At 47.6% G+C, this 72,089-nt stretch overlaps 1 long non-coding RNA gene across 1 annotated transcript; it reads right to left on the reverse strand.

Annotated features, from left to right (window-relative positions):
* Nucleotides 1–53,475: 53,475 nt before the first annotated feature.
* LOC102551773 (uncharacterized) lies at nucleotides 53,476–59,775 on the reverse strand. Its single transcript, XR_358707.4, has 3 exons — nucleotides 59,660–59,775; nucleotides 55,032–55,141; nucleotides 53,476–54,093 (listed from the first exon to the last, which is right to left on the reverse strand). It is a non-coding gene; the product is annotated as an uncharacterized LOC102551773 (long non-coding RNA).
* Between the last annotated feature and the right edge of the window lie 12,314 nt (nucleotides 59,776–72,089).

The raw sequence follows: 72,089 nt of genomic DNA on the forward strand, positions 1-72,089 counted from the left end.
CTCTCTCCTTCTTGTCTCAAAAGGGCTGCTGAGTCATTGGCCAGCCAAGTGTATGGCTCGCGAGTTTCGCTTCAGACTCTGTTCCCACCCCCATCCTTCAAACCAAACTACAGTGTGGAATTGGATGGAAACAAAAAAGAGGCTTTCGGGGGTGGGGCGTGCGGCTCTGGGACTTGATGTTTCAACTCTGTTAGTCATTAATTATCATCACCACTATCACCATCATCATCGTTGTCCGACTCTCAATACAGTCCGACTGACCTCCACCTGACTAGTCTCCTGCCTCAGCGTCCTGAATGCTGATGGACCAGCATACACCACCACCTTCCGGGCTCTTGTTCAGTAAGGTTAGTGTGACATAGGGCTACTGTAGCAAAAGCTCTCAGATGGGATGTCTGAAAATGGCGGCTTTGGCTTAGCAGAGAAAGGCACCTGCGGCCAAGCCTGTTGAGTCCCATCCCTGAGACCCACGTGATGGAATGAGATCCACGTGAAGGCAGGAGCAGGCTCTGAAGCTGTAGGGGAAGTGGGGAAGCCTTGTTCGCATCTAGTGTCGGGGGTGCCTTTTTTCCCCCTTAGTGTTTATTTTTATTTTACGTGTGTGTTTATCTCTTGTGTGTGTACGTGCTCCATGTGTATGCAGTGCCCAAGAAGGCCAGAAGAGGGCGTCAGAGTTCCAGACAGATGTGAACTGCTGTGTGGTTGCTGGAAACCTGAACCCAGGTCCTGAGCCATCTTTCCAGTCCCAGCTTCTGAGGATCTAGGATGTCTCTAGAATCGCAAGGGTGTCATCTACCCTCCATTTTTGGATAACATTTTCACTAAGCATCTTTTTAACATCTTCCCTGTGAGTGTTTGTCTAAATTTACTCCTTTCTGTTTTGTGGCACAGGGCATGAAGCCCAGGCCATGCAAGTCCTAGGCAAGTGCTCTATCTTACCCTATCAGATACAGGACCAGTTTCTTCCTGTTCGATACCTTTTTTTTTTTTTTTTTTTTTGAGCCAGGGTCTTCCATAGTCCATGCTATCCTCAAGTTCACTATATAGCCAAGGCTGGCTTTGGACTCCCAGTTTTCTTGCCTCCACACTCCTGGGAGCTGAAATGACAGACAGGGACCACAATGCCCTGCTTACTTTGTAGCATTTTGTTAGAGTGATCTGAGGAGTTGGAGGCACCACCACTGTGATATTAGGGGGCCCTGGCCAGGGTACTGGCATGAGGAATTTTGATGTCACAAGCCCAGAAAATCACAGATGCAGTTTCTTCGTTACTAGAGGAAAGCCACGTGTGTAGTCCTAGGGGGACATCGTTCCATGTTCATGTGTGCTTCTGCCGTGTGCTTACATTGTTCCAGACTCTGGGGGCGGGGCCAGCAGTGTGTGGGATGGGGCAGCATGTATGGACTGGGGGCGTGGCCATCAGTGTGTGGGATGGGGCAGGGTCAGAAGTGCATGGGATGGGCTTCCTGTCTTGTAGATGCTCTTTTTGTGGAGAAACTGACCAAAGGTTGCCCAGTGAGGGAAAGAAGCAGGCAGATATGCAGACAGATGGCAGACAGACTGCAAGAGAAGAGCCTCGCGGTAATTAAGAAAGATGGCTGCTTCCTAATCCCCAGAGCCAGCAAGTGTATCATTGCTGGGACCCTGGCAATGCACACTGCAGATGTCAAGTTACAGGTCTTGAGATGGGATCGCTTTGAATGATCCCCATTTGTCTCAGCAGCTAACAAGAAACGCATACAAGGGCTGGAGAGATGGTTCAGCGGTTAAGAGCACTGACTGCTCTTCCAGCAGCCCTGAATTCAATTCCCAGCAACTACATGGTGGCTCACAACCATCTGTAATGGGATCTGATGCCCTCTTCTGGGGTGTCTGAAGACAGCTACAGTGTACATACATAAAGTAAATAAATCTTAAAAAAAGAAAGAAAGGAAGGAAGAAAGAAGGAAAGAAAGGAAGAAAGAAAATCGTACAGACTTCCCACAGTGGGAAGCTTACAGAGAAATATCACAGGATTATGCAAATGGCCTGAGGTGCCCTGTGAAGTAGGGTTGCATAGTGACTGTAGACATCACATTCCAGTACTCTGGGGACTGACACAGGAGAGTCTGGGTATTTAAGACTGAATGAGAGCTCACCACCAAAAACGCCTGTCCTAAGCTTGCAGGGCAGAAGTGAAGGCCCCCTTTGAATGTAAAACTCCATGGCTTGCATATGTTATTGCTTTGGCCACCATTTTCTCTCCAAGCTTCTGTATCCCAATCTGTTAAAAATGACAACACTGGGCACTGTGGTACACACCTTTCATCCCAGAGGCAGGAGGCTCTCTGTGAATTAGAGGCCAGCCTAGTCTACCTAGGGAGTTCCAGGATAGCCAGGGTTCTGTCAAGAGACTCTGTCTCAGAAAACAAAACAAACAGCAAAACCAACCAAACAACAAGGCGGACAGCGAAGGCCACCGACAAGATCTAACTGTGGCCTGACTCACCTGGAGAGGCAGCGTGGGTCCTGGCAAAAGCTAGGCAACTGTATGCAAATGCATTTGCCTGGATTTATTCTGTGGCCCTTTCGCTGCGCTTCGGCTTCCCTAGGCAAATGCTCGGATGCTCCTCCCTTACATATATGGAAATGAGGCTTTTTGAACTGTGCCCATGTGGTGAGCAGATGAGTCAGGCCCACTTGATGTTAGTCTTGGACCTTTTTGACAGAAGACGGGGACACTGTACAGATGAGCATCCCAAAGGCTCGCTGCTTCTGACGGGAGATGCTTGGAGGAGTTTATAACGGGCTACCCAAAGTGTGGTCCAGGGACCGGAAGCATTGATCAAGAAGCTTGAGTCCCACCTCTTCAGGTCCCTTCCCTTCTCTGCCCCGCTTTCCCCTCCCTTGCCTCCTTTCCATCCTTCTTTTCTTTTATCCTTTCTACATTTTGTTTTATGTGTATGGGTTCTTCCTGCATTGACCACATGCATGTGTGTAAAGCTTGCGATGGCCAGAAGAGGGCGCCGGATCCCTCAGAACTGGAGTCACAGATGGTTGCGAGCCGCTACGTGGGTGCTCGGAATTGAACTCAGGTCCTCTGCAAGAGCAGCCAATGCTCTTAAAACCTGTGTTATCTCTCCAGCCCCAGCAAGTGCTCTCCTGAGACTAAACCCTAATCAGTGTGTGATGCTCTTAGTCATGAGATGACTGTGTGAGTAGGATTCTGAGGCTTAGTGAGAAAATATTGTCACTTGATTAGCCATGTCTGCCACGGGGTAGAATCGGGATGCGGTGATTCTGTCCCCGTACTTCCTGAAACAACTTTACAATTCTTCTATGAAAATGGAGATGAAGAATTATGTGGGGCGAGACACGCCTGCAATCCCCTCACCTGAGAGACGGAGGCTCGTGAAGTGAAGGTCGTCTGTTGCTGTAGAGTGAGTTTGGGCTGTGCGGGACGCAGTTTAAAAGAAAAGGGAAAAGGAAGAGAGAAAGAGAGTGAGCAAGGGAGGAAGGAGGGAGAGGGAAGGGAGGGAGGGAAGGAAAAAGGGAGGGAGGGAGCACAGGGAGAAACTGGATTCATTAACAGAATCTCTGGTGTTCCAAGCATGTTCCAAGCATGTTCCAAGCATGTTAGTGCCAAGGTTCTGTGGAACATTTCTGGGGACACATGTGTCTGAAAACCAGAACCAACAGAAACAATCAGAACCAACAGTGCTGTGGTCTTCCAGAATATCTGAGACAAAGAAAGGGCACTGGCATAGCTGGGGAAACCAAAGCTGGAGAACCCAATTTCAGTCCAGCATCTTCCCTTTTCCTTGAACACAAGCATGGGTCCCTTTCCTTGTGCTTTGCAACAGGGTCTTGCTATGCAGCCTGGGGCAGGACTCGAACTCGGATCCTCTTGTCTCATTCTCGCGAGTTTGAAAAACACGACACCACCGCATGAATGGGTTAAGAAAATGTTTAATCGCCCCTCAGCCTGGTTCTCTCAGATGTCCTCAAAGGTGCTCCAGACTATGAATTCCAGTTGAAGAAGGAAGAAGATAAAAGCTGAAATTGGAAAAAAAAAAGAGTTGCTGATAGCCCATGGATGGACCAATCCTTTAACTCCTGAGGCATTCTGGGGGTAGAGAGCTGGGAAAAATAAAACATATTAAAAATACGGAGGGACCCTGGTGGTGGGGATGATGGGAGATAAGCACCCTTCCCCCACAACACACTTCAGTCCACGGATTTCCTCTTCCCCCTCAGTCCCAGGCTGTGTATAAATTCTATGCAAATGTGTTTACTTTGTGCTTTATTTCAGTTGGAGTCACTCGGCTGTCAGGACCTATATCAACATGTCAGCCGCTTGAACAAACAAGCGTTTCGAGTGGAAATATTTCAGATAAACAGACATGATGTTATGACATATCACCCCCGCCCCCAACCCTGGAAAAGGCGGCAGGAGACCAAGGAGAAGAAGAGGGAGGCAAAGCCACAGGGAGATCTGGTTTCTCTGGCTGAGGCCCCGAGGGTCAGCTGTAAATAAAATAGGTTTTTGATTACTTGTGGTGTGTGTGTGTGTGTGTGTGTGTGTGTGTGTGTGTGTGTGTGTGTGTATGGGGGTGGTGTGTGTGGGGTTTTGTCGGCTGAAGAGGAGGCCTGCTTGGCAGGTACCCTGAGATTCTTAGTGAAGAGAACACAACCCCAACAGATTAATTGATAGTGTGCTGAGTGTGACAGCTGACGGCAGACCCCTCCTCCTCCTCTTCCTCATTCTTCCCCCTTTCCTCCTCTATACAGACTTTGGGCTCCTTGTAAACAGCCTTCAGAGGAGGTATAAAGAGATGTTTCTATTCTGTGTGGGGACACACATGGCAAAGGAATGACCAACATGTGGAGTTTATTCTCCTGTTCTCCTACATGATGTATTTTAACTTTGCTTGACTAATTAATATGTGTGTGTGTATGTGTGTGTGTGTGTGTGTGTGTGTGTGTGTGTGTGTGTGTGTGTGTGTACGCACCCACTATGGCATGTATGTGGAGGTCAGAGGGCACCCTTAAGGGGTCTGATTCTCTTTTTCTATCATGTGGGGAACCCAACTCAGGTTGTCTGACTTAGCATTAGGTGTCTTTACCCGCTGAGCCATCTCTCTCCAACCTGATTTCTCTGAAAATTTGAGACAGAGTGGCAATATGTAGCCTCCTCAAGACTAGCCTGGGCCAGGAGACACTTATAAACAACAAACAAATAAACAAGCAAACAATTTTAAACATAAGTACTACACATGCTAGTTTAATAAGCTAGAAGTATGCTTGGAGAATCTGGAGTGATGCCTCAACCGTTAAGAGCAGGAACTGCTCTTGCAGAGGACCAGAGTTTGGTTCCCACCACCCACGTTAGGCTACTCGCAGTGCACTATAATAGCAGTTACAAGGGATCCAACACCTTGGGTACCTGCCCTTGCGTATGCAGACTGCCACATAAACACACTAAAAATAATAAACAGTAAATCCAAGAAAGCTGTATCTGGGTAAATCTATTTTCTCATTCAATTCATTATCTCCTCCTTTTTCTCATCCCCACTCACATAGTCACTGTGTTAGGCTCTGAACAAAAGATAACGCGCTTCATTAAAACGCCCGCCACTGGCTGGAGGGTTCAAACTTGCCTGCAATCCCCGTTCTCAGGAGGTAGAGGCAGGAGGATTGGTGCGTCCATGGTCACTGCGCTCAACTGGAACACGGGCATACGTGCAGGCAAGACACATAAAACAAGAATACATAATTTTGGGGTTGGGGATTTAGCTCAGTGGTAGAGCGCTTGCCTAGCAAGCGCAAGGCCCTGGGTTCGGTTCCCAGCTCCGAAAAAAAAAAAAAAAAAGAAAAAAGAAAAAAAAAAGAATACATAATTTTTTTTTAAAAAAAAGATTGAAATAAAAATAGCTACATTTCCAACCTATTACACACTGTCCACTCTGTTACTCTGGGTCCTTTCCATTCCCAATGAGAACCCTGTAGGTTGGAGTTATTCATTTATTGAGGGAAAGGGGATTTAGTGATAACCAGAGAGGTTGGGTGGCATGGCTTTAGCCACACAGCTGGGAGGCAAGACAGCTGGATTTTACTCTCTTGTCTCATTCCAGACTCAGTCTTCCTGCTGATGCAGGGGGCGTTTGAACCTGAGGGAGACTGTGTAACAGTGTTGCATTTGGAGATCATCAGGGCAAGTTAGCCAGCACTGAGGGCGACCTCATCTGCCGCCGAAATCAATTTAAGGAAACAAAACAAAACAAAACAAAACAAAACAAAAAACATGCTTGTCCAAATGAGAGACTGGGCAGCTGCCTCCAGGGTGCGCTTAAGATGTTGCCATGTCCTTGGCTCCCAGAAATCTCTCCCCTGAACACCTGTCACACGGCCTCAAATTCCACCAACCTAAGAGTATACTGCTATGCTTCCATTAAGGAGTGTTTTGGGGACATGGTTTAAATGTGGACAGGATGAGGTCACAGCTACACCCTTCTTCGAGTCCTTTCCCAGTCAGGCACCTAGCTTTTGGGGGGATGGACTCAGTGCAGAGCATGGGGAAAAGGGAGAGAGGATGCTGGGAAGTCAGCAGTCCTGAGACAAAGCCTTGGACTCACAGTTCTGTTGGAGACGGTGACTTCCATGTTCCCCAGAGACCCGACCTCAGAAGGCTCCACCTGTCCCTCTGCCAAGTTCGGCTGGTGTGCTTTAGGCTAGACCCCTAAATAGCCATGATTGGAGAGGGGGAGCCGCCTGCTTGTCACAAGACTGTTGAGTGTCCCAGCTGCCATTCGGCAAAGTCCTGAACCTCACGGAGTCACGTTCCTTAGCTCCCCTTTCCATGATTACCCCACCTGTGGGATGATCCGCTCAACATCTTTCCCGAAACCGACCCACTTCAGAGGATACCAACATCTATTTTGAGGCTGGCCAGCTTGGATTTTCCTCACCAAGAAGGTTGGTAAAACTCATGAGACAAAACAAATGTCAGTGACAAGCTTAGTATTTTTACTGTCACTTTAAGTTTTAACATCAGTTTATTTGCTCATGGTGTGTGTGTGTGTGTGTGTGTGTGTGTGTGTGTGTGTGTCTGTGTTCACAAATGCTCATACATGTGTGTCTGAGTGTGTCATGGTGGACATGTGTACTCAGAATATCTCATGGGAATCAGTTGTCCCTCTCCACCATGTGGGTCTGGGATGAAGCTCAGGCTTGGTGGCAAGTGACTTTTAAATGACTTTTACCTGATCAACCAAGTTGTCTGCCCTCTGCTACACACACACACACACCCACACCCACACACACACTCATACACTCACACACTCATACATTCATATACTCACACCCACACACACTCATACACTTATATACTCTGACAGTCACGCATACCCACACACATTCACACACACATACATTCTCATATACTCACACACACTCATACACTCACACACACACACTCATACACATTCATATACTCACACACACTCTCACCTATGCTCACACACATACACACTCATATACATTCATACACTCACACACACTCACATACACCCTCACACACACTTGAGACACGTTGTCTTTGCATAGCCCTGACTGTCTTAGAATTCACTCTCTAGACCAGGCTGTCCTTGAAGTCCTGAGTGCTGGGATTAAAGGTATACAGCAGTACTGCTGGCCCATACAGCACCATATGAATATATTTTTGACACTCCTCTGCCCTGTGTTGCTTCCCATCCTTCTAGCCAGGTGAGTTTGCAGCACAAATGCCCTCTATCCAAACCCTTGTCATCTTACGTTACTTCAGAGGTCAGTGTGAGTCATGATCTTTATAGCTGGAGTTATGGAGAGCGCTATTTTTATCCTCGTAGCTGTTTGATCCAAAGATGAGCTGGGAACCCATGCGGTTACGCTACCAAGCTTTCAAGAAGACGAAATGCTATGTGGGCAATTGCTTTCTGTTTTTAAAATGTCATGCTCAGTGCCGTGACACATGCCTATAGTCTCAGAACTTTGGAGGCTGAGACAGGAGGTTTAAGTTCAAGGCCAGCCTGGGCTACATAGGAATAGTGTATCTGAAACTAACACAGGGTAAAGAATCTGTAGACTTTGACTCGGGCTCCAGAGCTTTGACTGGAGGCCACTCCTGAGTCCTGAGTCATCTCCTCACCTATGAAAGAAGAGCATATTGTTGCTTTAAATCTAGAGGTTCCCATAGACTCCGGAACTTGGAATTGAAGTCAGAGCCCCACACGTGCCAGGCAAAGTGTTCTGCTGCAGAACTTCATCCTTAACTTTCTACTTACTCTTTATTTAAGACAGTGTCCAACCTGCTCCTGAACTCACTCTGCAGTCCAAGCAGGGACAGAACTTGTAATTCTCCTGCCTCTGCCTCTCAAGTAGCTGGGACAACAGGTCTAGAACACCAGGCCCATTGGTGGGATAGCAGGCCTTCTGGGATGGAGAGATAGATGGTTCTGGGTCTGGAAGTTCCTCTCCCATGGAGGTAAGAACCTGACACAGAGTTGCCTGATAGGGAGCAAATGTTTCATTGTTTTTTCCTACAGCCACAGAACAATGTAACCAGGTCACCAATTCCAACAAACAGGTTCTCCTGCCTCATCAGATTCTCCCTCCAGTCCTTGGAGAAGGGCTGCTTTTTTTTGCAAGGATCTTTCTGTTCTGGATATTTTGGGTAGATGGGTTTGTACTCTGTGGGCCCACTGTGTGTATGGCATCTTTGAATTAGCACATTTTTTGACACTTTTTTTTGGGAGAGTGTGGCCAAGTCATATTTCACTGTGTGGCTCCAGCGTGTTTTGTTTATCCATTTATTTGCCCCCCCCCCCCGATTTTGGCTGTTGTCAACAAATAGGAAAGTTCATGGATAAATTCTTACATGGTTATACCCCGCCCTCCCATACTCCTTCCTCTTCCTTCCCTTTCCTCCAGACCCCTTCCTGTCCCCTTTTTCTTTACTTGACTTCCCTTTCTCCCTCATTTCTCCAGGTTCTTTCCTTTTTTCTTTTCCTTTTTTTTCCCCCCAAGATCTCTTAATGTAGCTCAGGCTGTCTTTGAACTCTGTGTGTGTGTGTGTGTGTGTGTGTGTGTGTTTGTTTACGTGTCATGTGTGGAGGTTGGAGGTTGACTTTGAGATGTCTTTCTCAACTGCTCTTTTTTTTGTTTTTGAAGTGGGGGGAGAGGGACAAGAAGGAGGAGGAGGAGCAGGAGGAGGAGCAGGAGGAGGAGGAGCAGGAGGAGGAGGAAGGGAGAGAGAGACAGAGACAGAGACAGAGACAGAGAGACAGAGATTCTCTGGGTAGCCCTGGCTGTCCTGGAACTCACTCTGTAGACCAGACTGACCTCAAACTCAGAGATCTCTGCTTCCTAAGTGCTGGGATTAAAGGCTTGCACCACTCCTGGCTGGTTGTGGTTCTCTACAGTAAACTCTATCCGGTGTATCACTTCATTTTTTTGAGACAGGGTCTCTCACAGAACCTAAGGCTCACCATTTAAGCTGGACTTGCTGGCCAGTGAGCCCCAGGAGCCACTGTCTCCACCTGCCCCCCATTATTTGGGTCACGGGCATAACTGTTATACCTGACTTTTCAACTGAGTCCCAGGGATTCAAACTCAGATCCTCAGGATTGTTTCCCTCCCCAGCCCCAATCTTTGAATTCTTGGTTCTTTGTCTCAGACACTCAATAGATGAGACCTTAGGCTGGCACTACCACGCTGGGTCACGCAATAACTCTCTGTTTAACTCGGTAAAGATCGTCCCAGAAGGCCTTCCCACAAGTGTGGGTTCGCATGCTTAGAGGGACGTGGTTCCAAGCTTTCAATCAGAATTCCAGGAGGATTATCAAAGGGCTGGGGGTGTAGCTCAGTTGATGGAGTGCTTGTCTAGCACGAACGAGGTCGTGGTTCCATCTCCAGCATCTCTAATCCCAGCACTTAAGAGGTGGGGGCTGGAGGAAGATCAGGGAGGTTTAACTCATCCTCAACAACATAGAGGGTTTGAGGCCAGCCTGGGCTCCATGAGACCCAATTCTGAGAGAAGAACAGAGAGCAGAAGGGTTAGAACAGCTGTCTCTCTAGGTCCTTTGAGATCTCTCCTGGTGGGAGGGTCTTCGGATGTTTTGGCACCCACACAGAAGCAGCCATACAGGATGGGAGCAGAATCTCTTCCCTCCCCAGTGGTGGAGGCACAGGAGGGATGGTTGGGGCCAAGCAACCATAACTGAGCAGAGGGAGCCAGGCTGAATCTTGGAGGTGGTCTTATATTTTTCCAGGCTCTCTTGGCAGGGTCGGGCTGGCTGAGGCAGCCTCTTCCTCTGGAAGTGCTCGTGCTTGGCAAGGCTTGTCTGGGGCCCCATTCCCATGAGCCGCAGATGCGCTTCATTGCTCTGATTACTGCAAAAATCGGTGGCCGGGGCCCAGGGCACGTCCCAGGATCACTTAGGGCCCTAGGGAAAGCGGGGGAGTCCTTGCAGAGGGTCAGCCTGCACACACCCCAGGAGCAGGTGCTCTACGAACTCCTCTCACAGGCCTGCCAAAACCGTCCACCCGCGAGGTGAGGCAGCACGCACGCAGCCCAGCTATTTCATCCTGGAGCCTCTGGGGAAGCAGCTGGCAGGGGCAGCCCAGGGCATGTGCGGTGGCCTGTGGGATGTGGGCTGAGGACTCTGGCTGACCCTAAGCCCTTCATCTTCATGCAATCTGCTTGTGTGCCCGGTTGTAGATTTTCCGGGCACCTTCTTAGGAGAGAGGGCAGGCAGGATCCAGTTTCACGGCCTATTCAGAGAGCAAAGTGTAGCCTGGGCCCGGGCATTCCCGGGCCCAGCATCACTGCCGTTACTGTGTTATTTATGGCGCCCTCCTGACTCCCGCTGCTATTAGGCCTCTGGGTGGGGCACCATGCACTCATGCATCCATCAATCAGCCCACTCCAGCCTGTGTGGAGTAGAGGGTATCCGTTTCTCTTGCAGCAGGGCCCCAGCCTTGTCCTAGAAACAGCACGAATAGGACTGGGAATATGGTTCAGTGATGAAGCATTTCCAAAGCATACACAAAGCCCTGGGTTCAAACCCCAGTACCTCCAATAAAACCAAACCCTGCAAAAAGGAATTACTCTACGTAGCCACCTGTATTGCTTCCCTCCTCTTCTCCTCCTCTTCTTCCTCTTCTTTCTCCTCTTCCTCCCTCTCTTCCTCCTTCTCCTTTTTTTAGATAGGGTGTCACAGGGAAGGCTGGCTGGTGGGATAGGAAGTAGAGGTGAACAATCCTCAGAGCCTTGTGTGCCAGCATCAAACAACAAGGACCTGGTCTGAGAACAAGCTAGAAGGTGAGGACTGACGTTTGAGATTGCTCTTTGACCTCAGTCACCATATCACAGATCTCCCCTCCCGCAACACACACACAGACACATAAAATGTGGCAATATCATTTTATGTTCCAGTAGGCCCTTTGCTTTGAAAGGTCTGGAAGGAGTCGCAGCCCTTGTGTTCTCTCAGGGAGAAATTCAGAGACACTGTCACACTGGGTGTGCTGTGGGATGCTCACGCACACACGTCCACACGCATCCATGCACGTGTGCATGAACGCACAGCAGCCTCAGCCTGCTGACTGACTGTGGAGGCAGTCGCTCTTCTGCGGGTCAGCTCATGAGGGACAACTTGAGCACCAGCCCACGTTTCTTGAGTGCAAACTTGGGCAAATGGGTAAGACACCAGGTTGTGCTCCAGAAGTCCCTGGTAGGTGGAATAACTGGGAGAAACCTATGTTTTCAAACATACCATGATGGCCATGCTAATCCAATCTGATAGGTTCTAGACTCACCTGAGAGATGGGTCTCTGGGAGGTGGATTATCTTGACATTAATTGATATGGGAAGATGTAGCTTGCTTGTGGGATCCTGGGCTCTAGAAAGTGGAGAAAATGTTCTCTGTGTACTGACTGTGTATGAGATGTGAACACTGCCTGACCCACCATGATGGATTGTGCTCTTGAACTGTGATCCAGAGTAAACCCTTAGGATGCTTTTGTTTGGGGAACATGAAAGGAAACACACACACACACACACACACACACACACACACACACACACACACACACACACAGAGGACCGGGGAGGGGGAGTACAGAAATGGTCTGATTTTGGTATTAGTATTTTTTTATATTGATTGATTCTTACCTTGTATCCTACAACATGTTTAATTTGTTTCATTTTGATTCCCAATATTGATTCCCAATATTTCCATGGGATTTCTTTTTCTCGTTAGTATTATAGAGTCATTGTTTTTTCCCTCTCTGCTGTATAATTAATGTTCCATTGAACGAATACACCACACTTAAGAGCTGTCCCGTCAATGGTGCATGTGCATGTGATTCGTTCTAATTATTCATTATATATACAGAATTAAAAATATTAACCCATTATGCTCTGCTAACATCATCTGTCCCTGCAAGTTAAATTGCATATATCTGTGTGGGTGTGTGCACATGAATGCAGGTCCCTGCGGAGGCCAGAAGAGGGTGCCAGATGCCCTGGAACTGGAGTTACAGACAGCTGTGGGATGTCATGTGGGTGCTGGGAATTAAAGACAGGTCCTCTGGAAGAGCAGCCTGCACTGTTAACCACTGGGCCATCTCTCCAGTCATGACGTTATTTTATTTGTGTGCATGCATGCATGTGCACGAGTGTGTATATCTTCATGTGTGTGCAGATGCCAGTGGAGGCCGGAGGTCAACACTGGGGTGTTCCAACTGCTTCTCCAACCTTATCTTTTGCATCAGGGTCTCTCACTAAACCTACAGTTTGCTGATTCACTTAGGCTGGCAGGGCAACAATCTCTGAGGATCCTCCTGTCTCTACCTCTTCTAGAGATTGAACTCAGGTCCTCAGCACGTCATGCACTAAGCCATCTCTCCTGTTCTAAGCAGCTGTTGTTGTTATTATTACTGTCAGGGTTGTACTTTGTAGCCCAGGCCGGCTTTGAACTTACGTTCTCCCGCCTCAACCACCTAAGTACTAGACTTGTAGGAGTACACCTTGCCCATCCAGGCAAGGTGGGCAACATGTGGACTTTAACCCACTGTGTCCTGCTGAGGTCATGTGGCACATGCGTCCCGTGGTTTTCATAATCTGTATGCTCCTTTCAGGATAAGACTTCCACCCATGGAATTCTGACAGTGACTCTTAGATGGGGCTCAGGTCTCACACCCCACCTCACACTGATGCTCCGACCAAGCTGCAGGCTCCCGGAACTGACCCATTTCCAGCCTCGGTTGGTGCCAGCCTGCCCGCTGGGGCCGCCTGTTGCAGTTCACATGGGACCACATGGATTGAGGTCACGGAGCAGATGGTAGTAGCTTTCAGTTGGGAGATTCCAGGCTACACTGGAACAAGTGACCCGGACATAAAAGCACACACATCGGCGTCCCCTCTCGCCATTTGGCCCATGGCTCTGGGATCTGTGCCTTCCCAGTGCCTGTGTGGCTTCTTCCCAGAGACTGGGCTGGCCTCTTAGGCATCTTAAGCTTCCAGAAGCAGGAAGGAAATGTGCATCGCACAGGCAGGAAAGGCATCTTGGTGGCTCGCAACCCTGCCCTACTACCTTTTGGAGAGTGCTCTGAGCACCCGGGAGACCTCAGCTCATTAGTGGATGCTATTCTTAGGGTTATCATTGATACCATTTTGCAGATTGAGACATGGAGGAAGGAGGAGGATAACCCAGGGACTCAGAGTACCTGTGGGATTGAGATGACTTTCGGCAGCCCTCCCTAAATACAGAGGCGATGGGAGGGAGCATGGAAATATTGAATTACATAAAGTTTAAAAACAAAGTCATAAAGCAAAAATGCTACTCTGAAAACAATGGGCTGGCAAGATGGCACTCAGGTAAAGGAACTTTCCACCAAAGCTGACAACCTGAGTTCAGCCACTGGAACTGCATAGAAGTTCGGGATGAATTCCTTCTAGGTGTCCTCTAACCTCTATGCTACTCATAGCTATGCCACACTGCCACACCCACCTACACTCACACACACCAGGCACACCACAATACACACACATATACACATATACACACAACCACATTCAGACATACACATACACACAGTTGTACACATAGATACATACACACAAACACATGCACACACACAGACACACACAAATCCACATACCAGACACACCACACATAATACACATACACACACATACAAAACATGTACACACATACACTCACATACCAGACACACCACACACACATACATACACATACAAACAAACACATGCATAATATACACACACTCACACAGACACACAGGCGCACACACACATATACACAGATATACACAGATACACATAGACATACACAGACACATGCACAGACACATACAAACTCACACAGACACATGCACACACAGACACACAAACTCACGCACCACACACCACACATACACACAAACACATGCACACACATATTACACTCACATACACAGATACACAGACACACAGGCACACACACAAACACACTCTCACACACAGACACACAGGCACACACACACAAACGTACATGCAGGCACACACATGTCAAATAAATTTAGTTAAAAATTGCTACTCTTAAAATACCCCCAGACAATTTTTAAAAAATTTTGTGACATCATAGCCCTGCCTCTTTCAGAGTTTGGTTCACAGATTATCTTAAAAAGTCAGAAGGAACCTCCGACCCTGTACAAATACATATGTGTATTTATCCGCTTTTGACTTTATATCCTCCAGGACTGACTGTGCCACAGGGCAGGGAGAAGTTCTCTATGACCATTCAATGAATGAATGAATGAATGAATGAATGCAGGAATCATAGAGTCCTGGCTAAGATCTAGCTTGATGCAATCATAGAGAATAATATCCAAAAAGGAAGTGTTCTCTCACTATCTTCATTATGAGGAAGTCAGTTGTGCCCACTCTACAGATGGGGAAGCTAAGGCAGAGCTCTCAAGACCTAAAAGGATCTATGTAAAATCTCAGGTAGCATGGCTGTTATCAAGGAGTGCTCCAAATGAGTTGGCAACATGTGATAGGTGGGTATGTAGCTGAGAGTTAAGGGTTAGCGAGATGGCTCAGTGGGCAAAGGGACTTGCCTCCAAGCATGAAGACCTGAGTTCAATCCCTGAGGCCCACAAAAGGAGAGAGTTAACTCCCATGGGCTATCCTCTAACTTCCATGTGTGCACCATGTCGCTTGTATGTGCCCAGTAACAAATAAATAAATGCTATAAGATTAAAAAAAAAGAAATGTTTATACGCGGAAGAGAACCCACAGTGTTTTCTGAATCAGTACAAAGACCATCTTTCTGGTTCCACGTCTGTCTGAGAGATGGGAAACCTTTCCATGAGAAGCACTTAGGACCTCTCTCCAGGGTGCCAAAGGCCCAGAGGGCAAGATGGGGAAGTTTGGAGGCAGCAGCTTGAGGGCTCTGTCACAGGAGTCAGGAGGGAGACAGAGATGAACACTGGTGCTCTGCTCACCATCTCCTTGCTATTCACCCTTGGACCCTACCTCAAAGATGGAGACGCCCACAGTGAGGGTGAGTGTACCTGCCTCAGTTCATCTCGTCTACAGCCCACATCACAGACACCCCCACATCTATTTCCATGGTGATTTTTAACCTCATCAAACCAGTCATCAAGATGAACCATCACAGAACAGGGAGGTGTTTATTGTTTGTGTGTAGGAGTGTATGTGTAGGTGTGTGTGTGTGTGTGTGTGTGTGTGTGTGTGTGTGTGTATGTGTATGTATAGGTATGTGTATGTTTGTATGTGTGTGTATGTGTATATGTAGGTGTGTGTATGTGTGTGAGTGCATTTGTGTATGTGTAGGTGTGTTTGAGTATGTGCATGTAGGTGTGTATATGTTTCTGTGTGTGCATGTTTGTGTGTGTGTGTGTGTGTGTGTGTGTGTGTGTGTGTGTGTGTGTCTACACAAGAGTGCAGGTACCCACGGAAGCCAGTGACATTAAATTCCCTGGAGCCAGAGTTACAGGTGGGTGTGAACCACCTGACGTAGGTAGTGGGGATTGAACATGTGTTCTCTGTAAGAGCAGCAAGTGCTCTTAATCACTGAGCTGTCTCTTCAGCTGAGGGAGGAGTGAGCGAGGCCGAGATTCCTAGGTGGTACACCTCTCTTTTCTTCTTTTACCTCATTGTCTGGCAAGTATCTGCTGACCACATTCTTGCCTAGAGAAGCCCTGGACCTCAATGTCAGAAGGTCCGTGGTTGGATGGAGCTTCTCTTGTGCTGGTCATGGTATTGTTACTCCGAGGCACCATGGGTGGGATGTACCTTGGTGCACAGTAGGTGCTCAGCTCATGCAGAAAATACCATGTAGTGAACAGGAGCTAGGATCCAAGACGTTTGTCCCAGTGTCTATGGGATCTTTCTTAGGGTGCAACACAGAGCCTTTTCTTCCTGATAGAAGGACAGAAACCGGTGATTGGAAGCTAATGACAGGGCTGGTGTGTCCCAGCCTGCCTCTGTAGCGGCACTTTCATGAACAGTGCTCCAAGGCCTTCTCCAGCCCCTGGCTAAAGGCAGGACCAGACCCAGCTCAACCCTAATGGTACTAATCCCTCCATAAACGGCCTTTCATCCCTGCGTCAGGCAGAACTTAATAACCACCATCCCCAACCCTACTCCGCCCAGACCTCCATTTATCAGCCGAGTTATGAGCCTAGATATTTTCTGCCCTAGGGGAGAAACTGTGGCACCAGAGGGCTTAGGAACATGCCCCAGGCTCTGCTACAAGCCAGATCCCAGAGTCTGGTCCCTAAATTAGCATCTTCTGATGGCCTGAAGCCCCCTACCCCCAACCCCAGGAAGGCGCAGAAGGATTTATTTTCTTTTTTTCAGAGCTGGGGACCGAACCCAGGACCTCGTGCTTGCTAGGCAATCGCTCTACCACTGAGCTAAATTGCCAACTCTGAAGGATTTCTTATTTTGTTATTTGTTAGATTAATGAATGTGTTGATTGAGACAGGGTCTCATGTAGCTCAGGTTAGCTTCAGACTCATCATGAGGCAGATGATGACCTCGAATGTCTGATCCTTCTGTCTCTAGTTCCTACGTGTTAGTGTGGGATTCCCGTGCCCTGTTTATAGGGGGCTAGGGGATCAAACTCGGGGCTTTCTGCATTCATTTACTTTTCTTTTTGAGATAGGGTCTTCTTGTGTAGTCCCTGCTGGCCTTGAACTTACAATTCGGTATTAGCTCCCCAAGAATCAGCATTAAAGATGTCACCTCCCTTTCATGAATGGGATGCAGGATCTCATTAAATGTCCACTTGTGGCTGTCACTGTGCTGTTGCTTAGGGTACAGGGACTGACAGGAGAAGCAAGAAAGTCAGCTCTCGGATGTCAAAGTTTACCAGAATAACAGCAACAACAACAGCAACAACAGTAACAACAGTAACACCAACAGCAACAACAACAACAGTAACAAAAACAGCAGCAGCAGCAACAACAACAGCAACAACAGTAACACCAACAGCAACAACAGCAACAACAGCAACAATAGTAACAACAGCAGCAGCAGTAGCAACAACAACAACAGTAACAGCAACAGCAACAACAATGGCAACAGAATAAAATAGCAGGTAAGTAATTAAGCAAGATACTTCAAGCTCAAAGCAAGCAAGCAAGCAAACACCTCCCAAAATCAAACTTCAGCAATCATGTAAGGGTGTCTATAAAGCAGAATCCAGCTTTTTCAAGCCACAGCCGTGGAGACTGAGGCAGGAGGATGGTGAGTTTGAGGCCAGTCTGGGATCCACAGCAGGACTGTCTCAGAGCCAACAGGGTAAAACAGGTGTTGAGGAGATCTAGGAGATGGACACAGAGGTCTTCAGTTCAAGGTCATTTCAGAAGTTTGAGAGCAGCGTGGGATGCATGATACCCTGGTTTTGCTGTTTTTGTCTGTTCTTTTTGTTTTGTTTTTCCAACAACAAGTTTTATTTGTATCTTGAAGTCTCCAAAACTCCATTCCCAAGTCCACCCACCCATTCACCCACCCATCCATCCATCCACCCATCCACCCACTTACCCACCCATCTACCCACTGACCTATCCATCCATCCATCCATCCATCCATCCACCCACCCACCTACTTATTGATCAATCCATCATCCATGCATTTATCCATCCATCTCCTGACCAGTCCATCCATCCCTCTAGCCACATCTCCATCCATCCAACCATTCTGTCATCTATCTACCAACCCCCACCCACTTACCCATCTATCCACACAGGCGTCCCTCCACTCATCCCTCCATGTCCAATCCATGTGCACCCCATGCCCGCCTTACCCATCTGCCTCATTTCCTCGCTGCAAACATACTGGACCCCATGTTCCTCTCTGAAAAATCTGCTTTAGTCCTGCCACCCATTACCTCCCCTCCCCACCAAGCTCTATCCTTGTGTATTCAAGCATTCTCTTGTCTGATCACCCTTCAACCAAATGGGGGATTTCCCTTTTTCTTTTACATCATCTGCTGTCTTTCTTTCAACAGGGTCTGCCTCTCTCTCTCTCTCTCTCTCTCTCTCTCTCTCTCTCTCTCTCTCTAATCACCTATCCTATCCCTGGTTGGGATTCTGGCTTGCACCACCCCCTGGCTGCATCTCCTTCCTGTTCTTGGATCTACTGCCTCCTCATGACTCCTCAGTAGCCCACAGGTTACATGTGTGCTGTAAAACGCGTCTTTCTTGTTTATTGTGTACACTCTGCTGACTTTCCAGTGGACTATGAATTCGATGTTGGAGGACATTTCTCTGCGACCTTTATTGATGTGTTCCCAGGCACACGGGAGATATAACAGATACTTGCTGGAGGCCGAGAAATCAGGCCAATGGCTCCATTCATGCTTCCTACGTGTTACTGCGGAGTCGGAACAAACTTTTCTGGGATAGCTTTCTTTTTATCCAGAGCCTTCACAGCTGACTCCTACTACTGCGCCCTTAAGAAATGCGCTGAACTTTCCATGCAAGCTGTGGACTTGGCTCTTATAGACTCTTCGTCCTGCTCAGGAAAACCCGAGGCCAAGGAGGGGAAAAAGTGAGCACTTCACACATTCATCTTCAAAGCACTTAATAAACGCTCAAGTAATTAATTCCCCCTGCTCCCTGGGAAGTGGGTTTTATTGTTGTTGTGTTGGCAACAGGGAAATGAGTGTGCTGTTGAGGTCCCATCTTTTCCCAGGCCTGCAGAGCGAGCTGTGAGCAATGCCAGAACAGCCTTGGCACCCGTGGAGTTTCTGGCCAGGAGGCCTGCTGGCTGCCTGTTGGTGGACAGAGGCATGCAGTTGGATGGAAAGGAGTTTTAGACAGGCTGGGAATGAAGCTGTACTGAGAACCGGGAGCTTATGAAGCTGTGAAGACAGGAGGACATCCCTGGATAGGACTTAGTCCTGCGTTTTCAGGTTGAAATTGGGGCTTCCTGTTGCAGGCCTGGAGTTCACAGGAAATGGAAGTGACTTCATCCTCCCTGGATGATTAGGATCCCTTTCTAGCCCTCTCTCTCTGTCTCTCTGTCTGTCTCTGTCTCTGTGTCTCTGTCTTTGTCTCTGTCTCTGTGTCTCTGTGTCTGTGTCTCTGTCTGTCTCTGTCTCTGTGTCTCTCTGTCTCTCTCTGTGTCTCTGTGTCTCTCTCTGTCTCTGTCTGTCTCTGTCTCTGTGTCTCTGTGTCTCTGTGTCTCTGTCTCTGTCTCTCTATGTCTCTCTGTCTCTCTGTCTCTCTGTCTCTCTGTGTGTGTGTGTGTGTGTGTGTGTGTGTGTGTGTGTGTGTGTATGTGTGTGTGTGTGTGTGTGTGTGAATACCCCTTCACGTTCGACACAGGGTATATGTAGCACTCAGGCAACAATTTTCAGAAATCAGTTCTCAGTTCTTTCCTTCCCCCTGAGTGGGCTCAAACTCAAGTGGGTCATGCTCTGTGATTGAGCCTTCTCACCCACCCTACTTCACTCCTCAGTGGCTGAGCCTTTTAGAATACCCTCCTTTATTCCAGAAACACTTGCCTATTTGTAGCCCAGTGTGGTGGTTCCTGTCTGTAATCCCTGCAGTTGGGAAGGTAGGGCATGACAATTATGAGGTCAAGGTCAGCCTGGGCTATATTACAAGATTTTTGTCTCAAAAAAAAAACAAACCAACAACAACAACAACAACAACGAACCAAGCAAGCCAATAAGATTAAGAAAATGTATATAACTTCTTATCCTGATAATGTCCAATTTTCTCAGACAAGAGCCATTAAAGAGTCTAACTACTTTATTGGATTATATCAAGGGGTGTTGAAAGCAGTTAATATTCTTTTTAAGTTTTGTATTTGCGCTCTCTCTCTCTCTCTCTCTCTCTCTCTCTCTCTCTCTCTCTCTCTCCTCTCTCTCTGCATGCACGAATGCCACAGTGCCTGTATGGAGGTCAGAGGGTAACTTGCTGGAGTCAGAACCCATGCTGGCTTGGAGTTCTTGTCAATTTTCTTGTATTAACCTTTTCCCTGTCTCTGTCTCTTGCCTAAAGTAAGGATTCAAATGAATGCCACCATACTGGTGCAAATATAAAAAAATTAAGAGTAAGGCTTCTAGGCACAGTGACGCGCACATATCTTTAATCCCAGCACTCAGGAGGCAGAAGCAGGACATCCTCTGTGAGTTCAAAGCCAGCCTGGTCTATATAGTGAGTTCCAGACCAGAGAGAACTACATAGAGAGACCCTTTCTCAAAACAAACAAAACAAAACAAATCAAAACAAGTGCAACCAACATTGCTCTAGACATCCCGACTGAAGCCCGGAATCCTCATCTGTAGAGGACTTCATAAATCCCTGTCAGTCTGTGTGAACACAAGTCAGAAACTCAACACATGCAACCACGAGGTTGGTCGACAAAAGGAGCCAAGTGACAGAAAACTCAGAGAGAAAGAAAAACGTGCAAGCGCAGACCCACATGCTATTAAAAACAGTGTTTTCAGGCATCCAGCCTGGGAACATATCATCCAATGGGTGGGTTGGGGTATCTGCAATAATTCTAAAGGTTAATATGTTTTAATGATTATTAACAAGTTATAGAGCCAGGCATGCTGGTTCACGCCTGAAATCCGAGCTAGTGGAGACAGAGGCAAGGGGCTAGCCTCCACTCAATAGAGGGTTCAAGGCTAACCTGAGCTACATGAAACTGTCTCAAAAACCAACCAACCAACCAACCAGAGTAAAAAGAAGGATCCAGAGCTTCAAGGGGAAAGAAAATCCAGTTTTAAAAAGTTAAATAGGGGGTTGGGGATTTAGCTCAGTGGTAGAGCGCTTGCCTAGCAAGCGCAAGGCCCTGGGTTCGGTTCCCAGCTCCGGAAAAAAAAAAAGTTAAATAGGCTGGGTGTTGGTGGTACACACCTTTAATCCCAGCACTTGGGAGGCAGAGGAAGGTGGATCTCTGAATTCGAGGTCTGCCTAGGACAGAGTGAGTTCCAGGAAAGACAGGGTTACACAGAGAAACCCTGTCTCAGAAATCAAAACAGAAAAGTTAAACAGAAATCCTAAACCTGAAAAATAGGATTTTTCTTTCCTTCCTCCTTTACCACTACCACCTTCCTCTTCCCCTCCTCTTCCTCCTCTTCTTATTTGTTTAAAAAAAAGACAGGGTCTCACTAAAAAGCCCAAGCTTTCCTGGAACTCACTTTGTAGGCAAGACTGGTCTTAGACTCAAGGAAATCCTCCCGCCTCTGCTTCCCGAATGCTGGGATTAAAGGACTACACACCCATTCCTGGCTCTTTTCCTTTCCACTCTGTCTTAGGGTTTTACTGCTGTGAACAGACACCATGGCCAAGGCAACTCTTATAAGGATAACATTTACTTGGAGCTGGCTCACAGGTTCAGAGGTTCAGTCCATTATCATCAAGGTGGGAGCATGGCAGCATGCAGGCAGGCATAGTGCAAGAGGAGCTGAGAGTTCTACATCTTATTCTGAAGGCACACAGGAGGAGACTGGCTCCCACAAGGCTAGGAGATCAGGGGTGGGGAGGTGGGGGTGTCTCAAAGCTCACACCCATAGTGACACACTTCCTCCACACCTACTCCAAGAAGGTCACACTTCCTAATAGTGCCACTCCCTGGGCCTGGTGTAGTCAAACCACTGCAACCCTCCCTCAGACCTCCACAGGCAAGCTGTGCCTCCATTTCCACTAAATAGACACATGCAAAGTAACTAAAATAAAGAAACTAAGACACCTTGAGCGGACAGACAAGACAGAGGATGAAAACACAAGGAATCATAGTGCATGAGAGCAGAAAGAGATTCAGAGATGCAGCAAAGAAGTCCAGCTAAGCATCAGGGGACCCTCAGAATCAGAGACCAAGGGGGAGACTGTAACAGGGAGAATAATAAGGGGATACCCTCTCCCCACTTCTCTCAAGCCCACTGCAGCACAGACTAGAGAGCACACTAGCCTGAGCATGAAATGCCACGCCTAGACACTTCACAGTGAAATCTCTAAACTCGAGATGGAGGAAAGTGACAAACGAGGCCTGGAGGATTTGCTGAGATGGCTAATTGGGTAAAAGGTTCAGGCTATGGAACCTGAGGTCTCTAGTTCAATTCCTAGACCCCACATGGAGGACAAAGAACTGACTTCCTCAGGTCGGTTCACTGGTTTCCAGAGACAAGCAAGAAAATAACAGAATGTCTTTTTCTAAGGCCCAGCGAGGCTACGTTAATTTGTTTCCTTTTTCTTCCTTTGTGTTCTTTCTTTGTTTTATTTTGTTGCTATGACCAAACACCTGATGAGAGCAACTCAAAGGAGGAAGGAGTTACCTTTGCTCACGGTTCAAGGGACACAGTCCATCACGGCAGCACCTGACTCCATGGAGTTGGTGGCTGGGGAAGGCTATGGCTGAGAATCCTCCTCTTCAATATGTAGAGTAGAAAACAGAAGGGAATGCTGGCCTGCTCTGACCTTCTTTTTCTCTCCCCCCACCCTTTTTTTTAGCCTTGGACTTTAGCCTGTGGGTTGGTAGCACAGTATCTGTATCAAAGCTTCCTTCCACTCAGTTCTTTCTAAAAATGTCCTCACAGACCCTGGCCCCACCTTTCACCCCAACCCCGGCGACTCAGAGTTCAGCAGTCAGCGAAGATTAGCCCTCACAGAGCCCGCCAGCTGGCTGACAGAACATAACATCCAACTCTGATCAGATGTTGCCGAGGACCTCAGGTGTCATTCCTCAGGCACTGGCCGCCTTTCTGTTTGTGACAGAGTCTGTCATCGGTCTCAGGTTCACAGATGAGGCCAGATAGGCTTGCCTTCCAACACAGGTATCTGTCTCCAGCTTTGCAGGCTTGGGGTTGCTGTAGGTCCCACCCTACCTGGCTTATTTACAGGGAATCTGGGGGATGGAGGTCAGGTCCCCTTAGCACAGCAAACTCTTTAGTGACTGGGTCTGCTTGTCCTCGGATCAGACCTGAAGTGAAACTTAGGGTTTCTTTGGGAAGTCAGTTGAGTTGGATGGCGTTTGGCTGGGGCAGTCACGTGAAAGGAGTGTCTTCCTGATGCAGACACAGGTGAAAGGCTAAGGCAGACTCACGAAGGAACATTTAGCTGAAGCAGACACAGGTGAGGAGGATGTTCTGCTGATGCAAGCAAGTGAAAGGACACACAATGAAGGATTCTTCGATAACGACGCACATGTATGGGTCCACCTTACATTGTGTAGTTGAGCTGCCTTCGTTCTCTCCGTAGAGAGAAACACACCAAAAAAGATCTTCTGGTGGTATGCTGCTATTTGTTGCTGCTTCTGCAGACTCGGGCTGATTGGCAGAGTGACGTCAGCTGAGACATGCACTGCTGAGGCAAGACCTGTGGAGGGCATGATGTCTGGGGGTGTATAAATAAGCCCAACGGACAGCTGTGAAGATGGAGCTAGGCTTGTTTATAGAGCTAGCTGTGTAACGCTTGCTGGTCCTGCTTCTTCTCTGCTCTTCACTTCCCGGAGAGAGGCACAGCCAAGAACTTTTCCTGACACTCCTATTGGCTCTGGTCCCTCCTGAAAAGGATGAGGCCTGGGCGTCTCGGCTAGGTAGTGCCACGGCTGCTGATTCCTGTTCGCTATCCCGACTCTACCGAACTGGATCGCTAGTGTATCCGTGGAGTGTTTGAGAGTGTTAGCCGCTGCTAACTGAACTGCCAATTCAACGCAGATGGGGGTTACTCTAAAGAACCCTTCCTAAGCAGGTCCACTTCCCCTGTATCTTTTCTTTTCCACGGCTGCTGCTGGGTTACACGGAAGGCTAAAGCGTTTAAGAACCATCGTTAAGAAAATAAGATAAGCAGGCCCCTGGTTTTGAGTGAAGTGAGAACTGGGATCAGAGAGGATTTGGATCCTCGGGGTTTTTAATGGGTCTGCTCCATTACAGTAATGGGAAACGAGATGGAATTCGGCTCTGGTAGAAATTCAGAAGCTGTGACTGGTGGAGATGAAAGTGTGTATAAGGCTAGCTTCAGCAGCCAGCATTTGGCCTCAGTTTGAATAAACAAGCCTTAGAAGAAATATCCCACAGCCCGACCTGGAGGCCGGCATCGGATCGGAGTGGCTCCTTCTCTCACAGTTTTTCTGATCAATACCCCAGCTTCATAAGCACATATACGTCCCATCCATTTTTATATCAGCAGAAAATGCTTTCCAGATGTACGTTGGAGGTGACAGGCTCCGAACTGCTGAATTTTTATTTTCTGTTAGGCCTTTCAGCCCAGCCTGGCAGAGAGCCTATTGTTTTTACATAAAAGGGGCCAGTCTTACCTGCCTAATAAGCAGGAGGAATTTGCAGGGACCAGGGGAAGTGCAGGAATGTGGCTTTCAGATCCGGATGATGAGAGAGACGTGGCCAGGTCCCCAGGGCTCTCAGGTTTTAGGCTCCTCTGCCCACAATGTCACCCATTGTCTTCTGCTGATGTGTGCTAAGTGATTCAGAGTCTGTGTGCAAGGGCGGGCAGCGGCCCCGGCCCCAGAGCACACCACTGGCTGGGCTGTTGGGAAAGTCTCTGTGGGGGCTTGTGGACCTTGAAGGAGCATAAAGACGGTAGCCCCAGCTTCTCCAGTTCTCTCAGACTGGCAGGGAATTGGCGGGTCCAACGGGGAGCTTAGTGTGAACGGTGCGTTTGAGGAAGTCGGAGGACAGCTTCTGGGGGTCGATTCTCTCCTTCCACCCTGTGGGCCTCAGGGAGGGAACCCATATCATCAGGCTTGTCAGGAAGTGCCTTTACCCACCTCTGTGGTTTGAGACAGGGCCGTCATGTAGTCCAGGCTAGCCCTGAGCTCCTCCCGAGTGCTGCGGTTACAGGGGTGTACCACCGAGCTACTTCTGTGATTCGGCCAGCTGAAGAATGAAAATGTTTGCATTAAAACCGACTTTTGTTTAAACAGGCACTGATTCTATCCTCCTCCCCTACGATTCCCTGAGCGGATGCCTAGAGGATTCTGTGTCACCTACAGGCAGTTTAGACTGGATGGGAAGACACATAGGGTATAGGTAGATATTCCATTTTCTATAAGGAACCTGAGCCTCTATGGATTTTGATGTTAATGATGTGTCCTGGGACCAGCATTCTTATAGGTATCAAGACATGAGTTTACATGATTCTTGATGATCTCTGTGTGTGTGTGTGTGTGTGTGTGTGTCTGTCTGTCTGCCCATTCATTTATTTATTTATTTGGATTTTAGAGAACAAGGATTCTCTGGGTAGCTTTGGTTATTCTGGAACTCACTCTGTAGACCAGGCTGGCCTCAAACTCACAGAGATCTGCCTGCCTCTGCCTCCTTTGAGTGCTGTTGTTAGATGTGTGTGCCACCATGCCTGGTTCCCCCCACGTTCTTCTTAAAGGATGCCCGTGGGATTACACTCTTGTGTTGTATAGATGTTGGGGTTCACCCAGGGGTCTTTGATAAGGCAGGATAGAGCCCAGATGTGGATCTGCAGAGTCTGATTCAAGAGATCTTGTATATGACCCCTTGTTACAGAGCCTGCCCCATTCAGCTGCCAAGATAGCCTTGAGTTGCGGTTCTCAGGTGTGTGTGTGTGTGTGTGTGTGTGTATTTTGCCATATATTTACACAGACACATATATGCAGGCAAGACGCGTACACACATAAGATAAAAATTTGTAAAAATTTTATTCATGTACATGTAGGAATGTCACTCTGTGTGAGTACAGTGCCTGAAGAGGTCAGAAGAGAGCGTCAGATCCCCCTGGAGCTGGAGCTACAGGTGGTCAGGAGCCTCCTGACATTGATGCTTGGAATCAAACCCTGGTCCTCTGCAAGATCAACCAGTTCTCTTAACCACCAAGCCATCTCCCCACCTCTCTAGTCCATGGAGTCCCCTTTAAAAGAAAAAGTCAAAAGTCAATTCTCAGACCCAATTAAGAAGATCTATTCAAGTTCCTTCGATGAGACCATCTTTAACAATTACCAGTGAGTCTCTAGTTGAGGAGGATAACCATCTGCTCAGCGTCCCTTGTTTGAGCTTTTGCAAGAGTAGTTTAAAAAATGATAGATAATAAAGATTATTAGAAAGTACCTGCTATGGTTTGTATATGCTTGGCCCAGGGAGAGGAACTATTAGGAGGTATGTCCCTGTTGAAGTGGGTGTGGCCTTGGAGTAGGTGTGTCCTTGTTGGAGTGGGTGTGGTCTTGCGGGAGTAGGTGTGTCCTTGTTGGAGTGGCCTTGTTGGAGTAGGTGTAGCCTTGTTGGAGGAGGTGTGGCCTTGTTGGAGGAGGTGTGGCCTTGTTGGAGAAGGTGTAGCCTTGTTGGAGGAGGTGTAGCCTTGTTGGAGGAGGTGTGGCCTTGTTGGAGAAGATATAGCCTTGTTGGAGGAGGTGTAGCCTTGTTGGAGAAGGTGTGGCCTTGTTGGAGTAGGCGTGGCCTTGTTGGAGTAGGTGTGGCCTTGTTGGAGTAGGTGTGGCCTTGTTGGTATAGGTGTGGCCTTGTTGGAGTAGGTGTTTCACTGTGGGTGTGGGCTTTAAGACCCTCACCCTAGCTGCCTGGAAGTCAGTCTTCTGCTAGCAGCCTTCAGATGAAGATGTAGAACTCTCAGCTCCTCCTGCACCATGCCTGCCTGAATGCTGCCATGCTCCCACCTTGATGATAATGGACTGAACCTCTGAACCTGTAAGCCAGCCCCAATTAAATGTCATCCTTATAAGAGTTGCCATGGCCATGGTACCTGTTCACAGCAGTAAAACCCTAAGGAAGACTGTACCCATATTTCTCCTTTGACCCTCCCTAGCTTTGGTTTTCCAGAGGTTACAACTGTAGATCCTTGAACTGGAGGGGAGGCAGCATCCAGAGAATCGAGGTGTGTCTTACATGTTGGGCCACACCCCCTTGATTGGCCTCTGCAGCCATCATTAAACCTGAGTGGGAGAGGGTGACCCTTTTCACTGGGCCACCCTACCTTCACTTTAGTCACTTGGCCCTGTTTGCACTTCTGAGCCAGGAGGTCTTGTGTCTGAAGAGGACTGTTCTTCTCTTCACCTGCCCTTTCCAGCCTTATGACTCTGTCCTGGGAGTCACTCAGCATCTGGGATCCTCAGATGTTTGTACATTGGAGATACAGGTGGTCCTTGCATCCTAGGTCTGAAAACGAATCACTGTCAGAGGGGAGTGGCTGGCATAGTTGGAAGGAGATGCTTCTAGATGAGGCTTCTGCGGTTGCCTCCATGTCCTGACTGGACCTCTGTCTCCCATCATGGTCTGCTTGATGGATTATTTCTTGGATGCGTGTGATTGTTGTGTCTCCATGGTGACTGCATCTCACGGAGCCCTTCTCTCACCTCTCAGTCCTCTTTCTGTCTCCACTGCTCCTTCCTGCCTCCGACCTTCCCTTCTCTCCTCATCTTCTTCTCTCTTCTGTCTCCCACTTCTGACAGGGTCTTGGGATGTAGCCTGGTCTGTCTTTAAATTCACCGAGTTTCAAATTCACCCCTCTGCCTCAGCCTCCTGTGTGCCGCGATTACCAGCATGCATATCTTACCACAGAGCCCCTTTCTTCACTCCATAATCTCTTTCAACCCACTTCTTCTAAAGACTGTACTGAGTCCTCCCAGGCTGGGAGCCAAACAGAGCAAGCCTGAAGTCTGGGTCCAGCCCTTCTGGAGCCTGTACTGATCCTTAGATTAGCTGAAGTGTCCTCTCAAAGGGGACAGAGAACCCGACCTTGACCGAAACCCCCAGAGATAAAAATAGAGTATCCTTGACTTTAGACACAAGGCTGGGAGAAAGGAGGGAATAGCAGATGTCTAGCGGGCGGTTCGGGTGAGCGATGGTGACTTTGTCAAAGACAGGAAGAAGCAGACTTTTACAGAGAGCAAGGGACAGGTCTAATGTCCCAAGCAAGAGCCAGCATCATGAATGAAAGAGGAGAGCATCCCTATAAACCCAGCACATAGAAGGCCACCGAGTCAGGAAGATGGAGATTTCAAGGCTAGCCTGGGCTACACGGTCAGATTGAGTTCAGTCTTATCTTGTTTCAAACAAATAATAAGCTCACTATGGTGGCACATGCTTGTCATCCCAGCATCTGGGATGTGGATTGGAGGCAGGAGGATCTGGAGTTCAGTCAACCTTGGCTGCATACGAAGTGTGATGGCAGCCTGGGCTACACAAGACATGGTATAAATATCAAGCCAGTAGACAGGCGGTCAACATGGGAACCCTGTAAGAAAGCACTCTGACACTTTCTCTTTTTAATACTCTTTGGGAAGGAAGGGAAGGTTTGCCAGTGTAGACGCAGGGCATCAATCTGAGGAGCTAGCCTCCGCACTCACCCCATGCTTCTGGAGCGAGAGCCCAGGCTGCAGGACATGCTGTGATACACTCCAGGGTTGACCCACCTCAGCCAAAGTGCATGTGTGAGCTCCTTCCCTTGAAAAAGTCAAGATGAGGAATAGCAGACTTCTTGAGTTCTCGAAGGAATCCTCATGTTCAGAGCACAACAGGGCGCGAGGACGCCACCTCCCCCCCGGCACACATCTGCTGCGCACATTGCCACCGTGGATGTACTCAGCTTGTTCAACAGTGAGCAGAATTAGTTCCTCTCATTATTCCCCATGTTGCTTTAAAACCACACTCGGGAAGAAGGAAAAAAAAAAAACCTGTGAAGGGGGTCTCTGCCGAACTGGAGGTACCAGCTTGACTTGTATGCAGGGGTTGGGGATGGTGAGGACAGGATTGCTGGAGATTCAAGCTCTGTGACTCTCCACTGTGGGCTTTAATACAGCTCCACCACATCCGGGACTGTGTATCCTTGAGAGCGCATGTGCAGTGACTGGCCTCAAGAGGAGGTTGAGTCTTGCGGGGCAAAGCAATGTGGCCTGGAAAGCAGAAAGGGGGGGTGTCCTTGCGCCCCGTTCTGCTCTGAACATGGAGATGCGTGTGAGAATTCGAGAACTCTGCCTGCTGTTTCTCATCTTGACTCTTTCAAGGGAAGTGGGGTGGAGCTCACACCTGCACTTTGATTGAGGTGGGACAAGGCTGGAGTGTGTCACAGCACGGCCTGAAGCCTGGACTCTCCCACCAAGAAGCACGGGGTGGGTTCCTCATTGGGTCTCCTGGAGAGAAGTACCCGGCTTTCCTGAGGCTAGCTCACAAGAACACTGAACATTTCCACAGCAAGTAGCTAGTCTTAGGTGAGCCTTTTGATGTGCCAAAGATAAGATGCTTGGGCCTCTGCCTGAGCTGTTCCTCTCTGAGGTGGGTGATACTGAACCCATTTTATAAATGGATAAATCGAGACTCAGATGTTTATCTAAAGACACACACACACACACACACACACACACACACACACACACAGAGTACACGGGTGTGGTATGTGAATTCAGATCTCTCTGGATTCAAGACATGACTCCAGAAGCCTTAACTCTCTATTTTCCTATCTTTAAAAGTGGGGCTAACCACCAAACCTACGTGACCATGTGACCCACATGATGCTTGCATGAGATATTTAGGGCAAGTAACAGTGCAAAAAATATGGAGGGTAATTTGTAGTCTCTGTCTCTGTCTCTGTCTTCTCTCTCTCTCTCTCTCTCTCTCACTCTCTCTCTCTCTCTCTCTCTCTCTCTCTCTGTCTCCCTCCTTCTCAGCAGGTACTCAGGGAAGGCTAATTAGATGTCCAACCAGAAGAGTCAGCAGGGTCCAGTCAATATAGACCTGTAATCCCAGCCACTGGAGAGGCTTTGAGGCAGGAGGATTGTCAATTCAAGGCTTGCCTTGGGATACAGAGAGTAGAGTGTAGTGGAATCCTACATCAAAATAAAACACGCAAGGGCTGCAGATATGGCTTGATGGCATGATATGCACAATGCCCCAGGTTCAAGCCCCAGCATCACCTTTGTGTGTGTGTGTGTGTGTGTGTGTGTGTGTGTGTGTGTGTCTGTGTATAAAGGCAGAGAGAGCTTGCTCTAATTTCAGCTCTTGGTAATACAAAGCCAGCTAGCCAATCAGCCACCAAATCCTGTATAGAAAGAAAAAGAGCTTCCAGGAGCTGGGGGGGGGGGAGGGGTGGGATTCCCAGTTTGATAACTTGCTTAGCACCCATTCAATTCCTAGCGCCCCCCTCCCCACCCCAAACAGGCCGTGGTAGCACGCACCTGTGATGCCAGCACGTGGGAGCAGAGGCAGGAAGATCACTGAAGTTCATGGCCAGCTTCAAGTACATGAGACCTTGTCTTAAAAAAAAAAAAAAGCAAACCAGGATAGGCTGAGCCATTTTTTGCAGGTAGACTCACTTGTCATGCACACCTGATAAGCTCAGTTTGATGCTCAGGACACACGATGGTGGGGAGGAAGGAAGAATAAAAAGTGAAATTTCAAAACAAACCAAAGGCCGTCGAGGAGGCTCGGTGGTGGGCAGTGGCACTTGCCAAAGTAAGCTCAAGGCCTGAGTTCTGTACCCAGAACCCATGCGAAGGTGGAAAGAGAGAAGCCATCCCACAGATTTATCCACAGACCTTCCCACGCAGACCTCGGGCACGTACGCATGCACCATGATAAATAAAAAAAAATAAATAAAATAAAACGAGAAAGCAAAACCCTTCTCCTGCAGAAAACCTTCCTCTTCCTGCCCCAGGGACATCGGCACAGACAGGAAAATAAATCTGAAGCAGGCACATCTCCTGTCTCGACTTTCACAAAGTCTTCCCATGACGTCGCTGCTGGACGAAACCCAAAGCCAGGGTTTGGGTTGGGGCTCGATTTTTATCAGAATCGGCTTTTCCCAAGCAGGCTCCACATGCCATTGATATAGAATATGGTGTTATTTACGACTTGTTGAAGACCCACAGTCTGTTCAGCCCTTTACAAGAGATAAAGAAGATAAACCCTGAGCCCCTGGGAGGCTTGCAATGCGAGTCGCTCAGACTCCAGAGCGAGCTGTGCTTGCCCTTGCCGAGGAGGCCTGGATGCTCACGGCCTGTTGTTGGCCTTCGCCTAGTTTATTCCTCTGAGGGCGGTGGCTCAGCGAGGATCTGTGAAGACCTGACCCTTGGCGTGGGAGCAGCAATAACAGCATATGGTATTGAAATTAACTAAAAATTAAGAGGTCTTTCAAGATTCCAAACCACGAACAGTGAGGTTTTCATTTCCTCCCCAAAGTCTGAGTGTCTCCTGGTTTCACGTGGCTTAACCTCCGAGGGGCGGAAGGGGAGGGTGGCTCTCCAATAGAAAGAGATCTATAAACAGATCTTATTTTGCCTGGAAGGTTGGTACTTCTAGGAATTTGGGGGGTCTTCTGTTTTGATCAGGTTCTGGTAAACCTGGCTATTCCTTGCTTGTTGGACACGCATCCTCACCCAGTCTGCCTAAGAGAGAGGACCAATCCCAGGGAGCCGGCGGGCTAAAGAAGTTTGTGGGTGTTGTTAGCCCCGCAGTAAACTTGTCCTCTATCATCGAACTCATGAAAGGGGCTGAAAAACTGGGTGGGTAAGTGCGGCTGACCGACTCATGTCCAGCCATTCATCCCTGCGTACTCCACCGGCATGGGCCCTCAGATCCACGATCCTCACTTACCAACTGTCTCACTTCCATCAAACCAGGGTGCTCTGTTTTCTATGCAGCTGTTTGTCCATGTTTGGTCATCCTTCTGTCTGCCTACACTCCCTGGCCATCATTTGCTTCCATCCAGAATGTAGGAATAATGATCGCCCCCAACTGCCACCCGCCCCTCCGCCCCTCCCCCCACCCCACCTTGGTGCTTGCTTTTCAGTATATCCGCCTTTGTTATGCATCCAGAGTATATGTCTGTAGTGATGGGGGTCTCACTCTCTGGCCCTGGCTGGCCACAAGCTCATGGAGAGCCACCTGCTTCTGCCTCCCAGGTACTGGGATTAAAGGTGTGTGTGCATCTCTCATTTCTCCCATATATTCCTATTTTATTTAAAATTTTACTTTACTTTATGTGACAAAGTCTCTCTTCGTAGCCCAGGCTAGTCGCTATTTAATTATCCTCCTGCCTCAGCCTCCCAAATGCAGGGCTGGGATCACATGCATGCACCCCTGCCTCCTGATCGTGGTGTTTTTGGTTACTGTGTGTGTTCAGGCAGTTCTCGAGGGCATACCTTAGGTGAGATACTGCTTGTAACGCCTACAGAATACATACACTGTGTGGAAAGAAATTTACAACCTTACTTTAATAAACTCCTCTATCCTAGCCCCATCTTGAGTAGGGAAATCCACAGGATCTTTCAGAGATGCCTAACAGTGAAGGACTTTTAAAGCAAGGAGGTTTGATTTTTAATTTTGCTTAAAACCACTCAAGACGCAGTTCGGTGCGATCATCACTCCCAGACTGCTAACTTGGAAAAACTGTAGCCTGTCTTTGGGAATGAGAAACTCCGAGGACTCGCCTGCTGTCCGCCATCCTGCAAGGAGCTAGGCTGACATTCAAAAGCAAAAGTGCATCCAAGAGCCGCCCGAGGAAAGCCTGGCTTTGCTCAGCCCAGTCTGCGCATGCGTCTGGGATGGCCTTGGCTGCCTCGTGTTGCAAGCTTCAGGAGTATTTGCAAAGTCAAAGTTCCTGATGCAGGCTCAGTCTGAGGGAACTCTGTATTTTTCATTCTAATTGGAGTCGATTGGATTTATATTTACCTCGTGAGTTCAGGGTGAGCGGGATCTAACATCGATCCATCTGATCCTCCACGAAGAATTTTCTGATCCTTCCTTGGCGACCTCCCCATCTTTCATCCTTCTCTGGTTGCTGCCGCGGGAGCAAAGCTGTGCTCAGTGGGAGAAGCGTTCCTTCCAGGGTCAGCCTGAGAGTGTCCAGCCAAGGGTGGCTGCTTTTTACCATCTTCCATATTGTCCCTATTACTTGGGACACAACATCCACAAGCAAAAGGCAGCCTTAAAAGAAAAGTTTCTAGGGGGCCACCATTTGGGTAAAGCGTTTGCTACACAAGCCGGATGATCTGAGTTCAATTCCCAGAACCCACACTGGAAGGACACACCCCATTTCTACAAGCTGTCCTCTGACCTCCACACAAGCGTGCTCACACCACATACATTCTAGTAATAAAGCAAAATTCCTCAGGATTGGAGATGTGGCTCAGCGAGTAAGTGCGCTTGTTCCCATCTTTTCTACCCTTGACTTCCCCTGTATTCCGCGAACCCTTGAGAGGGGGGTCAATACAGCTGTTCCACGAATGGCTGAGCACCCAGTCACTTGCCTTCAGCGTTTTGACCAGCCATGAAGTCATTTTTGACAAGTGTTTGCACTGATATTTACATTGAAGAAGCAGCTCCTTTCTCTAATCCAGGTTGAGTGCAGCTCTAATCTGTGGGGAGGGGCAGTTAGATGGTTTGACACCTCGATTTTTAGGCTAAACAATAGCAAATTCATCCAAAGTGCCTGTGACCTTTTGACCAGGTTACCAGTCAGGAATTCCCACCTGTGGAGCAGGGCACAACCACCAGAGAGTGGTTGGTTACTCACTTAACGCTCAAGCCAATAGGCACATCCTGCCTGGCAGGTCCACGTTGCATCGTGCAGCATCTGGCACCGAGTAGGACCGCTCACTGATGGGCTTGTTCCCCAGCAGCCTTCTGCTTAGCACCTTGCAGGGAGGAAGCTTCCGGGTCAGTTCCAATATGGCTTCTCTCATAAAACCCTGTGGCGTCTTCAGACATAGAATCTTATTATAAAATTATGGTGGGCAACCAAGGGCAGTGGCTGTATCCTGTGATGTTTTTAGGCCTCTAGGTCTTTTAGTGAGTCTTTGGGCTTCCCTGTCATGAGTGTCATCTCTCCGTGGATCCCTCTGTGGTTTGCTGTGATGAATTAGAATGTGCATATAACAGATATTGGATTCTGCAAGCAGAAAGGGATATTGGAAGCTAAAGGGAGAAATGTCATTTGCATTTCAGAAAGGTGGCTTGCTCTCTCTTGTCGTCTGTCTATCTATCTATCTATCTATCTATCTATCTATCTATCTATCTATCTATTTGAGATAGTCTCACCAAGTAGCCCTAGATAGTTTGGAAGTCGCTAGTCTGGCCCCAAACTCATAGAGATCCAATTGCCTCTGACTTCCATGTGCTGACCTTGTCTCAATTTTACTTTGTAGCCAAGGATGACCTTGGATGTCTGTCTGAGCTCCTTGTCTTTACCTCTTGAGTGCTGGGGTTACAGGATCTGGCTACCCTGCCTACTTTATGTGGTACTGAAGAAGGAATTCAGGGTTTTGTGCATGCTAGGCAATCCCTTTACTAACTGAGCTACACCCCTACCCCCTCCTACTACCCTTTGCTGATATTAAGTTTCTCCTGCCTCTGTTTCTCCAGAACCGAGATTACAGCTGTGTACCCTACTCTGGCTTGGACAAATGGGTGTCGTTCATGCAGCCAGGAGGGCTGAAGACCACATCCTTCTCTGTACTTTCCACAGATGGTTACTAGTGATTATAAAAATGTCCTATTCGGGGGTTGGGGATTTAGCTCAGTGGTAGAGCCCTTGCCTAGCAAGCGCAAGGCCCTGGGTTCGGTCCCCAGCTCCGAAAAAAAGAAAAAAGAAAAAAAATGTCCTATTCGTTGGGTAAAAGGAAAGACAACCCACAATCATTGCTTTTAAAAGGTATGTTTTCTTTTAAACTATATAATTTGCATACAATAAAAACCATTTACCCTTTTAAGGACGAGGTCTGATGGCCTTGGTACTCGTCCATCCCTATGACCAGGAGGACACTGCAGCCACTCACAAAGCCTCCTCCATCCTCCTCAGGAGGCCATTTCTCCCTCTCATATCGTACACCCGGAAACCCACCAATCTGCTCTCTGTTCTTTCAGACTTAATGTTTTCAGGATGTCACAAGAATAGAAATTCTATGACTCGATCTTCGGTGCCTGGCTTCTTTCACTTCACATAATAAATGCTTCTAGATTCATCTGTATTCCTGCAAGGCCCTCGGTTTGATTTTTTTTTATTGCTGTGTAATATTCCATTGTATAAACACACCACCATGTGTTTCTGCAGTCAGCAGGTAATAGGCGTTTGGGTTGTTTCAATAGGTCAAAGTGTTATAAATAATGGTGCTATAAATACTCAGCCTCTTGTGAGGACACACGTCTTTATTTCTGTTGGCTGTATACCCAGGAATGGAATTTCTGGGTCAAACTATCCATGTTTAGTTAACGTTATGAAAAATGGCGAACGTTTCTCTTAAGTGTCCTAACGTCTTCCTCTGAGGAATCGGCCATATTGGGACCTCTTGTCTGGATGATCTTATTTCAACATGGCCGCCTCTTTAGGTCTCCAAACGAGGGCATGCTCTGGGTGCTGAGAGTCAGGACTGGAGCGTACATATGGTCTTGAAGGGAGACATGGCTCACCATGTCCTCTGTTTGGATAGGGTGTGAAGGATTCTGTCTCTTCACGACGTTTCCCTCTCTAGTTATGGCTGGTCTGTTTACTCTTGGTCTTTCTGGCAGTCTGAAGAACTCACTGTGCTTCTGCGAACTCGTTTCTATGACTCCGGTGCTTCGTGAGTTCTCACACTCGCGTTACTGAGAAAGCCCGAGGTTGTTGTCCGGTCTACATTGCATCTGGTCTACATTGCGTCCGGTTTACATTGCGGCCGGTCATTTGTGTCAGCCATTACTAAAGACCATGTGACTGTGGAGGGTCCAGGAAGGTCGGGATGGAGCTGTGGGCCCTGCCTGACGCTCTTTGCCTTGCTGGTGATGTGTTTGCTGAAACAGACGAGGAGCTCTGTGCCCACTTGAACCACATGCAGCAACCACGCGGGGAGACGGAGAGCTCCTGCTTCTCAAGAGCCGGGGAAGGATGATGGGAAGCAGTAGTAGATAGTAAGGAATGTGGAGGGAAAAGAGCCAGTACATGGACCGGCAAGAGCTGCCTTTCAGTGGGGAAGAGATGGGGCGACAACCTGCTGGGCACAGGTGAGGGTAGAAATAAAATTGGATCCTTCCCACCCCCAGATACAACATAAAAGATTAAGCAAAGTGACAGGCCTGTTAATAATCCTTTCCCCAATCTTTATATCTATCTACATACTATTTTTCTATTTTCTATCTGACTATCTACTACATATGTATCTACCTTTTTATTATCTATCCATCTATCATCTGGCTCTTATCCATTTATCTATTATCTATCTATCTATATACCTGTCTATTTATAATCTATCTATCTATCTATCTATCATCTATCTATCCATCTATCATCTGCCTATCTTATCCATTTATCTATTATCTATTTATCTACCTGTCTACCTATTTATAATCTATCTATCCATCTATCATCTATCATTATCTATCACCTGTTTATATCATCTGTCTATTATCTATAGTTTATCTAATATCTATCTATCTCCATCTATAATCTACCCACCTATCTATGTATCATATCTATCATCTATAATCTATCACCTATCTATCATCTATCATCTATCTATTATTTATCTATCATCTATAATCTATCAGCTATCAATCTATTATCTATAATCTATCCACACATATCCTATCTATCTATCTATCTATCTATCTATCTATCTATCTATCTATCTATCTATCTATCATCTATCTATCCATTCATCTATCATATCAATCTATCTATCTATCTATCTATCTATCTATCTATCTATCTATCATCTACCTTGCAACAAGACCTCTTGCTCTCAGTAGCTGCCTGTATTTCAGACTCAGTGCACAAGAATTCCACCCCTCTTCTCCCCCTCCTCCAACTGTCCCTAAAGCAAAGCCCACAAAAGTGACTCTGACAGCCGTAGAGTGATATTGCAATTGATTGGCCTGCCGTGGTGGCGTGAGCGTGTTTTGTCGTTAGCGAGGAGACTGAAAGGGGCCAGCTAATAGAATGATCTGGCCTACAAGACAGGCCTGGGCTGATGAACAATCCGACACAAATGTCAATAACAATTGGATTGTCTGTAAACTACAGTCACTTAGGGCCCCCGGAGCCTGTCCACAGAGCTGGGACCGAAACCCTCAGCCTTGTGAATGCCAAATCAGGTTTGGCATTGGGAATGAAAAGCCATCAGAGGTAATGGTGTTAGCAGGCTGTTGGTCAAAGAAGCGAAAAGGGCCGTGAATAATTCTTGCGCTCTGTGTGTCACAGGGCAGGGATGGTCACAGAAAAGAGAGAAGAAAGGAAAGAAAGGGGGGGCTGCAGAGCTTCAAGCACACAGGAGGAGGGTACAACCATGGAGGTGGGCTATGTGGCTCTGAGTCTTGGCTCTGTCATGCCTGCACTGTGTGACTTTGGACAACTGTCCTCTCTGTGTCTTTGTTTCCAACTGATGAAACGGGATGGCTTAGGACTCACAAGGAGGTCATGTGATGTTACAGAGCTATGTGCTAAATCCTCACAGAAAATGATTAGAATTAGAGACTTGTTGGCAGGCCTTCAAGCTAGCTGCTGAATGACTACTGTGGTTTTTAATTCTAGACTTAGGGCAGGGAAAATGGCTCAGGGCACCCATAGTGAAAGAAGAGAAATGAATCCCATAAGTTGCCCTCTGACCTTCATGCGTGGGTCATAGTACCCACGCGAACACATAACACAGAATAAATGCATAAATAAAATGCTTTTAAACATAGACACCACGAGCTGATATGATGCTTAGTTTTGGTTGTCAGTTTGATCAGATCTGGGATCGAGTGAAGACTCAGGTCCCTAGGCCAGTTTGCAAGACTGTTCCCAGGATTAACTGAGGTGAAGATCTCCCCCTTGGCAGCCCACTTGTAAGTGGGGGTGGTGGCCATCGAGGCTGGGGCCCATATTTGCGTCTTGTTGGCGAGGGTGCTTGTCATGCTGCTGCCACCCTTGCTGACATCATAACCTACTTTTTTGGTCTTCCAGTGTGAACCAGAAAGGAGTGGCCATGGAGGGGCCTCCAGGCTCTCAGCATCAGATTGGGACTACAGAGCCGCCCAGCCTCGTGGCCCAAGCTGCTTCCAGTTCTGTCTCTCTAAGGTGCAGACAGCCATCATTGACTCGCCGGCTTCTACCATGTAAGACGATCTCATAAAGTCACTTCTGCAATATATATTTATTCTTTTAAATCTATTGCCTTAAAGAAATGTGACTCATTCAGCCAGGGATGAATGTCAGTGGTAGAGTGCTTGCCCAGTATGCGTAAGAGAGGTTCGATCCACAGTAATACATGCACATACACCAGCACATACAAGCACACAAACATACACAGTCATGTATGCACACACACACACATAAGCATACACAAGCATACATGCATGTATACACACACAGGCACACACTCAGAGGCATGTACACACATGCATGCATGCAGGTACACATGCACACAAGCACACAAACATACAGGCCTGGACTCATATACACATGCACAGAACCACATACACAGAGGCACACATGCATGTATACACACACAGGCACACACTCAGAGGCATGTACACACATGCATGCATGCAGGTACACATGCACACAAGCACACAAACATACAGGCCTGGACTCATATACACATGCACAGAACCACATACACAGAGGCACACATGCATGTATACACACACAGGCACACACTCAGAGGCATGTACACACATGCATGCATGCAGGTACACATGCACACAAGCACACAAACATACAGGCCTGGACTCATATACACATGCACAGAACCACATACACAGAGGCACACATGCATGTATACACACACACACGCGCGCGCGCGCGCGCGCGCGCGCGCACACACACACACACACACACACACACACACACAGGTCTTCACATGGCCTCACTTTGAGGTTGAATAAATAGGATCCTGTGTACTAAGTAGCATTTATATTTTCCCAGAGGCTGGGGACTTTACACAAAGTAACAACGAGAGAGAAATGTTTCCTAGAACATCATAAAGCTTCCGTTGCTCTCAGCCCTATAACCCAGGGGACACTCAGTGTTTCTTGGAAAGTGGAGAGGGAAAAGAAATAGTACAAAAGAAAGCCTCTGTCTGGCAAGACACTTACCCAGCATCTCTGACTATGCATGGGGATGGGAGAGGAGCAAGACTGGAGAGGGGAGGAGGTGGTTGGGTGGAACTTCATATCAGAGCCCTTCCCACAGGCTGGGGCATCCTTCAGAGAGTGGAGCACTTGCCTAGCACATATGAAGCCCTGGGTTTGATTCCTAGCACCATAGAATCCAAGTGCTGTGGCAGGGATCACACCTGTAAGCCCTGAATTTAGGATGTGGAGTTCAAGGTCACCTTTGGCTCTAAAGTTTAAGGCCAATAGAGACTACACAAGACACTGTCTCAATAAGTCCAACACCCACCCCAAACAAAAAACAACCAACAACAGAGCAGAGAGCAATGGGTTAGTGAATGTACTCCAGGGTTCATCTTGCTTTTTCTACTAGCATATGGTCCAGGACCACAGGCCAGGGGAATGATGCCGCCCACAGTGGGTGGGTCTTTCTACTTCAATCATGTCAATCAAAAACAATCCCCGAAGGCAAACTCAAAACATAGACAGTCCCTCCCTGAGCCTCACTTCCCAGGTGGTTCTAGGTTGCCTGATCATAATAAGGTCACGAGTGGCAGAGGTGGGTCATATGATAACTCCACCCTTCGTTATTCCAAGGACCTCCATGCTGACCACCACAGTGGCTGGACTGAGATAAACATTTCTGATGACCTAACCCAGCAGCCCAGAGACAGCTAGTGTTGGGAACTGAGCTTGCAAGACATTTGGTGAAGTCAGGAGAAGCCAGAGTTGCTAGAATGATGGAGTTGAACCACTGAATAGATGGGTAAACTGAGATTGGGAAGCATAAAGAGACTCACCAAAGGCATGTGGTGAATAAATGTATCATCACCACCATCCTCTCTCTCTCTCTCTCTCTCTCTCTCTCTCTCTCTCTCTCTCTCTCTCTCAGTCAAGTTAGGGGTTAGGTCCCTATAATTCTCCTGTCCCCACCTCGCCAACACTGAGGTTACAGGTTTACACCACACATGGGACTTTTACATAGATGCCTGGGGTCTGAATTCAGACCCCTGTAATGAGACATTTACCCAATGAGGCATTGGATCAGGAGTTCAGCCACATCAGACTTTCGTTCAGCCCCAATAAAGACTTCAACTCTCACACAGAGGCTGAGTGTTTGCCCATTCCTGCAAGGTGGGTAACTTTAGTGACTCTGGGAACTTTAGTAAGCTGGTGGGATGTGATCTTTTGGGGGCCAGCGATTCAGTCGAGAAATATTTGAGGCCCTTCAAGTCAGTGACTCTCAAGTGTAATTTATTAATTTGCTGCCTTAATTTTTTTTCTTGTTGTAACATCTGCAGTTAATCCGCCCCTTCTTTTTCTTTAGTGGGACCCACATATTTCCATTGATAGATTCATCTCCCTCCCCCACGTCATCACAGAAGCCGGGCTGTGTCTGCTGACTGGGATTCATGAAGGCCGTGACATGCACAGCATACAGACGCTAGCTACGGCTTTAAGGACCAGCTTGTGTGGAACTTCTATCTCCTTCGTGCACGGTATTGGCTTTATGTATCAGGCAAGGCCAGTGACATCACTGACACACAGCAGGTCCATTTTCAAAATGAAAACGTAGGGCCTCTTGCTCTGTGACTCACTTTCCTGGATGTTGGAACAGAAGCCACTTAGAGGAGGGATTGACTTTGTCCTTTATTTTGAGGGGACATAGTCTATCATGTTGTCTGTGGCTCCATGAGGGCTGGTGGGTGTTTGCAGCCTCGTTGGTTAACGTCTTGGCAGACTACAGGGTGGAGGTAGAGGCTTCACTGGAGTTAGGCATGCCTCACTTCTCAAGGCCTGTCCCCCAGTGACCCTTTTCCCTTCAAGCCAGGACCCACCACCTTCTGAAGTTGCCCTAACTTCCCCAAACGGCAGCACCAGCTGGTGTCTGACTGTCCATGCCACACATTTAACCCATCACACCGTGAATAATGGACTCAAGGCACCGACTGGAAGTCATTCAAGTCAACGGGGTCTTCTGGTTTCAGGGCCCTGCAACCTGGTGGCTCCCACATTAGGGATGCCAGGCCTGGTACAGGCTTTGGGAAGTACTGCTTTAAGTAGGATTGATTTACTAGCACATCCTAGGTCCCTTGGGGGCTCTGAGCCCACCCACCTTGCAGGAATGGGCAAGCACTCAGCTTCCATGCAAGAGTTGAAGTCTTTATTGGGGCTGAAAGAAAGTCTGATGTGGCTGAACTCCTGATCCAATGCCTTAGTGGGTAAATGGCTCATTACAGGGGCCGGAGTTCAGATCCCTCGCATCTGTGAAAAAGTCACATGTGTGGTGTAAACCTGTAACCTCAGTGCTGGGGAGGTGGGGACAGGAGGATTCTAGGGACCTAACCTGACTAGCAGAGAGAGAGAAAGAGAGAGAGAGAGAGAGAGAGAGAGAGAGAGAGAGAGAGAGAGAGAGGAGAAACTGTCTCAGAATTATATAAAGCGGAGAATGTGGAGGGAGATGCTTGGTATTAACTACTGCCTTGCACACATGGGCTAACACAGCCAAATACACACACAAACTCAGCACTCCAGTGTACACACACACACACACACACACACACACACACACAGTCCTCATGTTATAGTCAGGGTAGAACAGGAAGAACTAGAGAGAGAAACAGCACCATAGCATAAATTCAGGCTGAGTCAGAAGTCCTCATTTTCCTGAAACAACATTAAATAACTCCTTCAAGAGATTTAGCTGGTTGTTGGGACGCCATGACAGTAGCATCTGTGACAGACCCTACTTTGTGCTGTTCTTAAAGTCCCACTCCCCTCTCCTGGGGCCACATAACTTGAATCTTTGTAATTTAGAAATTCTATTTATTTACTTGTATGGGCTCAAGTCTTAGAGAGCAAGGGGGGAAAAAAAGGAAAGAAAGGAAGAAGGAAGAAAAAGCAGGTTTTTTTTTTTTTGGTAAGAGCAAATGCCCATTACAACAAAACCTAATTTCCCTGCAGAATTGCCTTGGTGAATTGAAAACGGCTTTCACTGTCTTCATTCCAGGCAGCAGAGGCTATTGTTCCCAAGGTCTCTGCTAGATGAGCATTCTGAGGAGGTCCGGGACCTTGTAGGGTATTGCAGTGTTTAGAGCTGGCCCGTCCCTACTTAACAAGGAGAGAGAAGTTCCACCCAATGGAAAGGCCACGGTTCTAAAACTGTAGGCCTCTGTACTAGAACACAAAGCCCAAGATCGAAGAAGCTTGGGAGGCTTACACTAGACATAGTGTGCTCAATATGTCCCTCTGTCCCTCCCCCCCTCCTCCTCATCCTTCTTTCAAAAATTGGCAGCCACCTAAAGGTAACCGAGGAGGCAGGCCAAAGAAGCTGCTATAACTATTTCGAGACTTTATAAGTTTATTTTAAGTGTTTTCCTCTCCTTTTTTCCCTTTCCTTTTCTTTTGGACCAACCCAGGCTCTCTTCCCGAGTCTGCATTCTCTTCCTCTGTCCCAACCTCCATCCTCTGCAACCTATAATGAAGGGAAGTAAGTATTCATGAACCACCAAGACCGCATCATCAAGCAGATATACAGATGAGAGCGGCATTTCTGGCTTCTATTTAGGAAGCACTCATGCCTTGTGTCTGTCCGTCCGTCCGTCCGTCTGTCCGTCTGTCCGTGTGTGTGTGTGTGTGTGTGTGTGTGTGTGTTCGCGCGGGTGCGTGGCACCGGTGTTGGTGTGGGTGTTGGGGGACAGCTAATTATAGCATCCTGCCTTTGGCAAATGTGATTGGTCCAAGCACGAGCATGTGACTCAAGCCTGGCCAATCAAATTGTTCCCCTGAGATTCCCCACCCGACTCATCCAGTAGGTAGGGTTTGTGGTTCAGGACTAACACAGCTGTGCTGGCAGCTACCTTGGGAGCATCAGATATTCTCAAAAGAAGAATGGATAGTGACAGAGAAGAGATGGTAATTTTGAAAATGCACTCCATGGCTACCAGCATCCCCAGGGGGCGTTCTCTCCTGCCCTTTCTGTGTCTAGGGAAGGCTTACTGTGTGTCCCTCCATGTCATGCCCATCCCCAACCCCCCAGTAAATTTTAGTTGAAAGCCCTTTGTCACCTACATCCATAGGTATGAGTGCATCTTTTAGGGAGCCATCGTGACGAACAAGGAAGACCCAGAACAGAGACCTACACATTCACTAGGGTGAGGGGGTCAAGTACCAGGCTCACTGTGTGTGTATAGAGGTAGTGGTCATGGGAGGTGACTCTGCTGCTGGTGCCCCCAGTAGGAGATAGGACATCACTGTGGCCAGGAGCTTCCAGAGATAAATACCACATTACTGGACAAGTTACTTAAACCTCTCCAAACACCATACTGGTACAGAAATAAACAAAGCGTTTTTGAGTGGGAAAAGTACCTAGGAAGGTCCTTTAGGTCTGTAAGTTCTTGCCATTTTCCACTAAGTGTTCATGAGAGACACTGACTGCAAGTATAGTCACCTGACTTCAAGAGTTCACACGACAGTGACTTGACATGATGATTTCCGAGCTTGACAACATTACAAGAGCCACTCACATTCAGCAAGAGCTTTGCTTCAGACTTCAGGGTTTGAACTAACCATGCCTGGTACGATATTCTCTAGGAAACCCCGTGAGGGCAGTGAGCCACACAGCTCCCGGTCAGCCACGTGATCCTGGTGATAAAAGAACCTTGACCCAGTGGGTGTGATGATGCCCATTCATGCTCCCAGATGGTTTATTGAGAGGCTGAGGCAAGTTGTTCATGAGTTCAAGGTCAGCCTGCGATCTATAGCACGACATGACGTTGAAACCTAAGGGACGGAGGATGTAGTGGCAGAATGCCTGCCTAGGGTGTGTGGGTTCCATCCCCAGGTCTGCCGATGAACACGGAGACTCCACACCACACAGTGGTGGTAGCTGTTCTGCATGCAGGCATTCAATAAACTACATGAAGCATTCAACTTGTTTTTTTAAACTTTATTTATTTTTTATTTATTAATTAAGATTTATTTATTAATTATATGTGAGTACACTGCAGCTATCTTCAGACACACCAGAAGAGGGCATTAGACCTCATTACAGATGGTTGTGAGCCACCATGTGGGTGCTGGGATTTGAACTCAGGACCTTGGGAAGAGCAGTCAGTGCTCTTAACCTCTGAGCCATCTCTCCAGCCCAGCACTCAACTTGTGATTCTCAAATAGGCTTGGTGTTAGATGGTTAGATGGCGAGCTAATGTAAGTGTCTGAAGATGCTTAAGGTGGCTTTCAGGTGTTGAATGCATATCTATTTAGCTGTATTTTTATTGATGGATTGTGAGTGTGTGTGTGTGTGTGTGTGTGTGTGTGTGTGTGTGTACACATGCAAGTATATAGATTAGTGGACAACTTTAGGAGCTAATTCTCTCCTTCCACTGTGTGGATCCTAGGGATCAAATTCAGGTCTCAAGCACCTTTACCTGCTGAGAAAGAGAGAGGTGAGCTCAGGGTGCTGGGAATGTGTCTGTGAGGACTACCGGCCCAGGATTGAGAACCAAGACAGGCTTGCTAGGGAGAGTGAACAGAAAGCCACAGTATTGAAGGGGGAGGAGAGGAGAAAGAGGAGGAGGGAGAGGAGGAGGAGGAGGAGGAGGAACAAATGGATCAGAAGAAGGGAGAGGGGGAGGGGGATGGTGCTGTTGGGGAACCCAGTAGGTAAAGGCTGAGAGGTGAGAGCACTCAGGGTTCCCTTGGGGGAAGTGACAACACATTTGCCTGACTGGAGCATGAAGTAGAAGAGACCATAGATGGGCGGAGCCAGTGAGGAAAGACCAAAGATGGGCGGGGCCAGTGACACAGCCTGGGAGTACACGTTCTCATATTAGTACTTTAGGGTTCTGACTGCCTCTCAAGAATTGACAAAACTAACTAAAGGCCGTTTGAGCTGTTAGAACTCGGAGCAGAGAACGAATCAGACTAGAGTTCTAGATCAAACGGGATGTTTGCGCATGCGTGCGCGTACAGTGCACACAAGTACGTGAGCGTGTGGGAGCAAGTAGAGTCCAGAAGTTGATGTCAGGCATCTTCCTTGACCACTCCTTGCCTTGTTTTCTGAGACGGGGTCTCCCCTTGAACCTGGAGCTCGCCTACTTCCAAGCTAGGCTGGCGGCCACTGAGCTCGAGGCTCTTTCCCACCTCTGCTTCCCCTGCGCTGGGATGGCAGGTGCACCATGTCATGCCTGGCTTTCTCTCGTGAGTTCTTAAGGTCCAGCTCAAAGCTGCACGCTCCGATAGAATGTTCCAGAAGATCCTGAACTTTCATTTCCCCAGTAAGAAAACTAAGTGTCTCAGACAAAGTCAGCTTGCCTAAAAAGTCACAGAGCTGATGAAGAATGGAAATCAGCATCATGGCCTTCAGACTTCAAGCTAGTTTGGGGAGGTCTCCTTTTGGGATGCTCCCACTCTAAGCCCCTGCCAGGAACAAATCTGCCCCCTGGAAGTTCTTCTGAACTCAGGCAAAGCTCTGATTCCTCACATTTACATAGCCATGCTGTCTCAGGAAGCTCGCAATAATTTTTTTTGGGGGGGGGGTGTAGAGGCAACGCCTTGCTCCCATCTCTGCAAAACAATGTATTTATTATTGCTAAGCTGTTTCCATCTTTGAGGAGAAAATCTATACCACATGACTCCCCAAAGCAGAGTGGTCCCGGCTTACAAATACAGTACGTTAATAGCTTTGTAAACATTTATTCAGGGTGACAGCTGAGGGGAGCATGTGGCATTAATTAGAAGCCCTGTTAGGAGCAAGGGTAAAACGGAATTCATTGGCTTTGCGGAGGCAAGGCTCTTGGGGAGGGGCGGGGGTGGGGTACTCATTCAAGTACGTTCTGACTGTTGATGTGGGGTGAGTAGGGGGAGATGGGGATCCAGCTCTGAGGGAGAGAAAGCTGCATCTTGGCAGAATGGGGTCTGAGTTATGGGACCATATGGTGGCTGGCCATGGGTGGCTTTCTCTGGATGATTACTGTGACAGAAACTTCTAGCTAAAGTCCTATTCTAGGGAGGAAAAGAATAAAATTTGACAGTGTCAGCCTCCCCAGGACTGGTGGGTTTTAGGGGAGCAGCTCTTCTCACATTAGCTTCCTCTTTAGATTTCTCTCTGTGTGTACGAGTGTGTGCATCAGTGTGCGAGTGTGTACATCCCTGTGGAAGTTTGGAGGCCAGAGGACAGGTTCTGTTGTCATGAGAGCGTGTTCTACCTTCATTTCCATTTATTTTTATGGTTTTGGAGACCCAGTTTCTTACTTGCCTGGAACTTACTGGTTATGGTTGGTTAGCAGTCTGGAAGCTGCCTCTCTCTACCTCTCAAACACAGTGATGGCAAGTAGGCACCTTTTTAAAAAAAATGAAGATTTGTTTATTAACTTATTTTATGTATGTGAGTACACTGTAGCTGTCTTCAGATACACCAGAAGAGGGCGCCAGATCCCATTACAGATGGTTGTGAGCCACCATGTGGGTGCTGGGAATTGAACTCAGGACCTCTGGAAGAGCAGGCAGTGCTCTTAACCGCTGAGCCATCTCTCCAGCCCCCTATGCACCTTTATGCCTGACTTTTTTTTTTTTTTTAAACATGCATGGTGGGAATTGAATTTAGGATCTCGTGCATGTGAGTCGAGCACAAGGGTGAACTGATTCTCTATGAAGGCTTATGCTACCTGTCTTCTCTGCCTTCCAAGTGACTGGGAGCCTGCTAAGTCACAAGCCCACCTGTCTCATGACCCCTCCTCCAGGAGGGCGTGTCTTAAAGCCTTCTACAGTGAAGCTATCTAATCCCAGCCTTGTGTTCTGGGAGAGCCTCGCCTTCACGTGTTTTAGTTTATTCCCACGTGGTCATATACTCAACTTAAATACCCCAGCAGTCTGGAGATGGGTAGCATTTGACCCCTGACCCGAAACATACATTTCATATTGGGGACACATCCCTTTAGGTACACACACACACACACACACACACATGCACACGCACACGTGTTGCAATGCTTCACAACTCATGCTTATTCTTAAGGTGGCATGCAATGTATTCATTGGTTCCATGGATGGATTCATTGATACCACAGTGGGTGTGTGGTTGGTTTTGGAATGTCATCATTTGGGAACGGCCTCAGCAGCCTCTTGGTCCAGAAAGGACCCAGACCAGATCTTTCTTTGTTCCCAAGGACTCGGGCTGGCGGTGCGTGTGTTAGTGTTAGATCTCTGAGGGGAGAGGTATCCTAGCAGTTGAGAACCAAGGAATAGCACAAAGTCACACTGTACGACAAACTTCACATGAGGGATTTACTGGGAGGGTGGCTGCCTCTGCTTGAGTAAGGAGCAGCAGAGGACCTAACAGAAGGTAGGCTTTAGGGTTTCTTGAGAGTGGGGAGTTTTACAGGGTGGGGTTTTAAATCCAGAGCTTGAGGAGAGGTCAGGGATTGGTGGAATTATTTAGCACAGGGGTTCAGCCATCAGGGCAGTTGGGAGTATTTTGGGGGTTGAACCTGGTGGTTGGACATCCTCAGGGGAAGGGACTGGTCAGTTGTGTGCTTTGAACGGCTCCTGCTATGAACCAGCATAGATAATTGACTTGAAGAAAGGGAGACCTTGGGAAGACATAGGCTCTCTCTCTGGAATAACTCAGGTTTAACCACATGGGCATGGTGCAGAGGGAAAGAAGGATAGCTAGGTGAGGGCTGAAGATTCAGGGACCCGGCAAAAAGCCGGAGATCTCAGGCCGGCTTCCTTGGCTCTGTTGGAAGGACCTTCTGGTCTCTCCAGCCTGGCTGCATCTCTCATTTCCTCCTCCTCAGCACCCGGTTGAATCCTATTCCTGTCCTCACGCGACACACCTCAAAGCTGTACTTGATGTTTGACCTGGAAACAAATTCTGTCCCCCGCCCTCCTCCCGGTTAGTCCTATGTATAAGGTCCTATGTGCAAGGCTACTTCTTGTCTCTGCCCACTAGAAGGAGCTCTGCTTTGTATTTCCTGTCTCCACCCACCAGCTGACCTTTCTTTTGTACTTCCTGTTTCCACCCACCAGATAGAACTCCAATACTCCAAGAGGTATTTTCACCAAATCCCCAAGCAAAGTTGTATTACATCATGTAAAATAGATCATATGAGAGTTGCTGTGAGTGAAGTCGGAGGCCTTTTCTTCCTGTCTGGAATGTTCGAGAACTCTTTCCAAATATGTGATTGAATCGGTGTCACATAGAATAGATGGAGAAGCCACTGATAACGAAAGACAGTGGCCATCCTGTCTGGGAATGGGGTAGGGGTGGGGCTTAAGCGCCATCTTGACTTATGTAGGAGTCAGAGGTGCTCCAGATGACTGTAGGCTGAGAGGTGCACCTTCTGTATATGTATTTGGGAACTGTATGACCGTAGGTGAGTTGCCTTGTGTCTCTGGACCCCAGTGGTCAGCTGTTGGGGGTCAAATGTGGCGTAGGAGCCCTACATGCAGTAAGGGCTTAAAAAGTGTCTTCAAGATCGGTGCACCCGGGCAGGGGCAATAGAAATGTATTTTAGCGTATGGGTTCTAGAATGGTTTATCTCGTCAACTCGATGAGATTTAGAGTCACCAGGGAAACAGACTTTGAGGCTTATCTGTGAGGGACTTTCTAGATTGGATTAATTAAGGGGGTGGGGAGTCCCACACTGAACGTGGCTAGCACCATTCCATGGTCTGCGAAAGTGGATGATCATGCATCTTTATTTGCTTTCTGACTATGGATACAAGGTGACTGGTTACCTCTTGTTCTTGTTGCCATGGTAACTCCTGCCCTCTCACCATGATGAGCTTGTAACTTCCAACTGTGAGTCAACACAAACCCTTCCTTAAGTTGCTTTTGTTTGGTATCTAAAACAATATTTATTTTCATTTTATGTGTGTGGGTGTTTGGCAAGCATGTGTGTCTGTACAATGCCTGAGGAAGGGTGGTTTTGTTTTGTTTTGTTTTGTTTTTGAGGCAGTAGGGGAAGATGAGCTCAGATCTCCATCCTCTTGCCTCTACCTCCTGATGACTGGACTTAGGGCCACCATGCTTGGCTTGCATGGTGCTGGGGATGGAACCCAGGGCCCTGTACCTACCAGATAAGCACTCTGTTGTCCCTCAGGTCTGAGGTACGCCCTCCATGAGAACTCTGAAAGTTTGTGTTACCGAAGGCTCTCCAGGTGTTTGTTGGCCCATTGCATTGTATCCCAGTCCCCCCTGTTGTCCAGATGAGAAGATGACTTGTCTGGATCTTCCTCCATTCTCCTCTTCCTCTTCCTCTTCTTCCTTTCTTCTTTGTTTGAGATGGTCTCCTGATATAGCCCATATTGGTCTTGATCTTGTGATCCTCCTGTCTCTGCTCCTTCGGTGCTAGGATGACAAGTGTGTGCTATACATATTTTTTTGGTAGGTTCTTCATGGTAGGGACTACGTGGTATTTGGGAGTTGGTGGGCTCCCTGTAGGTTGGCTGGCTTCATGGAGTGGGAACCACAGACTGGGCAGGGAGGAAAAGAGCTGTGCACAAAGGCAGCCTGCTGGGCCTTTTCAGAGCCAGCAGTGGGTGCAGGTGCAGTGTCTAACAAAGGCCTCGTTCTGAGTGGGGAGGGACGGTTGTGGCCTTTCAGGTGATGGTAATGAATGGTAGGCACATGCAAGAGGAGAGAAGCTGAAGAATGGAGGACAAGGCCAGCAGAACTTCAGGGGAAGAGTGGTGACTAATGGGCACGAGTTCTGAAAGGCTCCCTTTTGAACTTGCCAGAGGAAGCAGCCTATTGCTGGCCTTTTTTTCTTCTCGCTTTATTTTCTCCCCCCCCCCCCCTAATGCAGGGAGGAGGAAAAGGCTTTTATCTACTCCCAGTATTTAGCCATTTTCCTGTGATGCTGGCCGGATGCCCATGACTGTGTCCTCCCTACCCCTGTACCTCCCTGTTCCCTCCGGGAGCCTGGCAGATAAGGGTTAAGTCCAGACCCTGCTTACACACCTCAGAAACCAGGGGTGATTCTGGGGGGAGCTGTGTTCACCTCCCGGGCCAGATCTGACACCTGCTAGCCTCAGGTTTTAGCCAGAATCTCGGAGTAGCATTCCCAGTCAATTTCTGGAGTGGGGCTGTGATGTGTCCCATCTGTCCCAGGAGGCCTGCCTTCTAGGTCTGTGGCTGGGACAGAGAAATAAACTAAAGATGGGAACCAATAGAAGAGGACTGGGGATGTAGCTCAGCAGAGCAGTGCTTGCCCAACATAGGAAAGGCCCTGGGTTATATCCACAGCCCCACAAGGAAACCAAAGGAACACAGAAGCAACAACAGAAAGCCGAAGGGTAAGGAAGAGCGTTGGACTCTTGGGGTTGGTGAATGACCAGAAGAGCTGTGTCTCTCCTCCATTTTTCTACTCACGTTTTGCTTTTCAGTCTGCCCGCAACACATCTGGTTTCTCCCTCCTTGGTGTCTCCCTTTCAGATCCCTAGTGTGGAGGGGAGTCTGAAACAGATGCTTGGGGCAGGGGAGACCCAGGTCTGTCTCCAGAACCCTCCTTGCTACTGAGTACAGTGTGATGGGCAGCCTTATCAGTCACTCCTGATTTATCTTTTGTGGGCTGGGAGGAATGTGATTTCTCCCACCTGGAAAGCTCTGAGAGGCCAGCAGCAAGCACTTGCTAGGATATTTTACTATCTATCTATGTATCTATCTATGTATCTATCTATATATCTATCTATGTATCTATCTATGTATCTATGTATCTATGTATCTATGTATCTATCTATCTATCTATCTATGTATCTATGTATCTATGTATCTATGTATCTATCTATCTATCTGTCTATGTATCTATGTATCTATGTATCTATCTATCTATCTATGTATCTATCTATCTATGTATCTATGTATCTATCTATGTATCTATCTATCTATGTATCTATGTATCTATGTATCTATGTATGTATGTATGTATGTATGTATGTATGTATCTATCTATCTATCTATCTATCTATCTATCTATCTATCTATCTATCTATCTTTTTGAGACAGGGTCCTGGAACTTGCTCTGATCTGCCTGTCTTTACCTCCCGAGTGCTGAGATTAAATGAGATTAAAGGCATGCATCACCACCACTACCACCACTGCCACCACCAGGTTTTTTTCAAGTCATCTTTCAAATCTGAAATTTCAAATGCTCTTGAAATCCCAAACCTGTCAAATCATAAAACGTAACGCATACCATCGTGACTAAACATTACCCAAGACAGCTTCCTGTTGGAGGTTACGTGGGACAGCGATACATTTTTGTTGTTTAGTTTTGGGGTCCCATCCCCAAGATAACCAATCTCACCCTGTCTGAGCAAATATTCCAAAACAATGAAAAAAAATTCTAAACTCCTAAACACGTTTTGATTCTGAGAACTTCAGATAAGTGATGCCCGGAGTGCCAGCCAAAGGTCTCGCCTCACCTCCGGTTCGTTGTTTTCTGTAAGGAGCAGTTCTAAGGAATGGGGACCCAAAAGCCTTGACTGGGGGGGGGAAGGGGTCTTGGAACAAGGATGTAGAGGCGTGGTGCTCAGTCTTGGTTCAGCCTGGGTTCATGGCCAAGTTCACGGTTGGGTTCATAGCCGGGTTCATGCCCTTGGTTCTGAAGTTGCCTCTCTCCGCCCCCACCTTGTGCCTTTCTTTCTTTCTTTTTTTTTTTTTTAAAGGAAATCATTATTGTAGCTGCCAAATCAATATTAAAACCTGGGGCTTATGAGAGGACCTGGCAGGCAGCTCTGGGAATCTTTTTACACTTCTTAATATCAGGGAGAAAAATGAGCGAGCGTCTTACCTGGGGAGGGCTGCTATGGCAGTGAGGACTCTCCATGGGCCAGTGAGCCTCCTCCCTTGGGGTCTGAGAGAGTTTGCTTCTGAGACAGTTCAACAACATCAGGAAGGGTGGGAAGAGCCCCGTCCTGACTTCTTGGTTGGAAGGGATGCTCATGAGATGGAGGGGAAGGAGAGAATCTTCCAGAAGCCAGAATTGCTCAGGAAACGCATCCCCCCACAACCCCCCATGCTGCCGGGTCAGGGGTCTGGCTTTGCTTGCGTGGGTGAGGGAAACCTTGCTCTGTAAACGTTGCTGGTCAATTTCCCCTTAAAACCACGAGTGCCAAGCCTCCGCCAGATGTCCCAAAGTGCAGGGTTTATCCTCAGGGTCATGGGGGAGGTTCGTACAGGGCAAAGTTGGTTCCCGCAGTATCGGTGGGGCAGTGAGACCCGAAAACAACCCAGAGGATAGGGCACTAAAGCCAGCCAAGAAATGAAACCCACGTGCCAACACCTACGTTTAAGATGCTACTGTGAGGGGCTGGGGATTTAGCTCAGTGGTAGAGCGCTTACCTAGGAAGCGCAAGGCCCTGGGTTCGGTCCCCAGCTCCGAAAAAAAAGAACCAAAAAAAAAAAAAAAAAAAAAAAAAAAAAGATGCTACTGTGAGCCAGGCAGTGGTGGCACACAGCCTTTAATCCCAGCACTCTGGAGGCAGTGGAGGCAGATCTGAGTTCAAGGCTAGCCTTGTCTACCAAGTGAGTTCTAGGACAGCCATGGCTACAGAGATGCTCTTGTGATTTCTTCTTCCTGGAATTTCCCTTTCCTCCTCTCCCCTTCCTCCTCCCCTCTCTCCTTGCTTCCTCTCCCCTTCCCTTCCCCTTCCCACTACTTTCCTCTCCCTCCTCCCTTCTTCTTCTTCACCCTCCTCCCTCCCCCTCCCTCTGCCCCACTACTTGCCTCTTTCTCCTGCCTCTTCTCCTTTCCACTACTTTCTTCTCCCTCCTCCCTTTCTTCCCCTACCCCTTTCTTCCCACAAATATTTGCCAATTGCCCCACTCTGTGGGCATTGCAGATCTCGGTGTGCCCATGTAGACGTTTATGAAGTAGGAAGTAATAAATGCACAATAAAATAAAAGTTTTAAAAGCCAGTTTCGTGGATCTGTTATATGATCGCACCCTTGTAAACACACATTTATTTATTCATATACTCGGATAGGCAGTAAAGAATTTAAAAGGTCAGGCACCAAGATGTCACTGCCCGTCCCCCTCCAGGGGGCTGCAGATGACCCCCCCCATCGCTTCGATTTTCACTTTACGCTGTCAGAGTCACCTGTGGCAAGCCAGTGTTTCTCGTATAATTTCAAGTTTGCAAAGTCAGGACACCCTGCGTGTTGGGCTCAGTGCATCTCCTTTTGTCTCATTTCCAATCACTATTGGCTTGGCAGGCTCCTCCTTAGCCACACACATTCTCTGCTGGTCAAACACGTCCGGCTTGTTACTACCTTTGTCCATGCTTCGAGCTCTGCCTGAGTTTCTCCTTTCCTAAATCTTTGCTGAATGCCCTGTGAGAAGCCTTCACACACCAACATTAATAGAAACAAATGTCCCCTGTACCCCAAACCGGATCTTCTTAGCATTTGCAACTCTAAAGTCGTCTTGACTCTTGGCTTCTTGTTCCTTTTCCTCTTTGCCCGCACATGAGTGTGTGTATTCAGGGACCTCGTGTTCTTGGCTCCTGGAACCGAACCTGGCACCTAAAAAGAAACCAGCACATATTTGTTGAATGAACACATTCTGGGGAATAAATATAAAAAAAAAAAAAAGGAAAGAATGTACATTTAAAAAAAGATACCTGCCTTTTCTCCTTGGCAGGGTCTAGTCAGGACAGGGTGGCCTCTAGTCGAAAGCGGCCCTTTCTCGGCTGCTCTTTTCTTTTCTTTTTTCTTTTTTTTTTGGATCTTTTTTTCGGAGCTGGGGACCGAACCCAGGGCCTTGCGCTTCCTAGGTAAGCGCTCTACCACTGAGCTAAACCCCCAGCCCCTCGGCTGCTCTTTTCATTTGTGACCTTGCCAGTGACCCTGAGTGGGCTTCAGGGCCACACATTTCTCAGACCGCAGAGTGCAAAGTGATTGGCAACCAAGGGCTGTGTAGGCGGTCGCATGTGACATCTCTCAGGTTCCATTACCTTCCAGGGAACAGTTTTCATTGTTGCGTAGAAGGGAGGACCCTTCCACTTTCCCTTCCAAATCAACAGGCCAAGACCACACCCCACATGCCCCGCCCACATCTCTCTTCTTCCTCATGAAGAGGGGAGGGCATGAGGTAATGTCAGACACCCAGAGCGAGGTCAGTTATATGACATTTGGAGACACTCAACCTAAATTCCTTTGGCCTTGAGGTGAGGGTGATGACAGCGTGTACCCCTGGCTGCTGCAATCAACCCTGAGGCAGGGCCCCCCCCCCACCCCCAACCTTGTTCAAAAAACTAAATATGGCTCCCAGTGTCTGTGAAGAAGAAAGATGTGGGTGGGGCATGTGGGCGTGGTCTTGGCCTGTTACAAGGTAACAAAATTCCTTCCTTCCTTCCCTTTTTCTACCCTCAGCTTCTGCATTCCACCTCCCCTCCCCCAACTCCCTCTCCCTTGTTTTGCCTTTTGGGTTTGTGATTTAGAGTTTCACTTTGTAGCCCTACCTGGATGTGAACTTGGGATGTCCTGCTTTAGCCTCCAGGTGCTAGGATCACAAGCGTGGTAATTCAGTGGATACTCGGTTCCTCATCCGTCTTGTCAGGTGGCTCAGATCCTGAAAGATAGTGAGGGTAAAGAGTCATAACTTCTGCATGCACTGGTGTGTGTGTATGTGCGTGTGTGTGTGCCTGCATGTGTGCGTGCGTGCGTGCGTGCGTGTGTGTGTGTGTGTGTGTGTGTGTGTGTGTGATGCCCTTAGATCCAAAAACCCCAAAGAAACCAAGAAACAAAGCAGGAAACCTAGGACACAAACACTTCTTCCGGCTACAAGAACACTCCACGCCCTGGAGCCTTTTCAGTCAGTCCTAACTCCTGTCTCTGGAATGGAAACACTACATATGTTTTCAACATGCTGTAATTACTGCTCACTTTGATATGACCATGTGTGAAAACACACATGACGTCACCCACCTGGGCATTGTATGTATGATAAGCACTTTTTTTTTTTTTTTTTTTTTTTACCTTGGGTTTTTGCCTCTTATATTTTTACGGTCATTTTATACAGCATTGCTCACAGAGACAGTGGGTGGAAACTAGCAGGATTCCAGATTTTTCTCCCTGCTTTCATGTTCTCCACAATTCTGCAGACTCCTGGTATGGGGGAGGGGGGAGGGGAGGGGGGAGAAAGCTTTACAGACTAGGGCCTTGCTCAACGGCCTCCATCCTCACCCCAGTGTGCATCTGTCACAGTGTCACAGAATCCTTGGGCATCCAGAGGACGTACGACCCCTTGCTACCACCAGGATACGGAAAGGGAACTTCTGGGAGCCACCTTCCTGGGAAGTCGGTCCCAGACCTGTCTGTTTTGATTGGGTTATTTTGGGGAAGAAGCAGGCTATGACGATGATAATGGCTTAGACTGTGAAATCAAAAGACTCAGAGCCAGAATCATGGATTACAACTCCAAAGGATGCAGAGTCAGGCATGCGCCTGGAGCGTCCTCCAGCTCAGGCCCTTTCACTGGGTTGACCATTGTTTGTGGGCTGTGCACGTGTGTGTGTGAGTGTGCCTGGTGAGTGTGCCTGGTTGCCTTTGGAGTCTAGATGTTTCCCCTACTGCTCCACCTAATTTCCTTGAGACAGAGTCTCTCACTGGCCTGGGGTTTGCCCCTTTTCAACCAGACTGGATGGACAGCAAGGCTCTTGAGAGCCTCTGTTTCTGTTGCCCCATCTATGGAGTCACAGGCAGGGGTGGCTTTTATGTGGGTCCTGGGATCCAAACCCAGCTTTCGTGGCACATTCAATCTCACCATGGAGGCGGAGCTCAAACTCTATCTTCGCTATATTTAGTACTGCACTTTAATTGTGTATGAGATTTCCTCATGAAAACCTGACCGTGAATATTCGTGAGTACGTTGATCATTTTCAATTAGGCCCCCCACCAATGTCCTGCTCCACCCAAGCACCCCGTCTCATCTCCCTAATGCCCCCTCCATGGGTTTTACTCATTACAAAGATGACTCTGGACCATGTCTTTATTTTGGATGAGACATGGAAATGTTTAATAATTTTTTTTTCTCTCTCCATTGTTTGAGCCAGGGACTCTCTATGTAGCCCAGGCTAGCGTCTTTATTGGTGGGGCAGGGATGCATGCACCATGCCTGAATCGGCATACTCTTTAGGTTAAAAACTTGGGTTATTTTAGTTTGACGTAGATGCCCCTCCCCCACTCATAGATGGAGAACCTAGGGCCAAGGGAAATTCCTTTTGCGTAGGGAAGGTCACAAAGCTGGTCCCGAGGATGCTGGGCTTAGCACCCAGACTTCTCGGTATCATTGGCCATCCTCTCGGCTTCTGATGTCATAAAGCAGGGCAAAGGTCTCCATGCACGTTAAGCCTAGTAAGCCGCCATCCTCCTCCCCTCCTTTAGCACACAGAATGGACTTCTAGTCGGGAGGTTTTCTCAGGAACTGAGGCTCAGGACGGCGCGATGCCGTTATGTCCAAGACTGGCCCACCGTTGCTAACAGCTTTCAAAGATTTTGGGGTCTGCAGAGTCCCTGAAGAATTTTGGCTTGAAGCCTCTTTTTCTTCTCCTTCGTTTCTGAATCCAATGGTAGATTAGGCGAAATGGAATCCGTATGGTTCTGATTCATTTACACTTAACTCATCAAAATGTTCCTTTTTATGAGCTATTTGATGTCCAGAAAGCCTTTTGAGTAGATTTTATAAGCCTTTTAAAGACTTTTCTCTTAGAAACAGGCGGTTGCATTTTGCCAAGAATAAACAAACTTGAACCTCAGAAGTGCATTGCTTGCCAAGGATCCCGGGGTCCAGAGGACAAGCTTACTAAGGTACCCCATGTTCGCTCCTTCTTCCACCCCCCCACTTCCCTTCACAGTGTCTTTGCAGAGGCCACTGTTCCCCTCTCGTACTTTGGAGCCCCTCCCCCTCCCCTTCCCAGCATGCCCTGCGTCACTGTTCTCATCATCAGGGATGGCGGCCCTGGAGCTCTCTGTAGCTGTTTTGTGTCCTACCTCGGAACCATTGAACACTGTGAAAGAGATCCGGGCACAGTCCTCTCCCCTAGAGCTGAACTCTCTCCCCTGGTCGTGTACAGAAGTCCCTTGCGACTTGTGCATGATCAGGTAGGGGAAACATTCAGATCCTCCTGTGTTCTGTGTTAGGAATCCGAGGCTGGAGGGTCTATCTACGCAATTGCCTAAGACCATCTTAACTCACTGACTGCGAACTCCAAATACATTTGCTTCATTTCTTTTCTTCCCTTGCCTCCTAAGAATGACCTAGAAGGTCATGTACGGAGACTCCCTTTGCACTAAGATATTTCACGGAAGGGAAAACATGGGTAAATATGAGATTCCCAGCTTGCCACCACATCAATGCTCAGGGGCGACATTTCTAGCGGATGAGAAAGCTGAGAAAATAAACTCATCTACACCTGAATACCCAGTTAAGCTGCTGAAACCAGGCATAAGATGTGAGAAAGGTGTGTGTGTGTGTGTGTGTGTGTGTGTGTGTGTGTGTGTGTGTGTGTGTGTGTGTGTTGGGGGCGGGGGCAGGGGGAGGGGGTGGTTTGACTCAGTGGATAGTGTTTGCTTATCTTGCATGAGATCCTGGCTTCCAAGCCCAGCGTAGCATAAAATGGGGTGGTGGCTCAGAGCTTTGATCCCGCAACATGGAAAGAGAAAGGCTGGGGAACTGGAAGATCAAGATTATCCTTAGATAGCATAGTGAATTTTAAGGCTAATTTGAGCTACTCAACAGACAGATACATACACACTTACACACACACACACTCACTCACACATGGCAGAGAGAGAGAGAGAGAGAGAGAGAGAGAGAGAGAGAGCTGTCCACTAGTTTTAGCGAATAACTAGAATTTCATAGCTGCCTTGCTTTCATTATTTTAAATATATTTTTACTTTCAATGTATGGGTTTTTTGGCTTGCATGCACCACATGCATTCCTGTTGCCCACACAGGTCAGAAGAGGTATAGGATCCTCTGGAACTGGAATTACAGATGGTTGTGTGCTAACATGTAGATGCTGTGATCAAACCTGGGTCCTCTGGAAGAGCAGAAGATGCTCTCGGCCACTGAGCTGTCTCTCCAGTCCTCTCTTTTACTGTTGACCGAGGACACCCGTTGTTTATGAGCATGACACTGTAAACAGACTCACACGAAGTGCCAACAGCACCTGGAGAGAAATCTGGAACCTCCAGGGGAGCACAAGACTTGGCACAGAGATGGTTTAAAGGTCTCTGTCTATGTGACCCTGGCTGACCTGGAACTCACTATGTAGACCAGGCTGGCTTTGAACTCACAGAAGTCGCTTGCCTCTGCCCCTGAGTGCTAAGATCAGTGGCCTATGCTTTCCCTTCTGGCTTAGCAATTTTATTCATGATTAGCTACTATTGTAGCAAGACTTCCCATATATCTATTTTTAATGTTCTTTTTAAAGATATATTTGTTTATTTTATGTATATGAGTACACTGCTTCTGTCTTCAGACACTCCCGAAGAGGGCATCGAATCCCATTACAGATGGTTGTAAGACACCATGTGGTTGCTGGGAATTGAACTCAGGACCTCTGGAAGAGCAGTCAGTGCTCTTAACCGCTGAGCCATCTCTACAGCCCCCCAACCCCCATAATCCAGTTTTAATCCAGCTTTCTAGGGATGGTGGCATTACGCTTGGAATTCTATCTCTCAAGAGGCAGGAGGATAAGAAGTTCAAGACCAGCCTAGGCTACATAAGCAAATTTAAGGTTACCCTGGACTATATGAGATCCTGTCTCAACCAACCAACCAGCCAATCAACCAACCAATGAGAACCAGTGTCTTCATCCTCCCAGATGGTCCCGTCAGGGTACCTAGGCTCACCGCAGAGGTAGATGACGTGACCTACACAGTTCCTGTGTAGGTAGTAAGAACTCCAAAGAAGTCTGGACCCTTGGTAACGTGTGTGGCATTTCCTCTTTGGGAAGAGGAACATTTTGCCTTCTTGAGAACTAATAGGAAAATTGTAACTGAGTGGCGGAAAAACAGAGTGCCAGCCCCCACCCAGCCCCCCTCCCCCGTGAAGAATTAGCTCCACTGTTTATGAGCATACAGACCCTGGAGGGAGAGCAAGACGTGAAACTGGAGCAGAGAGCAGACCCTGGGAAAGCGCCATGTTGGCAGCGCGGCGGAGGCAAGTGCGAGAACTGTGGAACAATCGTCATAAATGCAGTCATTTGTAACGTCAAAGCAACAATGGCAGCCGAGGCGTCCATCTCCTTCATTCTCTCCTCTTGAAATGCCTTCTCCCGGAGCGGGGGCGTGGGGTGGGGGAGAATCACAGGAAAACGTGAATAACGTTTCCATTCACTGGGGTTCCTGGTGAGCTCTGAGTGGAGCCTGCGCCCTGAATGTGCCTGAATGTGCTTCTCTGCAAGAACGTCAAAGAACATCAATTCCCTTTTGGGGGTCTGAGAGGCAGGGCGCGACTCTTTCATTTAAAAGCATTTTCTTTTCTTTTTAAATAAAGAATGAGGCACTGGAGTGTATATCTCAACACACCATCAAATGGCATTTACACCCCTTCCCCTCTGTGGGCCACTTGGTCTGGGAACCTACTGTCCCCACCCAGGAAGCAGGCCGGGGGTTGAAATGAGAACCTGCTGCCACAGAGAGCTATCAAAGCTGCTTTGAAAAGAGTAAAGTGGGGTAGAAGTTTTCCCTCTTAATTGTCTCTTTCACAACACACACATGTGCTGGCACAGACACAAATGTATTCAAAGACACTCTTAACAAACATATGCATACACACATAACATACATGTACACACATAGTATATACATGTGAATGCATATACTTACACACACATACACACATTCATATTCATTGCTGTGCACTCATACACACACACACACACACACACAACCCAGGAACACATGATGAAGGGTTATTATCCTCCTGACCCATTATGGTGACAAGGCCCCATTTTTTTTTTCTTTTTCTTTTTTCTTTTTTTTCAGAGCTGGGGACCGAACCCAGGGCCTTGTGCTCGATAAACAAGCGCTCTACCGCTGAGCTAAATCCCCAACCCCAAGACCCCATTTTCTAATTCCCGTTTGGGGACCATATCGTTCAGTCCCCATGAGTCTGTGATTTTCCTCCCTTTTTCTCAATTTAATATTAATATGTTTGCTTCCTGCCACTGAATCTGTTTTGGATTTTATTCTAAAATGAAGCAGCTTGTAATTTTTTTTTTCTAATTTCAAGATTTTCCTTGTCCTGGGGACGGGACCTTAACAAATTAATTTAAGATTTGGAAGGGAATCAATTCCCTTAACTTTTTCAGTTCAATTGTTTAAGACCAGAAGTGAAAATATTGTGTTTATGGACAGAGGAGCAGGGGGAGATGGTGGGAATTACACGGGTGGGTTGATGGGAAGAGTGCTTTGGACAAAATTAACCGTGTGTGTGTGTGTGTGTGTGTGTGTGTGTGTGTGTGTGTATGTGTGTCACAGAGAGACACAGAAGGATGTGTGTTTGTGTAGGGGTTTGTATGTGCATGATTACGTGTGCATGTGTGTGTATGTGTGTCTCACACAGAGAGAGAGAGACACGGAGTGGGTGTTTGTATGCATGTGATTATGTGTGCATATGTGTGCCTCTGTGTGTGTGAATAACATTGTGTGTTTGTGTATGTCGTATGTATGTGGTACATGAATGTGTGTAGGAGTGGACACACCCACGTGTGCATATGCAGAGGTCAAAGGAGGACTCTCTCGATCTCTGCCTTATTCTTTGGAGTCAGGGACTCTCACTGAACCTGCAGCTTGGTGTTTTAGTTGGGCTGGACATCCCTGCGTTTCTGCCTCCAACGCTGTGGAGACAGGTGTGTGTAACCATCCTGTAGTCTCATGTTTGTATCACAAACACTCATGGCAGGAGAGCCGCCTTTCCAGTCCTCAAGCTAACTTCTAATGTAAAAAAGATCCAATTTAACACAGGAAAAAAAAAAGAGAGAGAAAATTTCTTGTGTTTTGTATTTTCTTTTCTATCTACCCACATCCTGCCTCTGTGATGAGAGGGAGGCACGCATGCTGACGGTATGAAAGTCGGAAGGTTGGTAAAATGTTAAGGGACCCGATGCCTGCCGTATCACATCCTAGAGGTGAGTATGGCTAAATATTTTGATTTATTTTCTTTATTTCCGAGCTCCAGTTGGGAAACCATCTTTCATACACTGTCACATCACAAGCGTTTTCTCACATCGTTAAAAATTCATTAGGGCCGTATTTTAAAGTGATTGCAATGAATTTGATTATGCCACAGCTTTACCGAGTCATTTTTTTTAATTGATGGATATTTAGCTTAAAAAAAAAGTAGTAATAAACATCAATGTGACAAACATCTTTACATATGGACTCGTTGGCCTTAGGTCACATTTAGAGATCAAAGGGTTTGGAATGGGCGGTACAGAGAGGAGGTGTATCGGGAAGAGGTCGGGATGCATGCGGAGGTACAAGAAAGAGATCTTGCCAGCCCCTGCATGTCAGATGAGGGGATTGGGGCTTTATTCAAATCATTAAAACTTGGAACGATGACGATGGGGCCTGATAGCAGTTAATATTCATCAAATCTTTGTTGTTCGAGAGACATCCTCCCCAAGACGTTTTAAAACGAATACTTCGAATCTTTACACTAACCCCAAGGTAGAGGTGTACTGTGCAAATCCAAAGTCATGGAGAATTTGAAGCACGATTTGGTCACAGATGTTTTCCTCTTGGTGATCCCTAATTTGAAGACTTAAGATTCTGTTGCCGGTGATCCTGGAATTGTATTTGTGGTTCGTCAATGGAGGCTTGATTTCTGGCAGGTGTGTGTGTGTGTGTGTGTGTGTGTGTGTGTGTGTGTGTGTGTGTGTGTATTGAGAGAGGGGGAACTGCAGGTGCTGACCAGCACTTCTTGCAAGTGTGTCTGTCCACTAAACAGTCCCCATCACAGCTCTGTCCGATTGGTGTTAAGGACCTTACCATTTCACAGATGAGTAAACAGAGACTCAGGGAAGCAAAATGTCACACATTATCTGAAAACATCTGTCCAATGCACCATTGCGCAGAACCCAGCAGATACAGCTAGTAGACTGTCCCTCCTGAGGATGCTATGTGCACGGGACATGATGATGCTTGGGGGGATGCTATGTGCACGTCCTGGGGATGGACACAGTGATGCTTGGTTCACCCCTTTCCCCTTTGTGAATGTGTGGCTAACAGTGGAGGTGGGATAAGTTGGTTCTCAGAGACGGTGTCATGATGCTCACTCCACAGGTAGTCACTTTGAGCAGAGAGGAACTTGCCGGCTAATGAGCAGGCATCGCTCCTCTAATTATACGTATGTATTTGCATGTTGGTTGCAGGAGATGCATGTGCATGATGTGTGCATTAGTGGAAACCAGAGAACAACTCGCAGGACCTGGTTCTCTCCTTCCACTACAGGGGTTCATAGGAATTGAACTCAGGATTTTGAGCTTTACAGTAGGCTCCTTTACCCTCTGAGCCAGCACCACTCTTGTCTAATGCCTACAGAGCTCCTGGCTGGGTCCCTGTCTCCCTAGGTCCTAGTGAGTTTAGGAAACTCAAGAACGAGAGGGAAGAGACAGGATTTATAATTTGGCTGGGAACTCTGTATGGTGAAAGAGTCTTATTTCAAGGAGAGAAATCAGAAAATGCAGGAATCAGAGACCCCATTGCCTTGGGCAAAAGAGCACTGAAAAATCAAACATGGTGATCAGTTGTCAGTCAGGCATCGATGATCTCTCTGTTCTCCCAGAGCCTTCGTGTGACCTAAGTCTATGTTAGCTTCTGTGTAGAGGGGATATATGGCAACAGTGAGGGGGAAGTCAGTCAATGTCAAAGGAAACCAACATTTAACTCTCATCACACTGCCTCTTCAGCTCAACACATATATCACCTGACTTAGCGATGTCCCTGATAAAACCCAACCTCCTCAATCCAACAGGTCTCACAAAAGAGTAACACATGACGAGGCACTGAGGATGCAAATTTGACAGCACGGGCTGCCACACCAGTCTGCCACCATGCTTTGCCCATACAGCCAATGTGTCTCCCATGCTGCGGTAGTCAGTTCTATCAACTCAACATAGCCTAGATGAGCCCGAGAGAAGACCAGCGGCTGTCTAGATGAGATCGGCACTTCTATGAGAGATTATTTCAATTTTGCTAATTGAAGTGAGAAGATCCACCATGGGTGGTGCTATTCCCCTGGCTTGGGTCCTGAACCATGTAAGAGTAGAGTAAGCTAGCAGAGCACTAAGCGTGTGTGTGTGTGTGTGTGTGTGTGTGTGTGTGTGTGTGTGTATCTCTGCTCTGGAGTATAGATGTGACTTGACAAGCTGCTCCAAACTCTATATCACTATGAAGTCCCTTTAGTGATGGGCTGTAGCCTGGAATAGAGGTGAGCCGGTTAAACCCTTTCTCTCCTGAAATTCCTGTTGTCAGGATATTGTATTGCAGTAACACATGTGAGACTGTGACAACACTCAAATGTGGCATTCCCCAATAAGGCCCTCTTTAACCCATTCTTGCTGCTTGGAACGACTATGGCTCAACCCACCTCGTGCCAAGCCAGTGCTGACTCAGCAGGCATGACTGACTTAAAGCAACGGAAACAGAGAAGTAGGCAGAAAAAGGCATTGGAAAACCCAGCGTGTCTCGGAACCAAATGATGTGGTTGTGAGTGACTGGGGTTTTCCCAGCCTTGGTGGCGTGAAGAAACCCAACATGGAACCTCTTGGTTGTGCCAACCAGCCCTGTTTCTTTCAGCCTTCATCTGCCTTAGCCACCTATGCTGGTGCCAGCTTGGTCCTTGGAGATGCCTTGGAGCGGGGAGGGAACACTGTAGGGAAGATGCCAAGTCTGGGGAGGGGTGTAGATGGATCCTCAGCATGGCTGGGAAAGAGGTTAACCATGGGCAGTTTGGTGTGGTCCGCCTGTCCATCCAAGACAAACCTCAGACCCAACACTTACTTTGGCAGAGGGAGAGAAACAGAACAAAGTTCGTGTCCGCCCCGCTTCAACGCCCCACCCCACCACAGAAGTGGACCCAGGGATCCACTCCTTGTCTTGTCTTTTCCCTTTTCAAACAAACCGCCTGGCTTTTAAGATCTTCAAAACGTCATTAAAGGCTTTTTACCCCCTCATATATTGGAGGCGTTTGATGAAACGGGGCGGGGGGGTGTGTGTGGAGAAAGATAATGGAGCCTCCAGGAACAGAGAGCAGAGGCCTTAATTTCGCCTGTCTCCCCTGGCTGAAATGGTGCTGGATGTAAACACCGCCCTGGTGAATGTTGGAGCAGTGATTATAGGACAGCCTTGGAAGAGGAAACGCTTGCAAGCCGCAAGGAAGACTGTCGCCCTTTGAAGGAGCTTGGCCCCTCTTTTCACCCCCTTCTCTGTCCCGCCACCACAAGTCCGGCCCTCCTACTTTTCTTCTCTGGGTTCCCTGGTACTGTAAACACGGTGACAGAAATTAGACCTGGGCAAATCTGTTAAACATTTTAAGTCAAAGTGGGGTTAGTCGTTGTCTCACTTGGAGGGATATGCGAGACGAAACTAATAACTCAGTAATGGGTCTTTTGTTTTTGTCTGGGGACTGGCGGGAGGGAGGTGGGGGGGGGCTGGAGCCAGGGGTGGGGAGCGGATCCAGGATGGGAGGCAGGGCCAAGCTGCTGTTAGGAATCTAGATGGGGCTGGAATCGATGTTTGGGGCGGGCAAGCCTCCCTGGGGAGGTCTCCACTACCAGAGTGTCCGGAAGAACCGCCTGTGACCGCCCGGTCCACACTCCGCTTGCCCTCCTGTTCGGGTACCGCTGGTCTTTGGTCTTCTGATCACGGAGTGTTTCTTGACAGCTTCAGGCTGAAGACGAGGCTGCCCGCTCTTCATCTGTTCCACCCGTGAAGTCCCCAGTGACGTCAATGGGCTTCCAGATGGGGACCACGTGCGAGCTGTGGGGACCAAAGAGCAAACCCAGGGAGCGGCGCCTGGACACAGAGGAGTTCACACTGACATGTTTTGTAGTCTGGAAACTTCTGCCTGGGATGGAGAGTGCCTCTTTATAATTCTGGTCAGATGAGTGGACCCAGGGATGAGAACCGGACCATGGGAAGCTCCATTAGGAGGCCATGTCGTCCAACTCGCATCTACTAGGAGCTGGCTTATGTGGTCAGTGAGCAACATGGATGTAACATCTAAAACAGGCCTGACCTTTGTCCTCTGGGGGCACTTAGTGCATTGTATATTACATAATAAATTAAATAATTCTGTGATTCATGACTTCATCATTTCCTGTTAGGAGTTCCGAGGAAAGAATAAAAGGCATAAAATTGGTTAGTTTTTTTTTCTAAGTAAAGTCTTTTATTTACTCTCTGACAATATCATACATGTAAACAATGTATCCTAAGTGTATCCATCCCTCAGTCCTCTCCCACCTCCATGCCCCATCTCCTTCCTCTCTCCCTTGGTTTGGAATCTACTGAGTTCATTTAGTGCCTGAGGGATGTTCACTGATCTTGCACACTTGACTGTGCACAAGTCTTGTACTCATGATCTGCAGTGGGTTCCTACGTGCCCTGGCCATGCCTTATTCAGAGGGTAGGACTTCACAACACTCCTCTCCAACCTCTGGGCTCTTCCACTCTCCCGCCACCCCTTTCCCTATGATGTTCAAAGTGGTCCAGCTAGTTTTTAGCTCTTTGGGCTACAATGTATCCACAGTCTTTTTCTTTTTCCTTTCCCTCCCTTTCCCTCTTCTCTTTTTTTCTTTCTTTTCTTTCTTCCTGTTTTTATTTTGAGGCAGGGTCTCTCTGCATTTTGAGGCAGGGCCTCTCTTCGTTGTCCTGGAATGTGCTGAAACTCACATAGATCTGCCTGCCTTTACTTCCCCAGAGCTGGGATTAAAGGTTTGTGCCACCATGCCTGGCCCCTGACCATTTTCTTAATGACTGGGGATATTTATTGAGAGAGCATGGCAGAGAAGTATAAGGATTTTTTGTTCACTAAAGACACCAATAAAGTCAGAGGGGCTACATAAGCCCTGAGATTGCCACAGCCTCTCAAACTCACTCTCTCATTCTGTTGTCACAGACTTGCCTTTTATAACCGCCTATTCTCCTGATAGCCACCTGTTAGGTTAAGATGATAAATTACCCTAACGCATATCCTTCTTCCTCCCGCCAGTAGCACTTTTAGTTGCAGATACAGGACCGAGAAGCTAGATTTACTTCCCTCCTCCACCACTCAGACCACTTGGTACCCGCTGGGTCCCACCATCATTTAGTTCCTGTTATGTTTGCCAAAATCCAAACTGTCATGGAGCTGGCGTTTTCAATCTACGTGATCCTTTGTTTCCCCAGCACGAATGGTTGCACCCTTCTCATTTCTTGTCAGAACTAACACAGCAGCAGTCATGCATGCTGCTATAGAAGGACCTCCTGGATACCCCAGCCATCATCGTTTGTTTGGACAGTGGGACTTAAGGCTCTGTTGTAGTGTATCTCAGAAGGACTCACTCCAAAAAGAGAGGTCTCCAAATACCAACAGAGTTGGGATAAGAAGTGCTCATGAGCTGCAAAGGCTTATGGGAACTCTGATTCCTTCAAGCTTCCGGGAGAGATTGGGGAGAGATCTGGAAGGTCGCAGATTGCTACATCAGATAGCCCTTATCTGGGGAGATGATGTCCATCTAGTCCCCTGGTCTTCAGTAACTCGAGTGACCAGAAGAGTCTGGTGGAAACGTAATTCATAGAGCTAGAACCTTAAGACAGGTCTTTCCTAGGAGTCTTGGGATGCTTGGTCTTGGTTGGCGCCAGCCACCTAAGGAAATCTATGTGTGTAGAGGTGCTATCACAGGCTGGTGGGACAGCATTGTTACATTAGCCAGAGATCTTGTGATCTCAGGGACTTTGTTTCCCTAGCTCTCCTCTTCTACCCAGCAGTCTAAGACCAGAGGTGATGTGAAGAGGCCATTTCTGATGTCTGCCAAATAATAAATTTGGGAGCTAAAATGAATGAATGACTTGTTGTCTTAAGTCCGTCTGTTGGGGCAGTGGTTAGACAGCAACAGGCAGTGAATACAGGACTATCTCCTCCCCTAAGGCTGTTCATCTATTTTATGGATGCAGGGCAAGGCCATGGGCAGTGGACCAGTGTAGGTTAGGAGGACCAACTATTCCCTTATTGAACATTTCTTCCCCTGTGGCTCTCTACTTGGGGAATTCTCTGGGGATGGCAGTAGGAGAGTGGTGCTGACTCTCTTCCTCTGCGTTGACTCTGCTGTATGTTGGGGTCCTATTTATACTGAACGGTTAGCTTGTTATAAAATGTATCGTCATATACATTCTACCATATGAGCATACTCCACAGAGTAGTTCACATTTATTAAATTGCACCTGTCCGTCCATCTCTCTGTCTATCTATCTGTGTGCTTGTGTGCATGCAAGACTGTCACAGTCCATAAGGGGAGGGCAGAGGACACTTTGCAGGAGTTGGTTCTCTTTTTCCACCATGTGGAGATGGACTTCACGTGATCAGGTTTGGTGACCACTATCATCTGAGTCATCGCTCTGGACCCAGACTAACCCTTTTATTTCTCAGGATTTCTAAAGTAAGTGCTATTACTGCCATCATTACTATCCTTGTCATTTTGGGGTTTCCAGACAGTGTCTTTTTTTTTTTTTTTTGGTTCTTTTTTTCGGAGCTGGGGACCGAACCCAGGACCTTGCGCTTCCTAGGTAAGCACTCTACCACTGAGCTAAATCCCCAGCCCCTCCAGACAGTGTCTTAATATGTCCTCTAGTCTGGCCTCAGATGCGTGACCCCTGCTGGGATTATAGGTAGGACCATCCCACCTGCCATGGACTGAGAATGTTCTTATCCCAGTTTCACAGATGTTGAGAGAGCCTACAGCAGTGTTAGAGACAAGAATAAAACCCGGGAGATCTGTCTCCAGAATTAATTTCCTTCGAAAATGTTTATGTGTGCATGAGTATTTCCTTGCATGTGTATACGTGCTTCACATAGATGCAGTGCCCATGGAGGCCAGAAAAGAGCATCAGATACCCTGGAACACCACATGGGGCCTAGGAACTGAACTTGGTCCTCTACAAGCCCCCTATGTGTTCTTAACTGCTGAGCCATCTCTCGAGCTCCCCTTTTAGCAACGGGGTTTCAGGTAGCTGAGGCGAGCCTCAAATTCAAAATACTCATTATGTACCTGAGGATCCTCACCATCTTGTCTTTAATTCCCAAGTGCTGGTTTAAAGGTGTATGCTGCTATGCCGGGTAAGATTTTGGGGGGAAAATTCTAGTGGAAGAAATGACCAAAATGATCACAGTTAGTGTTTGTTAAGTGCTTTCTGTGGCCCATGATAGGGTGAGACAGGAGGTTCACAGACAGAGGGATACTAAGTGGAGTTGGACATTGTGCTCACTGCTGAATCATGGGCTCTTATCCAGCTATAACAATTCTGTTAGTATTATGAATGTCTCCATTTCGCAGGTGAGCAAAACTAAGGAGCAGAGAGTCAAGGAAACTTCTGGAAGCTACATGAGGGAATCTGACCAAAGAGAGTCATTTCTCTTAATTGTAATGTGCTTGGTGGCTGCCTCCTTCATTGAACAGAAAATAATATAGATTTTCAGACTGTAGCCAAGGCTAGCCTGAAATTCAATATGTAGCACATGCTATCCTCCTGCTTCAGTTTCCTGAATGCTGGGGTTATGAACCCTGCTCTGAGGTTCACACTCAAGCGACAGGGTCGCTGTGAGGGTGAAGAGATTTTTTGAGGACTCACGAACAGATCAGATGCACTTTATTCACTTCAGAGGAAAGCTGCTAGGTAGGCACATAAGGGGTGAACATAGCTCTACACATAGACAGACAGATAGACAGGCAGACAGACAGACAGACAGACAGACAGACACACACACACACACACACACACACACACACACACACACACACAGGCAGACTGGTAAAAGCAAGAAGTTGAGGCTTAGGCCTCTCATCTCCATGCCAAATTTGTACAGAATTACACAAGAGTAGTATTCTGCCAGAAATAGTTCTACAACAGATTACATTTCTTGGTACTCCTGGGGTTCCAGGAATATGCCAACTCAACCATGTTATGCTAACTCACAGAGGGTGTTCTTACCAGTCATGTTGTCCAACAGTTGTCTCTTCCCTACTCCTGCCCTCTGGTTCCTCAGTCTACTTAGAGGAAGGAATTCACTAACAGATTCACCGTGATTTTATTGGGGTACCAAAGAGGGTCATGGGTAGAAGGGAATGAAGAAGAAAATATCAGTTTTGCCATGTGACTTTCTAAAATTAAACATCAATAAAAAGAAAAAAACCCTCATTTAATAATTGCTTTTGTTAATCACACAAAGGACAGCCAAGAGGGTCTAGTGAGGATGGGGCAGAAAGACTGGAAGAAATGATAGAGGAGAACCCGGAAACCAGACACAGCTAGGCAGATGCAGGAGGCAGCGAGAGCCACCAGAGGCCTGATCCTCTGAGCACATCTGTGCTTCCAGGAGTGTCTACACACACTCAGAAGCTAGAGCCATCATCACAAGTCTGTCCCTGGTCTGGCTGGCTCCAGCCCCGTCACTGCTCAGAAGCCGCATTAGCAGAAGATGCAGCTTCCTGTGACCCACAGAAGCCCGGATGACTCCCTAATAACACATCATTTATTTTCTGTGAGTGCCTTCCTCTTCCTCAAATATGGTCGGGGTTACACTTCCTCTGCTTCCTGGGGGAATCACACAAGGCACACAACTATCACTCACTTGGAAGACGCTGTCTCCACACACTCCCTAGCAGCCCACAGCTCTTTCCCCATCACCTTTTGCAACTCGCTGGCTGGAGGCCAACTGACGCCATCTTGGATTGCCACTGAAGACGTTCGTCCTCAGGGAAGCTGCCCTTTCTTTTTCTTTTCTTACCCAACAAGTATCGATTATTTCGGGCCTTCCCATCCCCCTTCGACACACCCAACCAGGAAACACAGCGTTTATCTGCTTGAAATGTAGTGGTATAAATCTGGTATCATGCCCATGATGCTGGGGTGGATTAAACGGAATGGATAAATATATCAAATGAAATGGGTAAATCTGGCGTCACGATGCTGCAGTGGATTAGGGGGTGATGAGCTAAGGACAGGTACCCCTTTACTGACCTTGTTTGGAGTCTGTTACTCTCATCTGTGAAATGAATGGAGTCCTTTTCCCTCCCCCTCCCCCTCCTCCCCCCTCAAACACAGTGAGGTCATTGGAATGAACACACAGGTGAACCTACCTCACACATTGTAAATTATAATCATGAAGCATCAATAGTTGTGATTCATGAGTCTAGTAACAAAATCATTAACAATAATGAAATAATGAGAAAGACCAGTTGTGGAAGAGCCAGGATGCCTGGATTGAGAGTTCATCCACTCTATAGCTATGTGACCCCGGGCAAGCTGTCTAATCTACCCTTCACCTATAGAAAGATAGCAGCATTCTCTTCAGTGAGCTGTCATTAAAATTAAACGGACACAGAAGGGCTTGGAGTAGTGCATGCACATTGTAATTGCTGTATAAATGTTATATTATTATTATTATTATTATTATTATTATTATTATTATTATTATTATTGTTAATTTACAGCTTGCTTCTGTATCTCGCCTCTTTACTTTCCCTCCCCTCTCTCCTCCCCTCTCCTCTTCCTTTCCTTTCCTTTCCTCTCCTTCTCTTTCTTCTTTTTCTCTTTTTCCTGATGCTGGCCCAGAACTTGCAGACTAAAGCACAGGTGAGCACTCTGCTTCTGCACTCTCAGCTCCCATGTGGAAACTTTGAATTCCTCTCCTATTTATTGATTGAGTGATTGATTGAACCGCTTGCTATGTCATTGAGACTGACCCGGAACTTACAATCCTCCTGCCTCAACCCATCCAGTGTTGGGATCACCAGTGTGCATCACTACACCCGACTTCATTTCTTTTTAGAATTTATTTTCAATTGTTATTATTTTATTTTACACACATGGATTTATACTTTCGTGTACCACATGTGTGCTTCATGCCCACGGAGGTCAAATAAAGGGCATCCGATCCCCTGAGATTGTTGCTGCAGACGGTCGTGAGCTGTCGCATAGGTGCTGGGAATTGAACCCGGGTCCTCTGGAAGAGCAGCCGGTGCTCTTAACCACAGAACCATCTCTCCAGCACCCTGACTTCATTTAATATGAACACCTTTCTAGTTTCAGCATCTGTCAGTCTGTTCTTTATTCGTGTTAATGATAAATACTGGTCATACCAAGTACCTGGTAGTGAAGGGGTCGTGATCTTAGATCACCTTGGCTATTGGGGTTCTGGGTACCTACCTCATCTGTGTTTACCTGTGGTGCTGTTACCACGGCCTTAGGTGGCTGGGTTGAAAGTGGCTGTCTAACCATGGCACTCTCCTTAGGCGGCTGATATATGCTTAT

Source organism: Rattus norvegicus, chromosome 12, assembly GCF_036323735.1.
Source record: "Rattus norvegicus strain BN/NHsdMcwi chromosome 12, GRCr8, whole genome shotgun sequence".
NCBI classification, from domain to species: Eukaryota; Metazoa; Chordata; class Mammalia; order Rodentia; family Muridae; genus Rattus; species Rattus norvegicus.